The 72,089-nt window shown below is 37.2% G+C and overlaps 2 protein-coding genes across 23 annotated transcripts; both read right to left on the bottom strand.

The window, feature by feature from the left end:
• Positions 1–25,126: 25,126 nt before the first annotated feature.
• LOC306870802 (putative E3 ubiquitin-protein ligase DTX2) lies at positions 25,127–43,121 on the bottom strand. 9 transcript variants are annotated; one of them, XM_079418223.1, is made up of 11 exons: positions 43,022–43,094; positions 42,779–42,917; positions 42,306–42,667; positions 39,905–40,493; positions 34,934–34,992; positions 30,533–30,670; positions 28,823–28,890; positions 28,358–28,519; positions 27,526–27,687; positions 27,177–27,266; positions 25,127–25,512 (listed from the first exon to the last, which is right to left on the bottom strand). In XM_079418223.1, exons 3-11 carry the CDS (start codon positions 42,604–42,606, stop codon positions 25,252–25,254), a joined length of 1,830 nt encoding a protein of 609 aa, XP_079274349.1. In that variant the 5' UTR covers positions 42,607–42,667; positions 42,779–42,917; positions 43,022–43,094; the 3' UTR covers positions 25,127–25,251. The 9 variants fall into 9 exon arrangements, with proteins under 9 accessions (XP_079274349.1, XP_079274348.1, XP_079274347.1 ...); XM_079418222.1 differs by having other exon boundaries at positions 42,825–42,917; XM_079418221.1 differs by having other exon boundaries at positions 42,306–42,917; positions 43,022–43,100.
• Positions 43,122–44,022: 901 nt separating this feature from the next.
• On the bottom strand, positions 44,023–71,190 carry LOC306871493 (general transcription factor II-I repeat domain-containing protein 1-like). 14 transcript variants are annotated; one of them, XM_079419467.1, is made up of 27 exons: positions 70,791–71,190; positions 64,039–64,168; positions 63,812–63,953; positions 63,497–63,676; positions 63,201–63,384; positions 61,925–62,220; positions 61,653–61,748; positions 59,206–59,289; positions 58,531–58,714; positions 57,992–58,017; positions 57,567–57,690; positions 56,429–56,472; positions 56,232–56,312; positions 54,805–54,891; positions 52,861–52,911; positions 52,713–52,778; positions 52,386–52,569; positions 52,212–52,273; positions 51,963–52,025; positions 51,491–51,758; positions 51,304–51,332; positions 51,152–51,199; positions 46,927–47,004; positions 46,634–46,826; positions 46,487–46,524; positions 46,296–46,411; positions 44,023–45,616 (listed from the first exon to the last, which is right to left on the bottom strand). In XM_079419467.1, the coding sequence occupies exons 2-27, from the start codon at positions 64,162–64,164 to the stop codon at positions 45,548–45,550; spliced, it is 2,919 nt and encodes a 972-aa protein (XP_079275593.1). In that variant the 5' UTR covers positions 64,165–64,168; positions 70,791–71,190; the 3' UTR covers positions 44,023–45,547. The 14 variants fall into 14 exon arrangements, with proteins under 14 accessions (XP_079275593.1, XP_079275594.1, XP_079275602.1 ...); XM_079419468.1 differs by having other exon boundaries at positions 52,713–52,775; positions 70,791–71,165; XM_079419476.1 differs by having other exon boundaries at positions 51,963–52,028; positions 61,925–62,223; positions 70,791–71,163.
• Between the last annotated feature and the right edge of the window lie 899 nt (positions 71,191–72,089).

The raw sequence follows: 72,089 nt of genomic DNA, 5'->3' as shown, positions 1-72,089 counted from the left end.
GCATATCTTTTGCCAGCAATTTTGCAGTTTCACTAGACAGATGGTCAAATCAACAGGTAATAGCGCTGACCAATCTGATGCAAAAGCAATCATGTAACCTCTTTTAAGAGTAATTTAAACAAGGATTTTAATGAGAAAAGAGTGTTAGAGATGCACAAGGCTGAAAATTAAGCATAACCCAGTGGAAGCTAAAGTACTGCTGAAGTATTGCTCTCTAATGACTGAATGAAGAAATCAACCCCTTACCCATTTCTCACAAGAAGCGCAGAATTCCCCTATACAGCGTAGATTTGATATTTCACTCTATAATTATGTGGGGGGAAAAAACTTTATATACGCCATCACTGCTTAGATGTTCAAACCACAATTACAAAGACCATTGAACCATGACCAGCCATCAAGTTCAAAGGGGTTGAATTTTCTGCACTGCCTATTTTGCCACAAATGTAGTTAAAAAATGTATATAACACTGAGTGTATCAGTAAGAGCACCATCTGTTGGTCCTATTTGAATTTTCTCAGCCGAAATTAAGTATTTACATCTACTTTTGCTTTTTAAAATGGCCAGTTTCACTTTATATTTCTGTTAAACTGTTTTTATCTCTCAAGGTAGCTGATTTAAGCCACTGCTGTGCTGTGTAATGAAGTATATAGGTGGGGAAGAGCTTTTGAAATGTATAATGTCTACTAGAATCATAACATAGTCAGGATGTGGCACTATTATCAAGAAAAATCCATGTGTGGCTTATAATAACATAGAAAGTGGCTTACTGAATAGATTTAGATTTAATGAAAGTGTGAAATATGCATTTTTTTTTAAACTGCAGTCAGTCTTGGATAATTTGTGTTGGTGTGAAAAAGAAAAACTCAGTTGGACAGCGATAGCTTCATTTCTGGCTCGCTACAATAATATTCTCGCAGTGTCCGCTGAGAGCCATTACATGTTCATATATATTTCCAACAAAACAAGTTTTTGCACTGTAGTCATTGAATATTGAAGATACGCTGTCCTTGAGGGCTCCTTGAGTAATGAACTGACATGTGCAGGTTAGGCAATGTGGATCCTATGAGGCAGGTGCCAAAGTAATTACATCAAACATCTTCAGATTGCATGGCAAGGTTTGCTCAACTACCTCTGTGCCAGGAATATATGTCACACATCAAGCATTTCTATATGGTGCTCTCTGTGCTTTTGTGCATTTCTCCTCCTCAACATGTAACAGAAGCCTATGTTCTTTATACCATCGGGAGATATTCGTACAGTGCCAATTTATTGATGTCAGAAGGTCTCGGTTTGCTTCTCTCATAAATTCATCATAGTTTTATTCTGTATGCACTCTCTAGTCCAGCGCAAGTGCTCTTGAACTGTAAAACATAACAACATATTTTGGCATAAATATTGCATCTGCTCTACAGAAGAAGCTGCATACTTTGCAATTTCTCAACTTATGCATCAAATCGCAAAAAAAGGCTTCTATGATAAAGAGAGACAGAACGACAGAAAGGGAGAAGACTACCTCTATAAATGAAAAATCACAAATGAGGTATGTCTTTTTCTCACTTCAAAATCCACAAAAATCCACAGACATGTTTGTTTACAACTGTTCTGGACAGTTGTCACCTCTAAACAGTACTTGTACATTTTCTCCTGATTCCGACGAGTCGACTTTTCACTGGAAAAAGCATAATTATGGATAGATGACTTTTAGCTGAAAGCAATGGTTTAAGTTAAAAATGTTTTAATAATGAATGTGTTTCTCATAAACAGACAGCTTTTCCCTTCACAAGATGTCAATTGATGGACTGGAGTTGTATGGATAACTTGTATCACTGTGATGTTAGCATCAGCTATTTGGACTCTCATTCTGACGGCACCCATTTACTGCAGAGGATCTATTGATGAGCAAGTGATGTTTTGCTGAAATTCCCCAAGTCTGTTCAAATTAAGAAAGAAATTCTTCTACATTGGATGGCCTGAGTCTATTTTCAGCAATGTTCCTTTTATGGGTGAATACCAAGATTTATCATCAAAAATCAGTGATTTCAGAATGAACTCAATTTCTTATCCCACTGCCATATTATCTATGCTATGACATGCAAATAATTTATTTTTAAAAGAAAGAAAGAAAGAAAGAAAGAAAGAAAGAAAGAAAGAAAGAAAGAAAGAAAGAAAGAAAGAAAGAAAGAAAGAAAGAAAGAAAAATATATGAGAACTTCATTAAAGAGCAACCTCTGAGCAATAAAATGCTCCTCTGGGTATACAGAGAGAAACCTGGCACGGAAAATGAAATTTGTTGAGTAAAAGTGCAGAGTGATTCTTCCAGCTCTGGTAAACACTTTTACTTTGGGGATGGTGAAGGTCTTCTCATGTATCAGTTTCTTTGATATGGTAGCAATATTTCTGGAAATGATCACAGTTTAAGTGCTTTCTCAAAGGTGTTAAGAACACATCATGGGACTCATGCTGTGATAAATGCCTAATTTCAGCAAAGCTATTTGTGACCAGCTAGCACACTTAAAAGCATTTCCTGAACATTAAGCTTTGATCACCTCAGAACCTGTTAGGACAGTTCTGTGCTTTGCCTTTATACTTCTTTTAAAACTAATGCGCAAAAAGCCACAACATTATTATGATAGTTTCCCCGTGAACTTTATGACTGACAATTAGAGAAAGTGACAGCTGACAGTTAATTCATTTTAATTTAATGACTAAATATTATAAACTATAAACACTGTTGTGTTTAATTCTGTCTAGTCTAGACAGTTCTGACTGGATTCTTCCATTAGAATGATTAAAGCTCTTTCCACAGAGACGTCTGTCTGATTTACAAGGACAAAATGATGTACTATACCATATGGTCAGCCGTGACTACTTCTGATTTTAGAGAATTTAGGTTTCATCAGACCATCCGTGTCATTTGAATCTCTGTGGTTTTTAAATCAGTCATTATTCCTGCTTCACACATTTTTGATTTCTGCAGTCTTCCTGTTTAACACTGTCTATTTCAGCTTAATAAAGTGATTCTATAATAACTACACATTTTATTCCAAAAACCACGGTTTTCCAAAGTATGAACCGCAGAGGTACAGTATTTTAGTAATCAAAATATTTTTTTCCTCATAATATCATTTTGACAATATTTTTTTCATTATAGCAAGATGAGATGCCTTACTTGTATTTGCTTACATTTAGTTAATTATTTCTGTGTAAAAGAGGAACAGAGCACAACATCACCCTCATCAGAAGGATCTGAATTGGAGTTTCTTAAAAAATAATAATAATAAAAATTGAATGCATCTTTGCAGAAATTAGAATAGCATCACTTGCTCACCAATTGGATCCTTTGCAGTGAATGGGTACCGTCAGCTGACCAAAACATCACAATAATCCACAAGTAATTCACACAACTCCAGTCCATCATTTAATGCCTTGTGAAGAGAAAAGCTGCATGTTTATAATACATATATCCATCATTGTAAGGTCCACACATTTGGCCCAAAGAAGGTATCCAGTGGTGGTTGAAGGTTTCCTGCGTGTTCGGTCTTGTCAATGTGCAAAGTTCTTCAATTTAAGTTAAACTCTAATCTGACTCCATTTTATTATTTAATCTGACTCCATTTTATTATGACCTCGTATTTAGCTTGAAATACAAATTGATTGCTTGTCTATTTCTAATTTGTATTCTTCTAATATTTTATTATTCTAGTTAACTCTTGACTTTATATTTACTCGTTCATTCGGTTGCTCATGTCTCTAACAAGGATGCAACGTAATCTACTAGAGTCAATAATTACAGAGTAAAACAGAATAAGGTCAAATGTAACAATTTATTATCAGTCAGGTAAATACTGTATGTATTATCTCAATTCCACAGCAATTCAAAGAGATCAAATCATATCAATACAAAACATCGAATTCTCAAAGATAAATCTACGAGTAAAGGATGCATACCTGACTTTCTAGAAATACATAGTATGAAGTATTGAGACACACCACACACTACGGGCTTCTGGCTACAGAATCGCGCCGATCCTTTTGCCACATTTCCTTAAGTACTCTGAACAAGATAAACATCCCCCGAAATGGAGAAAGGAACTAACATTTGGAATTTGCTTTGATCAAGTCGAGTTAACACCTTTTGGGACAGAAGGTAATTTGCATGAAAGGCACTGGGAAATGACCCACCCTCTACAGTGTGCAATACATCTCTAAACTCTTAGGATCTGTATTACCTTTTAGTTTACTTCTTATAAGAATGAGACCATTGTACCAGACGCCCTGAGACAATTCAAATGATACCAAACATGACTGTAAATATCACTTGCATTCACGTAGAACATTATATTCTATTATCGACCATTCTGAGTGAAGGGAAGGATGGGTGAGGGGAAGGAAGGGGATGAAAAGGAACTGATGCATATGTGAGAGAGGCATTTTCCCACATTTTCTCTCAGTGGGATGTGGAGATGTGTGTGTGTGTTGTCCATCTCAGAAGTTCAAAGTGTCTGAGGTTCTGTAATTCTTACATCACTAAGACTTAGATGTACTGTAACTTTAAACCAGTGATTCTGGCTATAATGCAAGTCCTCTATCCATAATATTGGTCTCTCCAGAAAAAAAGGTAATCTCATCTGAATCAGGAGAGAAATATGCACAAATCAAGCACCATTTACAAGCGAAAACAGTTCTAAATAAACCTGTTGGTAGATTTTGATATGAGGGGATGGGTTTTTTTAATGGAGGAAGAATTATAGATGGATTTTGGAGTATTCTGACTAGAAGCAAGAGTTTAAAGTTAAAACATTATGATGGATTTGTTTCTTACCAACACACAAACTCTTTGTTTCTTACTTTTAAGTGAGAGCGAACCATTGTTGAGCGGAACATCCTTTCCTCATGTTCCAAGTGAGATTTGTCTATGAATTAGTCATTTATGGAGGCCAGTTGGCCGATGTATTTAACATCGCTCATATGCGACACAAAAGGCTAAAATTACTTCATTGCGGCATGCAAGATATTTTGCCGTCTGAATCCTTTGACTTCTTATAAGCTTATCATAATGACCTAAAACTTACAATGGCCAATCAAAATACAATCTTGCTTGAGAAAAGAACCCAATTTTGGGGGGGAAAAAAGCCCACCGCTCAAAAGAAAGCTATTAATATGTTCTTTATGCCCACAACTGTTTGAAGAAATGGTTGAGCACAGATTTTAAAATCAATTTTAGACATTAATAACAAAATGAGATTTCAAGGACAAAAGAGCTGCTTTTTGTTGTTGTTGTTTAGGGACAACAAAGGTACAATAAACAAGAAATCTCCCAGACTACATACACAATAGTGTGATAAATCTCAGACCGTTTGTTCTAAAGCGCCTGTAAATTGTTCCCTGCAGATGAACTGCAGGTGTTACAATGACTGATAATGGAGAGTGTGTCCTCGAGCTCAGCTCTGCTGCAGGGCAACACGGCATCATCTAAATCTACAAGATGGTGTGCAAAGTAACAAACAACTACACAAGACCAGAAAAGCAGGGCAAAGGACAACACATTTGGAGCCTTGAGACCACATGGATCAAGTGTAGTTAGACATACCTGAAAGATGCTTGTGTGGGAGAGAGAGGTCACAATAAAGAATAGGCATATCTGTATTATGCAACACCGCAGCGGGAACCGTAAGCAGTCAAAATACTCTTTTACAAACATTTGATGAGTTTGTCAGATGAAGCATGGCCTTTCCCTCACTCTACTGCCACTTTCTGAGGTGTTGTAAAACAAACACACACAGCCAGTGAATTTAGCATATTTGGAAGGTTGTTCCTACCTGTCATATCTCTTTAAGCATGTACCCAAGTTTCACAGCAACTCATTTGAACAGCGTTCTCTCCTGTGTTCATTTTTAGAGATGTTGTTTACGACGAGTCGTCCTGATGATTAAAACCTACAGGAATAGAAACAGACGTTTCCTTAGAATAAAGTGATATGGTTTTGAAAGGATCAGGCAAAGCAGGTTAAATAAACATGGCCGTATGAGGGTTAGATAAACATATTTGTTTTTTAATAGGAATATACATCCATGCTCAAAACAACAGCCTCCTGACATAAATGGTATAATACATAATACATGGTAAAAACCATAAAATGGTATAATGAGCAGTTACTAATAAGCTACTGAAATGTAAGCCATTGTTTTTAAATGACACAAAATTTGATATGCGATTAATTTAATCAGTGATCATCTAATTAAAGGAGACCTAATATTGCCCCTTTTTACAATATACAGTCATGGCCAAAAATACCGGCACCCTTGTTAATATGATAAAAGAAGGCTATGAAAATGAATCTGCATTGTTAATCCTTTTGATCTTTTATTTAAAAAAATTCACAAAAATCTAACCTTTCATTGGATAATAAGAATTTAAAGTGGGGGGAAATATCATTATGAAATAAATGTTTTTTTTTTCCTCAAATACACGTTGGACACAATTATTGGCACCCCTAGAAATTCTTATGGGTAAAATATCTCTGAAGTATACTCCCATTCATATTCACAATTTTGAGCACTCCAGCGTGATTATGAACATGAAATTATCCAGCCATGGCTTCCTGTTTCACAGAAATATAAATAGGAGGGAAAACAAAGCCCAAATTACCTTAATCATCCATCAAATTGAGAAAAACCAAATAATATATTTCTGATGTGCAGCAAAAGATTGAGCTTCACAAATTAGTGAAGTGGCTTTAAGAAAAGAGCTAGAGCTATTTCTTGTCCATTTCTTGGAGGAGAAAATCATTTTAAAAACTCACATATGCCAAAGGTTTATTTTGACAACTTTTAGAACGCCACTAGCATACAGATGGAAACTAACAGACATGGACACACTCTTTACCTGTTCAACAAGCTTTAAAGAATTTGTTACACATGCTCAGTCGGATCATGCACTCGGAGGGACAGATTTATCCAGTGTCCATGTCTCCTTCTCTTCATGTTTGATTTAGTTAGCACATCTGGCTTAAGGAAGTGTGCAGATAAGTATTTGATCCAGCCTGCATGCTGGAGTTGTCAGAACAGTGACAGGCACTAGTGCTTCAGCACACTTCACATATTTCAGCTTATCAGCAGTGGGACACACATGGCTTTACTGTGCAGGAGTCAAGCTGTTGATTCATGGGCTATATAAATGCAGCATTTCGCTTTAGAGTCATATTAAAAGAATGGAAAATTGACAGCAAGACGTTGCAGAAAAGACCACTATTGCTAGTGAAAGGTTTATTCCATGTTTTGGATGCAGTTTTGTTAGTGTCTCCACTAGGCTCCACCAAATCAACACTAACCAGTATCCAGGATGGAAATTCAGGCTGATCTGAACTTTTAGCAGGGAAAAATACAACTGTGAATCTTCATAAAGGATAAAGGGTCAAAACTATAATTGCAAAAACTGAAATTTCTTTACATTTATTTCCTGAACAATTATGTTATTTGAAAAACCTACATGACAACAACAGAATTATGCAATTATGCTGCTTTTCTGAACTCTCTACACCTCAAACAATCCTCAAAAAATGGTTTTCACAAAAAATATTTAGCGGCACTACTGTTTTCAACATAGAGATGTTTCTTAATCTGCAAATCAGTATATTATAATGATTTCTGATGGATCATTTGACATTGAGACTGGAAAATGATTCTGAAAATTCAGCTTTGCCATAACAGAAATAAATGAAATTTTTCTAATATATTCAAATATAAAATAGGTCGGTGACACTTTACTTAAAGTCTTTATATATATATATATATATATATATATATATATATATATATATATATATATATATATATATATATATATATATAATGCATTATAAAGTAATTGGATTAATTTATGCCTTGTAATGCACCTTATAATGCATCGTATGATCTTATAATTGTAACCACAGTTATAATACATTATAATCCGTAAATATTTCTTGATCCACATTTAAAAAATATAAATGCATAAAACACATGAAAAACAAACCTACAAATATTATAATGCATTTAAGACTTTTTTTCTTTGAGTGTTACCAATAGTTCTTTTAAATTGTAATAATGTTTCACAATATTACATTTTTGATGGAATTTCTACTTTTCAAAAATATCTTAAATATATTTAGTAAAAATGTCAAAAAATGTCAAAAAAGCATCAACACATGACTGTGGTATTACACAAAATCGTTATGATACAATAACTCGCTCATCTTGATGTGAAAAGAATCTATTTTTTCCTGTTATAGACATGTCAAGCCAATAACTTCCACACAATACGAATAAAAACTGGATTTTTTTACACCAAGAAAAATCTTAACACAGCAATTATATTGGTGACATGAATAGAATTAAATCCACATACAGTCTCTCAGCACCAAAATATTAATTTACACACAGATGATTTAGTTGTTGTTGTTGATTATCTGAGGAAATGGAAATTATGCCACAAATCCTGTAGATAGAGATTGTAAACCCACTATATGCATTTTAATATGCTATGTTTATGTGTACTTGATCCTGGATCAAATACTTATCTGCTGCATAGCACTAATAGTCAAGGTCATGGGTTTGATCTCTAGGGAATATACTGGGAAAATATGCTTTGGATTTGAATAAAAACATCTGCCAAATGCATGAATGTAATGTAAATGCAATACTTTAAGGGTACACAATATTATCACACTAAAGGAGATCTGTCGCTGGACGAAAAGGGGTTGATGTTTCACTCAATTATGTCAACTGGAACATCTTATTACATTAATGAGATCTAGAAAATGGCTCAGCTGGATGCAAACTGCTAAATGTAAATGCATGAAATAAATTTTCACTGTTTTATCAATGCGTTTAGCACAGGAAAGCTTTATAGCCTATCTGCAGTAATACCCCAGGGCGGGAGTTTCGTTATTAGTTTATGATGAGACAATCTTCAGAGATCCGCTATAAATTTGCTGGCCCAACTTCATTATAATGAGATGTTAATACAGGAAATGGTTCTCAGTTTTGATATTATTCTCAAACCATTGTTCGCAAGACAGAGTGAAATTTATTAGTGGGCTTACATCTCTCCAATGCAATCACAAATAATGACCACTGAAGACCACAAACAAATGCACCAAATTCTACAGTTAGAAATCAGCCCTACTCATATCTGGTTATCGATAATTGCCAGAGAGTAAACAATTCTCACAAGACCTCTTCCTATACGAGGACGCAGACTACAACGTTTCCCTCTTTTAGTCTCCATGGAGATTGCCGGAGATGAATGGGAGCATGTGCACTGGTAAGTATAGGCAGTGTATGCAAATGTGAGTGAGCATTTGATTTGTAATGATGAATTAGGGGCCTTCATTGCTCATGCTGATTCAATGCATATGGCAGAAAAGAGCAAAGAGCTTCTAAAATCAATAAGCTCCTAACAACCGACTGAGCAAAACTGTTGTGGAACTCGTTTCTCACCCTCTAGTTGTTAATGAACCACTCAAATCCCGAACCGCGCTTTTAGAGGCTAAGGTGCGTGGTAAGGAACGAGGGCCTGGGGTTCCTTTTCCTCAGTCCTGATTGGATTTGATCTGCCAGTTTTTCAACATACTCCAGCCGTTCTTGCTTACACGCACATATAAATCACGCCTCGCTTCGTTGGAAGGGTGGAAATGCTACTTTGCATCGCAAAGAAATGCGTTTTCTGGATACGTAGAGAGCGTCTAAGTCATCCATTACTATAGTGCTCCGTCTGGGGAGCATAAGTCAATTACTCTGTTTAAATTTTGAAAACTCCTTCATTCGTAGTGAACAAAGTAAGGCGGTACTACTACCCACCGCAGCACTAAATTCTCCCCAATAACCATGCGGGACTAGCGAAGAGGCCTGCATGTTTGATTAATGACTAATATTTTATTAATACTACTTTCCCCTTTCCAAATGGAACTTGCAGGGGGGGGGGGGCGATGGGGGGGAATCTTGTCGGAGCACGAGAAACCAAAACAGGCCCCGAGGAGTGCTTAAGGTTGCAGGACTGAAGCGTGTCAGCGCCGTGTCCCTGTTTGCTCTCGTATCGGATTGAAGGAGGAAAAAAATAGTCTGAGTTGTTTGTTTGAAAACGCACAAGCCCGACCAAACTGTCCACCATTGATTTGCCATCTCTCAGCAGAAGCACTATCTGACGACGCAGTCAGAGAACTTGCCTCTATCTCTCTCTTGTGTTGATGAAGCAACCAGAAAAGGACTGCAAGAAAGGTCAAGACCACATTTCAGCTAGAATGAATGAGCCACTAGAAGTTCGATATTGAAAAGCAGTTCTTTCCGAGATAAGGAGTGTTTGTAGTAGCACAGAGCAAAGCAGGCAGATGTCCTATTGTGAGGATGACAGTGGACCCAGTTTGGAGCCACTTAAGATTTTATTCATGCTGTTTTGAGCATAAGGTACAGACCAAGCATTTTCCAAGAGAATTCGCCAGGACACAGGACTGAGCTCCAAGGATATTTGGTTGTTACTGCAATCTTAAGGCTTATTGGCCGGAATCCATTAGCCACCCATTCTTCATGGCCCGTTATACATAGCGTTTTGGCTGGCATTATATTCAGTGAAGCTCGACGTTTCCACTGCATCTCCCTGAGAGGTTGTCAGAAACACACATTGAAGCAATGAGCTGCAGTACTTGCTGTCTATTCAAAGAGGGTCACTGCCCTTAGTAACCATCTCTGGCCTGGGGTCTGATCTTAAGTGTACATGTAGGACGTGGGATAAAAATATTGAGTCCCTGCCCTGAAGATTATGAGCTGGACGGCTATTTTCCCTTTCACTAACCCACTTACAAAGATTGCATGGAAAGCTTGTGGCACACAGAAGAATGAACCGGCACTGCATATTCTTTTGAGCACAAACTAAGTGCAATCTGCTGGATCTTTTCCTCATTTGTTCGAGACATGATAAACGGCCGCTGTGATCCTCTCGGATCAGACCATTCATTTCAGCACATTGTGTTTTGAAACTGCATCATGCTTGCGATACTAACATCTTAATGATTGTTCAATGTGCTGTAATCAGTCTATTTGGCAGTTTTCTCAATAAGCCTGTCAGTTTGTGATACTAGGTTGTCCATCAGGGTGCTAATTACTCCAAAATAGAAATTAATGTTACATAAGTGAAAGTCATGAGGTTATTAGTGAACACCAAAAGACACCAGAACATCTGTGCTAATATTCACCCCGACACCACAATTGCAAATGTGAAACTGCTTTTATACAACAGTTAAATATGCTAAGTTATAAGTTATATAATAATATAAGTTATATAATATAGAACTTATATTGTAGGCAAAAGATTGTCAGTCAAAGCAGAATTAAAGGAACAGGTTTTATATATGCTGCTGTTTTAATAGTGCTATATAAATAAATTAAACGAACTTGAATTGAACTTGATATACATCAAAATAAAGCTAAAATCACAACAAATAATTATTTTACCAAGTAATAGTTCATTAGTGACTTGGATCAGTAATATGAAAATAAAAATGTAAAATAAAAAGAAGTCCGTTTTAAAATAGAAATTTTTAACACTAAAATTATTTACCAAGGGTTACCCCCTCGTTAATTTATATAACAATTATTGTTATTATTATTGCATATCATTTTATATTGTAAATAATACATTAAATACCTTACTTTTTTATTATAAAATAAACATTGCTGCAGAAATGACAAATAAAAACAAAACAATTATAACTGTCTACTAAAGGTAGCCAGCTAATATTTTAAAGTTATTTTTGTTATCAATGTTGCTGTGGCATATCTATTAGTTTGCATGTACACTACAAAACTTAAGGGACATTCGAATCATACTACACTTTTTGTTCCACTGAATTAAATTCATAACAAAACAAAAACGCTAGCTCACTTGAAGAAGTTTCGTATTTTGTTGCAAGTTTGATGAACTCTGCCTTGTGAATTCATATGATACCTCTTAGAATAAAAAGAGCACAAACTGCAACCCTGACAACCTGTAGCACTACTTTTTTTTTTTACTATTCATCCATCACTGCTTACTGAAGGGCAACATATTGATAGGAGCTGTCATTATTACCGTTTCATCTTCATGCAGACAGAAACTCAATGGACTGCACTGGCACGAAGGACAGAGCCACTGAAGACAGAAACACACTTCTGCTTTAAACAGTCTCACCACAGTCTCACCCATGCTTCCCGATTGAATAAACAGTGCCTGCACGTATGAATATCATTAATAATCTTGGATGCATCATATATATGCGGATCAAACAGGACTGCCACAGTGGAGTTTTGAACTAGGCTCATTTTAGTCTGGCCACCAATCACTACTGTCAATTTAAACTAACCGCTGATCACAGCTGCTCTCCATCATTGTCATTGTAAAGATCCCAGTCTCTTACATTTATCCATTAAAGCAGAGAAACAAGTGAATGCCTGCGTCTGGAATACAGAATCCCGCCCAATTTCCAAATGCCAGGGATCGATAGGCAATTTGACGGATGGCTATAGGAATAGGAAGATCCCACAGTGAGAGCCCTTAGCTCAATCTAGCAGGACTTGTGTAAATCACGTTAACAACAACCTGAGGCAAGAAGACATGTGAGTAGACAGAATATTCCTGTCTGTAGCCGGAGGATATTTGTGTTACTATACAAATGACAACAACTCTCGTTAAAACATCGGTAAACTGCTGTTCGTTGCACCAAAGGCTTCAAATCAAACGGCATATATCAATAAAGAGCATATATGCTAATGCACACATGCCTTGAATTTTGAGTGTTGATGGCAAGCAAGAGTGCATTATTAATGTATCTCTAAAGTAGTGTTTACACTGAGAGCGTTTTCCAGTTGTACGTTAACCCATTCATTTTTCAACAAGAGTTGGCACTTTCCGGCAACATGCTGACACACACCCCTGGTGATGTGACAAAGGTGAGCTTTACTTTATGCAAATGAGCACCTGCAGCAAATACCAATGGGAGCGCAGACTGCCACCTGAACGGTCAAATACAGATACACAGTACAAACTAACAGCCCTCTGCAACCTCCAGTCCAGAACACCTGAATAAAATAGCATTTTAGCATTCCTCTTCATGTCAATGGCAGCTGCTCGGCTGGCACAGACACAACTCGTGTGTGCGTCAAGACAAATTCCTTGTACAAGTAAAACCCCAGTAATTTGGCAATAAAGACGATTCTGAGTGTGGTCATGCATGCTGATGGCCATACAGTTCTTCAGTCAATCACCAGAGCGGTAAAATGTTATTAATTACTAACAATAATGGTGATCATGATCAAAAAGTGGGCGTGTTTTATTTAGTTTGAAAAGATTGTATTAGACTTTTTATTGGGAATGAATTAGATTGTGAAAAGTGGGCATTGCACACCAGGAAAGAGAAGAGCATTACAAAAATAATTGAGCTTGGTGAAATCACTGAAAAAAGAAAATCATTTAAGAGGTTTAGAAAATTATTATACATGATCAAAGAATAACAGGAAAATCTTTGCAATAATATGTCCCAATGACTCCTGCACAGTATGACCACCAAGTAAATGTGGCCATTTTTGATTTGATGTTGATTTTAAGCCTCAGCCTAAATTTTCAGGTCAGCCTTTCTGAAATATCCTTGAGTGTGAGTTTTAATGAAGTGTTACCAAAAACAAAAAAAGGAAAATTCTAGAATGCAAGAACATCAGCACTCTCAGACATCAAAAACCCCCTGAGCTTCATTCTGCACAACTCACAATTAATTACATGTCATCTCATCAAACTTTGAGAGACAATGGAGCCTGCATTCATTAGCTGATGATGATGAACTAATAGTGGCGTGACTGCGAGAGAGCAAGTGAATTTCCATAGTCCCATACCAGGACTAGGGCCACGGCGAAATGTGCAATTAGCCCGCAGGAATTGTGAACACACGGTGTGTGATCAGCCATTTGGGTGAGTGGAGTGTCAACACCTCCAGATGAAACATGACACACTGATTAATGGAACAGCGGCTGAGACTGCCACTGAGCTCATGAGATAGATGGGCCGGAGTTTAGTTTGACTTCAGACCACTGCATGCCACAGATTAATGCTCATCCTTCTCTGAGATCTTGGTTTAATGCATCAAGTTAGGCAAGCTCTTCAAAACACAGATTGACAAATTAATTTTTCACCAGAACAAGTAATGTTGCAGCATGATGATCTACGTTTGTCCAGGTAACCTGTTAGAAACACTGCCATTCCATTTCATCTTTCCTGTCTGGTCATGATCAAAGATATAAAGAAAGAATATCCATTATATCTAACTAGATTATCTATCAGTTTAACACGTTGAAATGAAATAACACCCTCCAGAAGCATACACTGTACTGTTCAAAACTTTGGGGTTAGAAGATTTTTATTTTATTTATTTTTTTGATCAAAATTGATACTTTTATTCTGCCAGGACACATTAAATGAGAAGTAAAAAAAAAAAAAAAAAAAAAAAAGAGTAAAGACATTTATAACGTTCTTAAAAAATATATATTTCAAATAAATGCTGTTCTTTTAATTGCTTTGCTCAAAAACTTGATTGGGCAGCACAACCATTTTAAAGTAATTATAAGAAGAAGAAGAAATGTTTCTTGTGCACCAAACCATTAAGCTGCATGCATTCGTTTTTTACCTGGCGTTTGTTGTCAAAGTCCGTGAAGTAGGCCTAATGATATAAAACATGGCCTTAGACCCTGCACCGCCATCTATCGACGTGGACCCTGTCCCAAATGGAACACTTCATGTGTAACTTACTCAAGTACTTGCGGTCTCATGGATTTACAATGGGCACCACGTGCGCGTGCCCGTCAAGTCCATGTAATAACTTGAGGAGGCATGAATGAGCGGAATCAGTGTTGCCAACTTCTTTGCGACAGCGCGAGCATTGTTCCCCTCTCACGCTCCTGCACACCGAATCTTGAACTTCTGACCATCAAATGTCGCCCTTTTTATCTCCCTCGGGAATTTAGCTCGGTCATCGTCAGTGCCGTTTATATTCCACCTCAAGCGGACACGGACACTGCGATATGGGATTTACATGAAACACTACACCTTCACCAGACACAGCACCGGGACGCCGCATTCATTGTTTTGGGAGATTTCAACAGTGCCAACCTCAAGCGTGCACTGCCGAACTTCCATCAGCACATCAGCTGCCCCACCAGGGGCGAAAGGACATTAGATCACTGTTACACCCCATACAAGAACAGCTACAAGGCACAGTCACAACCACCGTTTGGGAAATCGGACCACGCCGCCATCTTCCTCATGCCTGTTTACAAACAGAGGCTGAAACAGGAAGCCCCGGTGCAGAGGGAGGTCCAACGCTGGACGGACCAATCGGTGGCCGCTCTGCAGGACGCGCTAGATGACGCAGACTGGGACATGTTCCGGCGCAGCTCTGATGACGTCAGCTTGTTTACGGAAGCGGTCGTGGGATTTATAGAGAAACTAATGGATGATACGGTGCAGAAAACCATCATCAGGACGTTTCCCAACCAGAAGCCGTGGGTGGATAAAACCATCCGCGACGCCCTGAGATCCCGCTCCGCTGCCTACAACACAGGGCTCATCACCGGGAACATGGATGACTACAAGGCTGCATCTTACAGCGTGCGCAGATCAGTGAAGGAGGCGAAGCAGCGCTACGGGAGGAAACTAGAGTCGCAATTCCAACATGGCAGCTCTAGGAGCCTGTGGCAGGGACTTAGAACCATCACGGACTATAAAACACCACCCTCCAGATCGGGGAATGCGGACGCTTCTCTGGCTGACGAGCTGAACACTTTTTATGCTCGCTTCGAGGCTGCAGCTAATCACGCTAACGGCGCTAGCAGTGCTAACTGCATGCACGCTGAGGAAGCCGGTGAGGACAACGTATTCACCATCACGGAGCATGACGTAAGGAGGGCATTCAGGAGAGTGAACATCAGGAAGGCAGCAGGACCAGATGGCATCACAGGTCGGGTTCTGAAGGCCTGCGCTGACCAGCTAGCACCGGTGTTCACCGAGATCTTCAACCTCTCCCTGGAACAGTCCCTCATGTTTTAAGCAGTCCACCATTGTTCCTGTCCCCAAAAAACCGCAGCCCACCTGCCTAAACGACTATCGCCCTGTAGCCCTCACATCAGTGGTGATGAAGTGCTTTGAGAGACTGGTCAGAGACTTCATCATTGCATCACTACCAGACACACTGGATCCACTACAGTTTGCATACAGACATAACCGCTCCACGGAGGATGCCATCTCACACCTCCTCCACACCACAACAAGTTACCTGGACTGCAGGAAAGGGAATTATGTAAAAATGCTGTTTGTGGACTACAGTTCAGTGTTTAACACCATAATTCCCTCCACACTCACCTCCAAGTTGGAGGTCCTTGGTCTCAGCACATACTTGTGCCAATGGATCTCCAGCTTCCTGAAGGACAGACAGCAAGCCGTACGGATGGGTAAACACACCTCATCCTCCATCACCCTAAGCACTGGAGCCCCTCAAGGTTGTGTTCTGAGCCCCCTGCTGTACTCACTGTACACTTATGACTGTGTGGCCACTTCCAACTCCACCACCATCATCAAGTTTGCTGATGACACTGTTGTGTTGGGCCTGATCTCAGACAACGACGAGACGGCCTACATACAGGAGATTAAGAACCTGGAGAGTTGGTGCCAGGTGAATAGTCTACACCTGAACATCAGCAAAACTAAGGAGCTGATAGTGGACTTCAGTACGAAGCAGGAGCGGTCATACCAGCCGATCACGATCAGCGGGACTCCAGTGGAGAGAGTGGACAGCTTCAGATACCTGGGTGTTCACATCACGCAGGACTTGACTTGGTCCTGTCATACCAGCACCCTGGTGAAGAAGGCCAGGCAGCGTCTGTACCATCTGAGACGCTTAAGGGACTTTAGACTTCCCTCTCGGGTGCTTAAGACTTTTTACACCTGCACCATCGAGAGCGTCCTGACGGGCAGCATCACTTCCTGGTTCGGGAACTGCACTATGCAGGACAGACGAGCCCTCCAGAGGGTGGTGCGTTCAGCGGAACGTACCATTCACACCGAGCTCCCTAACCTGCAGGAGATCTACAGCAAGCGGTGCCTGACCAGGGCCAGGAAGATAGTGAAGGACCTCAGCCATCCCAACAATGGACTCTTTTCTCTGCTGCGTTCAGGGAGACGCTTCCGCTCCATGAAGGCGAACACAGAGAGAATGAGGAGGAGCTTCTTCCCGCAGGCCATTCGGAGTCTTAACCTCTCTCCACTCTAAGCACATCACCCCACACTTCCACTTTGCACATTTTCAAATACAATCTGCACTAATTTGTAGAAGGGTTACGTAAGGATAAATGAGTGGGACTTACATACCATTTGTCTTTGTCTTTAGTATTCCTTTACTCACTATACACTTTACTGCACTGCACAGCACACGGACACTTTATCACTGACATACACTTTACTTTTTATAGAATCTATATAGAATCATATTCTATTTTTATTCTTCATATCTATTTTTATTCTCATATCTATTTGTTATTTTATTTTATTGCTAGTTTATTTCTGTAAATATGTTTACTGTGCTTTTTCTATTTGTATTTTTGTAAACTTGAGGTTTTTCTTAATTTTGTTGGACAATTTGTTGGACAGTCGTACAATACATTTCACTACATGTCGTACTACGTATGTATATGTATGTGACAAATAAAATTTGAATTTGAATTGAATTTGAATTTGATGCAGGATGGAGGCCTGTCTCATCCACTTTATGACCCAAGAACATTACCTCTTTTTCCATGAAGGTACATTTACTCCGTTTCAACCGTAGTCCTGCTTCCTGCAATCTATCCAATACTCTAGCATTACGACCGGTTACCAGGAAATCATCAAGGAAAACTGCCACATGCAGAAGACCTTGCAGTACCCCCTCAATGGTCTGCTGGAAGATGGTGGGGCTAGAAGAGACTCCAAAAGGTAAAACCCAGTAAGTAAACAGCCCTTTGTGGGTGTTCACTGTGACATATTTCCTGGACTCTACATCTAATGCAATCTGATGATAAGCATGGCTCATTTCCAATTTTGTGAACTTCTGTCCACCCGACAGAGTTGCAAACAAATCCTCTATCCGAGGAATGGGGTACTGTTCCAGCTTTGAAACTCTGTTTACCGTTAGCTTGCAGTCCCCACATAGACGTACAGTGTTATCAGACTTTAAAACAGGTACTACCGGTGCAGCCCATTCAGAGTATTTAACAGGTTCTAGGATGTGTTCTCTTAACAGGCATTCTATTTCAACTTCTACCTTTGCCTTCATTGCATAAGGGACCGGTCAGGCTTTGAAAAACCTTGGGACTGCTTCCTTATCTACATAAATCTTCACTGGTGGACCCCAACTCCTCTTTAAACAATTCTTCATGTTGGCTGAGTACTTCAGGCAAAGTTAAATTTTTCACCCCTTGCATCCTATGTAGGGCCTCCCATTCCATGCCCAATTCCTTAATCCACCCTCTGCCCAGTAAATTGGGTCCTGTTCCGGCTACTACCACTAATGGTAACTGCTTCACTGTGCCTTTATATCTGACTTCTACTTGTGCAGAACCCAACACGGTTAGAGCTTGGCCAGTATAGGTCTAGGTCTTTAATTCAGGAATTTGATCTGTTTCCCACAATTTGGAAAAGTTGGACCTATTCGTTATGGTCACACCACATCCTGTATCCACTTCAAACTGTTCATCTGATTCATTAACAGCCAATGTGATGGTCAGTGGAGCTACTTTCAGAATTTCTGATCTTGCAAATTGTACACTGTAAAAATACCTTCATCAGATGCAGATGCACTTTTTTCATCTCTGCTCACAAAACGCATTCTCTGTCCTCCTGTCCATTCAGAGTATTTAACAGGTTCTATGATGTGTTCTCGCCAAAATGTAATAACTTGAGGAGGCATGAGATCGGTTCAAGATTGCATTTACTCAGCGGAATGCATCAACAAGCAGTACACTCAATCACATCACAGGTGGAGTCAATTTGCACACACACTAAGTTCTTCTCTGCTGCTTTTTCAGCAATTACCCACAGCATTAACCTGCCCTCTACAGGTCATCACAACAATTGACAATTCATTGTCACTCTACAACAGTCCACAAGACCATAGTGTGTCCCATTCCACATTTTAGCGTTCAGAAGGGTGCTCGTGAACGCCCCCTTTGCGGCCGTTATGCGCCCTCGATCTGCACTGCGGCGAGCTCCACGGCAGACTTCTACCCGACAGTCAATGCGGCATTACATCACGAAAGTGCAGACTCAGAGGAAGACCGGGAGGGTTTAGGGTGCCATTTGGGACAGGGTCCTGGACAAGCAAAATAACAAAGTTTTACGTAGGCTAAATTACACTGATACTAGTGATTTTCAGAGAGCGGTAATTAATTAACCCTCTTGAAGGGGTCATCGGATGCAAAATTCACTTTACAAATTGTTTGAACATAAATGTGTGTTGGAAGTGTGTGTACACATCCATCCTATAATGATAAAAATCCACCCAGTGGGTTTTTTTAAATCCCTATTTTAAAATCCCCTTTCTAAAATCTTTCTCAGGCTGTTCTGAGATTCCTGTCAGAATGACGTAGTTCTGTACAGGCCACTCCCACGATAGTTGATTGACAAGACCGTCTTACCTTAGACTCGCCCTGAGTGAGCTGAGAGCTGTCCGCCTCCGGTACAGGGGAAGACAAGATGTCTCCGATTAAGCAATTAAAGTATTTAGTTGTTGGATGTAATAATGAATACAGCAGTCGTCATTTACTCCTGATATCTGAGCCCCTGAAGAGGCAGAGGATTAACGTTATGTTTGCTTTGAAGGGAATGCGCCGATCCCCGATCTACATAAATACATCTATGTTTGCCCGAATCATTCGTGATCCAGCTTTATCTACAGAAGAAGTGATTATAAGGGTTTTTATGAATCTTTGTAAATCGCCTTTCCTAATAATGTGCTAGTTAGCCAGTTTTGTGGCCGAAGTTTAGTATGCTCCGTAGTATTTAAACCTAGATGCCTCATTATCGACTCGGCCGCGATACATAAGTCATCCGCCATTTTTGGAACGGTCTGCGAATCTTTGAGCGCATTGACTGTGCATCTACAACAGTAAGTTATAGGCTTGTATATCTTTGAATATTCATTGATTATTATGGTGAATGCGAGATGACTGATGCGTCAACGTATCTGGAGCAGTCGAATAGGAAATCTACACATATCTATGGTCTGCTCATCATTCCACGGAAGAGAGGGGCGGAGTCAGCGTAGATGAGCGTGCTGAAAACAGAGCTGATTTTGACAGGGTAAAGAAGGTATTTTTTACACTAGCATTGAGAAATTTTAACCAAAGTATGTTACAGACTTTTCATTAAGACCCTAAAGAAACATATCATCTTGTGTAAAATGGGCATCCGATGACCCTTTAAACTTTCCAACAAAAAGCAACTCGTGCATCACTACTCAGGATTTTCTCCGACATCATCTCTTTCCACCGTCAGTATGCCGTACAGGTAATATTTTTTAGCTGTAAATAACTTATTTCAAACCTTGCATCTTCTACACCATGATTCTAGCGTATCCACAGAGGCAGCAGCCAATGAGCTTGAGGATTCTCTCTGATGTTAATGAATCAACGTGGGTAACGAGGGTAATTTCATCATAGTGGACAACCCGCAAAATAGCCTACATAAAACATTTTAAATGGAAAAATATTGATTTGAAGTGTTCTTTTTGTAATATGCTTAGAACATGTTTTATTTGGTTTTACTAATATCCCCTCAAATTAAAGGTATAGCCCACCGCTTTTTTTCCTCAGAACTATGAGATATAATTGTGAGATTACCTTTTTAATATTTTATTTTTATCCCATGGTGGAAACAAGCTTCAATAGAATGCACTTTTAAAGTTATAAATTATACAAAGAAATATACTTCGAAAATACTCTATATATACTCCTCTAGGCCTGATTCTTACATTTATGAAAGCAATTCATTTTTGTATTCATTTTTCACATCACAGTGCTCTTTGGAATGGGGATTAGTTCAACTTGTCTAAAATCAAGGCCAAGCACTCAAGGACAAGTAAAATGTAAAAAGCCTTTATTTTCTCATGGCTATATAAAGTTAAAAACAACACCTTTGACCGCACACATTTTTGTGTAATGAAGTGTTCATTAAATTCATTTTTGTGCACCTAATTAATATTCATGAGCCAGTCCATTTCCATTTCACAGTTTCACAACCAGCACATTTGTGCTACTTAATTTTAAAATAAAATAAAAAGACCCGTGGTCAAAACATATTGGCTATGCATGACATTACAGTATATTAGAGCACCAGTAAACCAAACAATAGCTGTACAATCATTATTTCCATGGCAAATGTAACTTGAAATTAAACACTGAACCTTTTTATCTATTTCCTTAATTTGAGATCTCAAGAACCAGCAGTAAAACAAGTACATGATCGAATAATATTCTTTCATTTCTTCAGCAAGTGCCCATTTTAGGAGAAGATGAGCCTGTGGGCATGCAGCGGGACACACTTCAGTGGAGGAAATTCATCACAGCACCCTTCGCTCCTTGTTTTAATTACACACAACAAACAGCATAGATGTTTCCTAATAAGATGGAGTCAGAGAGGGTCTCATTACCAGTTATGAAGAAAAAAAGGAGGGAGGGAGAAAGTAGGAGAGGTTTCGTAAGCAAACGAGATGATTTCTCACGCGTACAGAGGAAGTGAGTACAATAAACAGACAGTAAATCAGTTCCAAAATGAGTTGGCATGAGAAGTGTTGTGCTTAGAGTATTTGTTCAGTGTAGAACCAGGGGTAATACATTTTTAGGAGATCTTCTCAGAGCATTGATTGATCTACATCATAGTTTCATCTGACTCAAAGGCCATACAGTGGATCCAAAAAGTATTTGGAAACCTCAAGGCATAATTTGAAGATATTTTGAAGAACGTCCTGGTTCTCTCACTCTTTTTTTTTGGTCCATAAAATGAAAGATTTAGTGTTATTTTGGACCCCACTGACTTTCATAATACACGTTTTACTTGCACATATGGACACATTATCCTGTTGCATTTACAATAACATATTCCATTAACGTTTGACAACTAGAAAACATCCAAATGTTTTTATTATATTTTTAAAAGTGAATTAAGTTTCCATATACTTGTTATTCAATATTCAACTAACTGTAATAACAATGTGCATAAAGATTAAATGTATTCTGCTGTCTAAGTTCTATAAGATGCTATAAATGTCATGCAATCACTTATTTTGCCCAGGTTTGGATATTGTTGCCCAGTAAGTACTCAAGATTTGAAAGGATCTGCATTCTTGTGATCTGAATCAACACTGGAGAACAAGTGTGTTCGCTGTGCATCAGCATTATTCTTGTTAATCTTGTTTGATCTTCACATTTGCATTAAGCATCTTCTTACAGCATTATCACTTAGCAGCGATTTATTCTTACCTAAAATCAAAGGCCTCTTATTTTTCAGGCATGTTTTTCAAAGTCAGTTCACTTTGGACATTTACATAGTAAAAATTAATCCCTTGGCAAGTTCGCAACCGTTTTGTGCTATAGGCGCAAAAGCAGGGCAAATATGATATAGATGCTAAGAAGTTAGAAGTTGTAGAAAGAAAGAAAATATTCTATTTAAAACACTAGTTTAGATCTTGATAGGTGGCACAATGATTTTCTCTCAGCAACCAGCACGTCTGTGACAGTTTTCAGCTTTCATTTCACGAGGGAAGAAGAGATTCTCGCTCTGCAGGTGAAAAGTGTTAGTCTTTATAAAACATAAGAGCAGCAGCTCTGTGATGCAGATGTCCTGCAGTCTCATAGAGCAACACTGTCCTCTACTGACAGAATGCTACATTCCAGCTGGGAGACTTTATTCAAATTCATTAAGGTTAGATGGTTGTCAATAACATGTGTAGGTCATATTTCATCCTTAAAGTAAAATAAGGCGGCATATGAGCATATATACCCTACCGTTCAAACGTTTCAGGTCAGGAAGATTTTTGAATGAAATATCTTATGATCAGCTTTAATGATTTAGCCCAGTCAATTTTTTATTGTTACTACGAGTGCCTTGGAGTAATTCATCTTTTCAGTTCATATTTTAAATAGTAATTTATTATTGTGATGACAAAGATGCATTTTCAGCATCATTACTCCAGTCTTCAGTGTCACGTGATCCTTCAGAAAGCACTCTAATATGCTGATTTAGTGGTAATGAAACATCCTCTCATTATTATCAATGCTGAAAACAGTGCTGCTTTGTGGAAACCATGCTACTTTTTTTCAGGATTCTTTGATGAGTGGAAAATTCAGAAGTTGACATAGAAATCTTTTGCAACACTATAAATGTCATTGTTGATCAATTTAACGTGCCACTTCTGTTTGAAGAATTAATTTATTGTATCTATATTTCATGGCAATCATAGCAAATCTTATTCTCATAACCGTAATGCAATCAATAGGGAATATAGTATTTATGGTATATGATAGTATTTGCTGTACTGCATTTATGCAGATTGAAATGACAAGAATAATGGGAACAAAATAAAAGAAAAAGTAGTTACATTTAAAGTCGATTTTCCGTACGTATTACAGTAATTAGAAATTGGAATGAAAACGTACTTAACTAATACCAAAATCTTAAAAGTTTTTAAAAAAATATATATATATATATTTTTTTTTTCTGTTTGCTTTGGTGGCTTTAATTTAGTTTTTGCTGCATCCAAATGCCAGACGATGCCAGGAGGAGCGCTGTCTTTCCTAACAGTGTGAACAAATAACAGAAACCAAAGCGTGTTGTTATATGGAGTAATGTTTATTGCTGATTAGAAGTTGAATATATATTTATATATACAGTTGCATACATTGTAAAACCAAATATCCCATATTATAGAATATGAGATGATAAATGAATGCATGAATGTCTCCAGACTCGCAGTAGTAATGATCTTAATAATCTTAAAGACTGCTGATTGTCTCTGTGGCACCATCTAATACTGCAACTCAATGATAACGCTGTGGAATGGCATCTCTACGCCTACTTTCAGGATCTACAATTAAATAAGCACTGATGTTTTTTGAACAACATTACTTAGTGTTGCTGAGCTGTTGAAAGTCTTGCACTTTTATATATATATATATAAAATTCAATATAATAATCAAAAAAGAGACTCACTGCAATAGAAAACGTATTAAGTGGAAACAAGACAGTTCATGCAAAAAATGAAAATTCTGCCATCACTGACTCACCCTCATGTCGTTCCAAACCTGCATGACTTTCTGTGGAACATAAAAGATGATATTTTGATAAATGTTAACCAAACAGTTTTGGTTCCCATTGGATTACATTGTAAGTTTTGTCCTGTAAGTCAATGGGAACAAAAACCAATTGGTTAACAAATCTTCTTTTGCCTTCCAAAGTAAAAAGCAAGTTTGGAACAATATTAGATTGAGTAAATGACAGAATTTACATTTCTGGATGGACTATCCCTTTAAGTCCCTCATGATTGTAAACAAAATAACAAAAAAAAAAAAAGTAATAGCAGCAAGTGAACACCATCACCAATCTGACTTGAAAACCAAAACAAAGAGAAAAGAAGTAAATTAACAGCTGCAAATTCTGTAAAAGTGCCTTTCATTTCTGAAGCGGTACATTTTACAGTACTAGTAAAGATCTAGGACTTGGATTGATGTGCAATTTTTACTGTATTCGTACTGCTTTTAAAGAAACATTGTATGCTTGATTCCCAGCAATAGTACAATGATCATAGTCGCAGATGCTCTACTGTAATGTAGTACATCAGGAAGGACATCATAGCCCCTATGATGAATCATGTGTTGAGATGGAGTTTCCTCCTGGCACGAGATTCGTTCACCCTCTTCAATCTAAAACATTAAGCCGAGCTATTCCTGCAGAACCATCTGTAGCTGCCTTACAATACGGTTAAAGATAAGATGACCACGAAGCCAGTGACTCCACGTGTGCGTTAATATTCTAGACTCAGGCGAAGAGTAGAAACGGATGAGGGGAGTTGCATTTAACCACATTCGCATACATCCAACCAACAGCACAACTCCAGTTTTCCATTTTCATCAAGTTTTATTAGATCTACAGTAGATGGGACGGTCTGGTTCACATGGCTGAACCTTGAGCCCCTTGGCTTGTAGTGTCCCGTTTCAGGCAGTCCTCCGTCACGCCCTGTGATGCCAGTTCTGAGAGCACATTGTCCAGGTAGTTGGGGTCTGGGTAGCCGTGGCCGGAGACGTTGGACATCATCTCCGTCTTGTGGTGGATCTCATTCCATATGACGGTGTCTCGCTCCCCTGTGGTGCTGGAAGTGCCCACGGTGAAGATGAGGCGCCGTGTCCACGCCACTTTCAGCAGCTCCAGCACCTGGAGATGGTTGGAGACGATCAGAACCCTCAGTTTTAAAGTAAACACAGTTTGTGGTTTGCTTTGAGAGGGAAACGCAAACCTGAGCACTGTGCAAAGATCAACATTAAACATAAATGCTGAGCAAGACCTGGTCGTGAGCCAACACATACTGCATTTCTTTTGTTACTTCACTGCAGTATGGAGTGATTTATTTTTCAAATCACGTGTTGTTAAAACTCACATGGAACTTAATGAACTCGGTTAAATGTTACAAAAATAAGAAATGATGTTCTGAGGTTTTCGGCAATGGATAAATGCTGGAGTTGAAACATTCTTTTAAAGGTTCGACCTTGTATAAGGTTAGGACGCTCTGACGGAGGTGGAGGATTTTAGAGAATTTCACACAAAGTTAACTACTACTGGCTCACAACTATTACAGGGCTGAATAACAAAGATGGACCACTTTCCCATTTGGGTCAGTGATTTTTGATTGTGTATATGCAATTTTTAGACCTAGCAAACGTAAAAGCATTGTTCACTCAAAAATGAACGTCCTAAACCCATAAGACTTCCATTTATCTTTGGAACACAAATGAAGATGTTTTTGATCATCTCTCATCACTTGTGTTCATTCATTGAAATTTTTCATGCTTTTGGGTGAACTATCCCTTTAAACAGTCCATAAAGTGTATGTTCATACACATTGGAACCTTCTCAGTTCAAAAGGATTACACTTTATGATGTCTTTATGCACTTTTTGAAGCTTGAAAATGTTGATTACCAAGACATGCTTTTTAATGGAGAGACAAAAACTATTTGACTATATTAAAAAAGATCTTCATTTGTGTGCTGAAGATAAATGAAAGTCTGGAACGGGCAAATGGGTTTGGAACGACATGAGGGTGAGTAAATAATGTACTATCCCTTTAAATGTTTATTTTTCTGTTTATTTTTTAGTTGCAAATTCAGCTTGTTGAACTTTTTGAACTATTATCACAGATAAGTTTTTTGTTGAAAACTGCAAGAATTACTTGTTAAAAATGGGTTCAAAATAATTATAAAAATTTAATTATAATTGTAAATAAATTAGAAATGTAAAATCTTAAAAAGTAATATGTATATATACAGTATACAAAAACAAATAAATGTGTATATATATTATATATATATATATATATATATAAAATATATTTATTTACTTATTTTAATTTCCCCATATAGATAAGCATCAGTTTCCCATTAATTTCTCTACAGTGACCGACAGAAAAGCTCATTTGAAAGTGACTTCTGGGTGAGTGGTGCTTTGTTCATCAATACACTATTGACTGTTGGACCATGGTCCTTTTTTTATGTAACCGCACCTTTAGTTATGTGTACTGAGCATTCAAATGTACATCTCTAGCAGCTGGCCATTTTTTTATTTAAAAATTGTTTTTAAACTAGTAGTAGCTTGCTATATTTTTACACACAATGACATTTTAACGGCATGTTTGTGTCAGCGTGTGAATAGCAGCACCAAAAGCCAATGCTTGTGTGAGTAACACGTAGTACTGGAACAGTTGATTCAGCAACTGAACGGTAATTTAACAGGTTTATTGTGTGAAAGAGGCTAGTGATTCAATATACTGACAAATGAACTTGGCATAAATCTTTATTTGAACTGGGTCAATTCCCTCCATTACCTTTCTTCCTTTGTCATTGTCAGGAAGGAAACAGAAGCGAGGGAATCCTCTGCACGAATACGGCTGCCCTGGGTTTGGGTGCTCAGGACCCTGCAGACAAAGAGTGCATTAAGATGATGAGTGCTTAGCGCGGGCCAAGGCAAGGACAAAACTATTTCCATACAAAGGAATGAGTCAGTTATGCCAGTCTGCTGGATGAAAACATTTGGCCGATTCATATGGACCTCTAGCACTTAATTCAGTTTATTTATTTACCTCTTCTAAAGAGGTTATTGTTAAGAATATGCTTAAATCATGGTGCAAATAAATATAAAACAGTACAGCACTACATCAGCTTGCCGAGTCAGACCTGTATTCCGGGCGGAATGTTGTAAATGATTTGTATAGTGCCGCAGTCTGGGTGTCCAGGCAAAGGCTGAGGGATACTGTAAATCTCCATTTTGCCCTTGGGTTGGGTGCCGGTCTTCTCTCCGTAGATTGTCTTACATGAGGGGCACTGAAGACTCCCATCCTATGTTGTAACAAGAAGAGGGAGAAAATAAAAGGAACAGTTTACATGAAAATAATTGGAAAGTATTTGGAACTAATACAATTTGTTGTAATTGCATGCACCCATTATCACTGTTGGGAGTAATTCTAAAAATGCAAGGGACGTTTATAATGTTACGAAAGATTTGATTTTAAATAAATGCCATTCTTTTGAAATCCTAAACACTGTATCAAGGTTTTCACAAAATAAGCAGAACAGCTGTTTTCAACATTAATAATAAGAAATGTTTCTTGAGAAGCAAATCAGCATATGAGAATGACTTCTGAAGGATCATGTGACACTGAAGACTGCAGGAATAAATTATATTTTAAAATAAAAATTTAGAATAAAATCTAATATTACTGTATTTTTTTGTCAAAAAAAATGTGGCCATAGTAAGCCTAAGAGACTGCTTTCAAAAAACCTCTGACTTTTGAATGGTACAATATATTGGAATCCTTTTAAAGGTATACTTCATCCAAAAATGTCAAATTCTATCATCATCTATTTTTCAATTTTTGAATATTAACAGTACACCAATCTGTAACGAATCCTGGAATTACCTTACAATAATATACAACTAAAAGAACTGCTTTATTTTTTTAGCTCCCAAAACCACGTCAGTTAGAAGTGTTGGTAAGGAAGTGCACACCTTGGTTCCATTGTTGTACATGGCCAGCATGCAGAGCATGTGGAAAGTGTGACCACATTTTGTGAGTTTGCCCACGGTGTTGGGCTGAAGAGACTGAGAGCACTCAGCTGGGACCTCATAACCAGACGGGCAGGACAGACGCTCCATACAGATAATACAGTCCTGAAAGCACACATATCTCACAGGGCAAGGCATGGATAATATTTCCAGAAGAAGCATTAAACGTATGGGTGAATGGCATAGAAATATGTACAAGTCATGTTGTATTTTAGGACCATTAAGATTTTTTTAATCGTTACGTAGGAAAAACTGCATAATAAATATAAAAATTGTCCAGAAATGGTCATTATTTTCTTTAAGAGAAAAATTTCATTCCATTTAATTATGGGATAAAAAATGACCTGTGAAATTCACCCATTTATGCTAGTACAAAAAGTGTTATTGGATCGTGAAGTTTAAATATACCTCATCTGGGACCACAGGCACTTTCTCCATGTATTTCTTAATGACTTCTTCTGGTTTCTGAGCTGGTGCTAAGAACATAAATAAGACAGACCGTAACCTACATGAGTCCAAAAACTGGCACTCAAAATCAAATGTTATGACATTTTGTTAAAGACACCTTGAAAGCTTAAATTACAGTGTTGTGGCTTGTGGAGCCATGTCTGTCAGCTAGGCTGTGCAGTTGTACTACACAGATTTTTGGCCAATCAAATTAATCCTTCCACATAATACCACCTATAATAAACAAATCATTGTAAGTCATCAAAAGCCAATTGGATTTATTATCATTTTTGAATAATCAATACGTCCCACCAAAAGTTCATGTTTCAAGCCATTTTGTGGGTTATTTAATTGCAGAATGCTGTTTTTTTTGGTTTCTAAATGACCAAATACATTATGGAAATGTGTTTTGGTAGGAAGCAGTGAGACATGCTATGACATCTGTTTCCAGCGTATTTCCAAGGAACAACCACCAATAATGGCAATAATGTTTGCTCTAGACTTTGTGAATCAGAGTTTGCTCTAATGAGAGCATTTTTATGCATTATCGTACACTGCTTATAAGCTGACACGTATAAGCTCATGTAAAAACAAGCTTATTTAAATTTTCCCCAAGAAAAGTTTACGCAAAACCAATTAAAAACTCTTCATTTTTTGCACATCAATCCCTAAGGGGATAAAGTGATGGGGGGGGGGGGGGGGGGGGGGGGGGGGATTGGGAGATGGGAGGGTGAAAAAAATTATATTTCAATGCTTTTACATTCACTCATGCAAAACTTTTGCATTCGCACAAGAAACTTTGTGTTGACTTGTAAAAGCACTGAAATATTGTTTTTCCTCCCACATATTCTGTCCATCACCAGTTTCACAAAGTGAACCCAAAAGCACCGAAATTTAATTTTTTAAATTCCAAACAGTCGTTGGTCCCCATTGACTTCCAAGGTTTTATGCTCAACATAAGAAAGAAACTCATACAGGTTTGGAACGTCATGAGGGAGAGTAAATGATGACAAAATTTGCATTTCTCGTGCACTATTCCTTTCCATTTTTGATACTCATCAGCCTCTTACATACCGTATCAAAGCACACACTGTTCAGATTACACATTAGTTTTTAGAGTTGTCAGACAACAGAAAATGTGTTTCGGATGTTTTAGTGAGCTTATATTAAAGCAGTGCTTGTGAGTGTCAGTCTGAACCTATCATCCAACTTCTGTATTAAAGACGTTAAAATAAATGGCATTAACAACAACACGGGTAATGTAGGGTTAGAGAGAAAGAAAAACAGACCAGCAAACAATTGTTATTCCATAAACCCCCCAGCAGACATCTGTCTGCAGTGTCCCACAGGTGAGCAGGCAGGTGTCAAGCCAAATACCATCAATAGTGCATTCATTATGTGATCGGGAGGATGGAAGCAGAGACAGCATTAACATGAAATGGGTGAAAACATGGCAGGCGAAGCAAGCAACAAACCGCAAAAAATAAACATCTTGCAAAGGCCAGAAGGAGCATGTCAGAATGAACCTGAAGTACCAAACCTCTTGAAAAATACAAACGGAAAGTAGAATGGTAAGAAAAACAGCAATTTAAAAAAAAGGACAGGAGCGGCAGCAGTTTGCAGGCCAGTGGAGGGCAGGTTTGGTTGAGCTGGTTGGCGGTGCTTAACTACCTGTCCTGGACTGTCTCTTTGCCCTCCTATCGGAGCTGGGCTGGCTTTTGGTGGGCCTGCTGGAGCCACTCTGGGAGAAGGGCGCGGTCAAGAAGCGAACTCCCAGTCCTGCAGCTGACATCAAAATGGAAGCCATGCCTGGAACAGCCAGAGGCCATGTGGAGACATGCAGGAGGAGGGGAGGAGGAGGAGGAGGAGGAGGAGTGAAGGAAAGGAAGAGTAATGAGCCAAGAGTGGAGAGGCCAACCACAAGTGAGGCATGCTCTGATGAGGTCAAAAAAAGTTTAGCGTCCTACTTACTGCAGAGGAAACAATATCAGTCCAGCTATAGATGCTGACTACAATCCATTTACACTAAATGCAGTACACAGAATCCAATGCACCATAATAACAGACCAGCATGAAAAGTGAATGCTTCCTGATGCATCACAAACAATATTAAAGGTGCTTGCGTCTTTTGAACTTGCGTTTTTAAATGAACCAACAAAAACCTGAACATAAAAGCATGAAAGTTTTAAGAGAGCAAGTCTTCTGAAGTTTAACTATTTTGTCTTGAAACCCATGTTGTGAAAAGCATCTGGTTGGGGTCAGATGGACCCAAATTAGTGTAATTATACAGTACATTAAGACGATTAGCCATTTAGGCAAACCACGATTTAGGCAATCCACCAACAAACTGATTATAAAGATAATCAATCATAATTTTGCACATCCCTTAGTTACACAGTCACAATCCCACACAAATATTAAAGGGATGGTCCAGTCATTTACTCACTCTCATGTGGTTCCAAACTAGGGCTGTAACACTACTGGAAAATGACATGGGAAAAACTTCTTGGGGAAAAAACTTTGAAAAAATTCTGGCTGTTTGTACAAAAGTTTTACAATAACCAACTCAAACTTCGTTCAGTTACCATTTCAGTTTTTTGTTTTGTTTCTTCCACTTAACATAGGTTAATCATATAAAGCAACGGCTTTGACTAAACAACTTAATTCATATGGATCATATTGTCTTTATTAACTTTTTGAAGCGTCACTGTTTTGGTGGAATTGACATTTAATAAAAAAAAAAAATCTCAAATCTTATGGGTTTGAAACAACTTTTCAACGATTCCTTTAACATTCAATATTCAAACAACTAGCAATTACACCAATTAGGGATGGGTATCGTTAAGGTTTTAACGGTATTACTACTCTTATCGATACTGCTTATCGATCCGGTACTTTAACGGTATTCTTATCGGTACTTTTTGTTTTACTTTGTTTCTTTGTTCATATTCTTACAGTATCTTATCTTATGTATATAAAACACTAAAAATGCCTGCTCTTCATCAATTTGTAAATGCACCAGTGTGCAGGTATTTTTAGTGTTTTATATACATAAGATAAGATACAGTAACAACATGAACAAAGAAAAAGTAAAACAAACTGACAAATACAATAAAACAAACACACAAACGAAATGAAATAAACAGTGCTTTCATTTTTCCATGAAGGTCTACTAATATTAATGATCAGGTAAGTAATAGTTACAAAAGTAATCAAATGTAAATGAGCACTGCATAGTTTTCACTGTATGTACTGATAGATTTATGTTTATTAAAGCTATAACGTTGTTCAGATTAAGAGCTGTGGGTGATTTTCTCTTTGCATTTTGTTCTTTGATTAACATTGATGGCTCAAGCTCCAGTCTGACACTTTAAGACAATATACTGACACGCATCGGATTTTCTCCCAACTGTTCTCGTCCACTTAAAACAAAAGTGAAGACTCTCATAACTGGCCATTTTGACATATTGTGTGTGTATTTTTTGGCATATTTTTGTGTGTTATTTCGACGCGCCCGAAGCTCAAAGTGTACTTGTCCGTTTTGGCGCACGCCGCCGCGCAGGCACACGCGCGCACACACATTTCAGCCTGGGGAACAGCAGATTGTACTTTCAACGTTTTACGATCAAATATGTCCTGCAATGTAGCAACAGTAAAGACGGCATTTTATAACAATCACTGATTGAGCTGATTCAGATGTTAAGTTTTGGTTCGGAGGAACGAATCCGCGCCGCTATGAAGGGAAGGAAGTTGTGCTAGAAGAAATGCGGCTATAATCCTTGGAAAGCCAAAATCGAAAAAAAAAAAAAACTACTTCGCTTAATATAACAGCCACATGCCTAAAGTGTTAGCAGATGTTTGAATAGTTGGTTCTCTCTTCTATCACAATTAAACAGGACTTTCATGTTGCGTGTGCTGAAGCTCATCCGCGTGAGCGCGATCTGGCTTCTGAATTGCGCATAGCAAACATGCATCATAGACAAATGTTTGAATATTATTGCACATAAAAACAGCTGGCGACATTATATATATATATATATATATATATATATATATATATAGAGAGAGAGAGAGAGAGAGAGAGAGAGAAAGAGAGAGAGAGAGAGAGAGAGCAACAATAAATGTATGTGTGTTTTCTTAATTTCTCCAACGTCAGAGCTTATCGATACTCCGGTCTTTCATAATTTAGCCCCGAGACCGATTTAATACCGAGTTTCGGTACCCATCCCTAACACCAATGTTGTAACTCTCACAAAACCCAGATCACCCATCTAAACATTTGTGTCCTAGGTTTCCTAGGTTTAAACTGAACACCGTCAGCGTTTCTTCAGTGTTCGCACACAATATAGTTTAGTGTTCAACTATTCGCCCTCCTCGCACCCATGCTATTGTCCATGCAGAAGTCAGCACAGACACAAAAATCACACGAAAATGTCAGTTACTGAGAAAAAAATTGTAATCAAATTAGTTACTTGTGAAAATGTTAAGAATTACAAAGGGGGTTACATAAGAATTGTATTCACACACACCCACATACAGATTTAATTGATTTCTTTCATAAATTGCAGTGAGTGCTCAAAAATACGAGACGCCATTATTTCAGGAGTTTAGGACACAATAGGACACATGCTTATTCAATAACTCCTATTTGGATTAATGTATTTGCTTTATTTTTAAAGATTAACTTGTTTTTTTCTAAGCTACTGTTAGATGCCAGTGTTTCCTGTCATAACTATGCAGAGATTTGATTTCAAAACCCTATCATAGCTATTAAACTATTTCTTGTTATGGTTTTAAATCTGTATTTAACCTCAGAATAATCTCAAAGTCAGTCTGATTTTGTGGTGGCTGTGCTTTAAAATTAAATTATTATAATTTTAATGCAAGTGATGAAGGATTTTGAATGTCTGACAGTGTTGAGTACTTCTGTAAGGTTAACCCCGCCTGGTTTACATGTTTTAAAAATGATTTAAAAATGGCATTAGAAAACATTAGAAATTTAGAAAAGTAATCCAGAAGTAAAATGCAATCAGTTACATTACTTTAATAAAGTAATTGAAAAGTTACATTACTTGTTACATTTTGAATAGGGTAACTTGTAATCTGTAACCCATTACATTTCCAAAGAAACCTTCCCAACACTGATTTTGTTCTATTTGTGTTTAAGTTATTTATAATAAGTGAAGTTTACTGTTAAGCGCACTGATGTCAGACTCATTTTGAATAATAAAGTATATTGTTAAATTGTTAAATACACTGCCTCCATTATATAGGCCTATGTTTGTCATCATTATAAGTGTTTCATCACCACATTTGAGTTATTGCAAAAAATGTGTTTGTATATATATTCTATTTATGTATATTGTATTCTATATTTGGACACAAGAATGGGAAGTGTGTCCGAACTTTTGACTATACTGTACTATAATATAGCCAACACAAAGAATATCGGCCGATATATCGATATCGGTCTTTTTTTACGCCCTAATATTGGTATCGACCCCCAAAAAACCCATATCGGCTGGGCTCTACTGATCACGCCACCTTCAGTCTAGCACAAATTACATTAGAAATGTCACTTTGTCCCAGAACTGTCTTTGTTCCCCCCTGAATGCCTCATTCATATTAGTGTAGCAGCTGTCAGCTACGAGAACAACAGATATCCAACATCCCCAGACACACACCATTAGCTTGAAACTCGTGAAAGGCGAGCTCTTTCAAAGCACACCAGCTCAAAACCCACAAACTGGTGACTCAATGAAGCCACTTATGTCATAAACTGATTTGTGACAAGCAGCTGATGTAAGATAAAAACATCAAGGTGGAACCAATATACCACAAGTCTGATGCATCAATAGACTTGTGACACATTCACTAAAGAATGCCAAAACTAACTTCACTGACTATCACTGCTCTGGGAAACGTTTGTGCGGTTCATACTGACACTCCCAAGACACAGTTCAGCTGCTACTGCAGCATCAAACACCTTTCTGGGATGAGGAGAAGCAGAACCCAGTGCATCACTGTAAGGATTTTCTCTGGAGTAGCATGTGTGACGGGTGAGTGCTGTACCTGCCAGTGCAGAGTTCACATTACTGGATCCGTTCATGTGTAGAGGGATAGTTGGGATGCTGTGGAGACAGAAACATGGATACTTTAATGCATGTAGACATTAATGCATGAGAACAAAATCTTTTCACAATGACCTACACTCCCATTATGGAAGCTGTGTCATGTTCTTTTTATGATACAAAAGAGAGAGGGAATGGAGTTAGTTGAGCTTCCTGTTGACGACATAATAAAGATAAATTGAAAGCAAGTTATGTCCCAAGGAAATTCCCCAGCTTTTTCAAGCTGTCATGGTGTAATTCATGCTACGCCATCTGATATGCCTTTTAAAGGAACACTCCACTTTTTTTGGAAATAGGCTCATTTTACAACTCCCCTTGAGATAAACAGTTGAGTTTTATCGTTTTTGAATCCATTCAGCCGATCTCCGTGTCAAGCGGTAGCACTTTTAGCATAGATCATTGAATCGGATTAGACCATTAGCATTTGGTCATCAAAAATGACTAAAGCGTTTCGATAATTTTCCTATTTAAAACTTGACTCTTCTGTAGTTACATCGTGCACTAAGACCGACAGAAAATTAAAAGTTGTGATTTTCTAGGCTGATATGGCTAGGAACTATACTCTCATTCCGGCGTAATAATCAAGGAACTTTGCTGCCGTACCGTGGGTGCAGCAGGCGCAGTGATATTACGCAGCACCTCAAAGTAGTCCTCAGCTAGGTAACTACTTATGATATAGCTGGGGACTGCTTTCAGGCGCTGCGTAATATCACTGCGCCTGCTGCACCCATGGTTTCTGGTTTCCTGGTTCCTTTCAACCTAATTTTCTAGAAGAGAACAATAACAAAATCTGGGTCTTCCCCTTTCAGTCAGCACAGTAAGTGCAGACTTGCTCTCCTCCTCGTGTCCTAAACATCCACACAGAGGGCAGGATACAACACCACTACACAGAGGAACAGCCAATTATAGTATCGGGACAAAAGGAAGGATGATCATTAAAATCAGTCCAGGCTGAGAAAAGAAATTAGCATGCCGTCATACTGGTTTTCATGTTTACTTTTTTGCGCATTTTCACGTGTATTACTTCCATTGCAAATTTCTTAGGCAACAACAATTCTGGTTGTGCTTTATTTTTAATGAACAGTATACTTATGGTATACACTTACCCAAGAAATTACTGAGTAATATAACGTAAATACATGGACTCAGGGGAACAGTTCACCCAAAAATGAAAATTCTGTTATTATTCAAGGTGAGGTCACTTTTACCGTTGCTCAGCAAAATTTTGTGGGCAAAATCCAGACATTCCAATAGAAAGGTGCGTAATCTGGAGATTCGCATGAGGGCAAAAGATTTCCCCACACACATTTCGCTCAGGTTCGTGTTTCAGTTTTCACAAATTAACTGTGCTGACTGACAGAAAGTTTTGGTTGAAAGTAGTGATCGACCGATATTGATTTTTTATAACCGATACCGATACCAATTATTTGCATGTCTATGTGCCCGATAACCGATATGCAGAACCGATATTTATTTACTGTTATAAAGTAAATAAATGACTGCGTGAAGTAAGTCCATACTTCACTTTGGTTTTTCCTCCTTTCAGTCATCTTAACAAAAAATGTTTTGAGAATTAGCAGTCTTTCACGCAGGGCTCTAGACTCATTCTTCCCACTGATCTCACTTTTGCGCACGAGCACATAATTTGGTTGCAATTTGTTTTTTGTTTTTGCTACAACATTTGATTAATCAATGCATGCTGATGAACTTTTATCATAGTTTATAGTTATATGGTAACGAAAGTTTTCAACATTCAACTCGTTCTTTTTCATCTGTATTATTTGTGATTTAAATTTTGTGAACAGGAATTTCTTTTTTCGTGCGCTTTTTACTTTCAAATTTGCGATCTTGGTGTCACATTTTACAAGAAAAGATCATTGTCTGTTTTGCTTATATCTATACACCTTTAACTTTTTAAGACTAAAACAAAAGATGGATTCATTGTTATTCTTAATTAAAAAGCGCAACAACAATAAAACAGTACGTTGACAATGACAAACTCTTACATAACATTTATCAACAAAAACGAATAAGACGAGGCATGGCAGGACACATCACATGCTGTACTATATACCTAGTATATTACAGAATGTTTAGCAAACTCTGAGGAAGCAAATAAATATTAATATATATTTTTTTTTAATTAAGGAAAGCCTCCATAGCATAACCTGAGGTAAACAGCAAAGATAACAAGCTTCTCAAAACGAAAACAAAAAGAAAAGTAAAACTAAACTGGCTGTAGCTGACAGGAGTTTTTTCTACAAGAATACCACCATGTTCACCTTCTCTGGTTTAAGAAGCGGTCTTTTACTTTAGTTTGAAAACAAATCCATCCGTTGCGCTCCATCCGCGACGCGCACCTTCACGCTCGTGCTGACGCGGCGAGTATAAACCAGGCTCTACCCACTAAGCGCTCGGCTGAAAGCACCTCTCTTCACGTGATCAGTGAAATCTGACTCCTGCTATAATGTGCTGCGGCTGGCAGCGCGCGCTGTATGAAGCAGACGCTTTGGAGCAGCGCAGACCATGCACTCGTACAAATGCGACCACGTCAAATTTTAACTCGCAAACAATTACCATTTTGGTCGCAGTCTAGAGCCCTGTCATGTTCAATTTAATCTTCGTATTACAACAATAAAAAACATTTTATTTATAAAAAGCTTTAGCAGCAACACTAATATTAGCAGTAAGCAAAATTAACATAGAAAGTCTAATGTTTTCAAATGGAGAAAATAAAGGAAAGGAGTCATATCAACTTAATTTTTAACTACAGTTTTAGTAGGTTTATAAGCTGTTTAATAGGATAAAGAGTGAAGAATAATTCACTGGATAATGTTAATTCACGGAATAATATTCTCTGGAATATTGGAATATAACAAGCATTGTATTTTATTGCATTTCTCAACTGGCATGCTCTAAATTATGCTGCTGACAGCGCGGTTTATCTATGCATTTACACAGAACTATAGGCTACTCAAACTGCGATCGATCGCGGAGATAATAAATAATTAATTTCCATAGAGTTGTATTAATTTAGATGTTTATAAACGAAATAATGGTTATATAGTAAGTGTTAATACAATTTAGGGTGCTTCAAAAAAGTGAATCTTGTTAAAAGTTACATGCGGTGGCCGAGCTGAGCATTTCTTGAGCATCAACTGCTGAGTGAACTGCAATATGAAAGCGGCTTCACGAGACTAATGATGAGCATATAGACAACAGAGAGAGAATTACATTCAATGCTTTTCTTTCCAACATGCAATCATTCATGGCTGTATTATTTAATTCATGCAAAGTTACGTCTTTATTGGGAGAGGACTCGACGGATTATCTATGTGACTCCGACTTCACGAGACTAATAGACCACAGAGAGAATTAAATTCAGCGCTTTTATTTCCACCATGTGCTAATTCATGGCTGTGTTATTTCAGGCAAAGTTATAGCCTATCTTTATAGGGACAGGGCTTGACAGAGTATCTTATTTATCATATTTCTTAGAGCCAAGTTGCATTTAAACTATATATCAGGCATTTATGTAATACATCTAATTTGTGCATTAATGCCTGTAATATTAAATAGTTTACTAACTACAGCAAATCAAGTACCTGCACGCCGTTGCTGTCTCGTCTCCCCTCAGATGCGCTGCAATTGCGATCCTGCGCGCAATTCTGAAAACGTCCACAAAATGGCGGTGTTTATCGGGGAATCCGATATTACAAAACCGATATTCGATTATGGAAAAATGCTTAAATATCGGGAAAAATATCGGTAAATCGATATATCGGTCGATCTCTAGTTGAAAGACACTTCTGTGTGAGCTGTACTTGATACAGCGCTACACTACTGACAATGGACAATTGCCCTTATTTGTTGTGAGATTTTGCTAATGTGACTGTACCTTAACTTTCTTTTTTTTCTTCTGTAGGGTACATAACATTTTGAAGAATGTTGGTAACCACCAAATAGTTTTTCTTACCATTGACTTCCACTGTTTAGACAAAAACACTGAGACTTTTCTAAAAAAATGGCTTCTTTTATGTTTTACAGAAGGGTAAATGACGAAAGAATTTTTGGTCACACTTTATTCTAAGGTACAATTCTCGCTATTAACAAACCACTAACTATGACTTTTGCCTTAATAAACTAATAATTTGCTGCTTATTAATAGTTAGTATGGTAGTTGTTATGTTTAGGTATTGGGTATGATTAGAATATGGTCATGCAGAATATGTGCTTTAAAAGTACTAATAAACAGCCAGAATGTTAACGATGCTATTAACAGTGAGAATTAGTCCCTATACTAAAATGTTACCAAATTTTCAATTTAAGGCAAAATATCTCTTTAACATGGGTAAATATTAAGTTTACCACTTGGTTTTGTTTTAGTACCTACTTATTACACAGTAATTACGTAGTAAGTACATACTACCTCCAGAAAGGACTATAAAATAAAGTGCTACCACAGTTTTTCCTGCCCTTTTTAAACTAAAGAACATATCCAAATTACTGTTTGCAGTAATCACAATTACGCTTATGCTTATTACTACAAATGGAGTCTGCTACTACAAAGTACACAAGAGGACAGACACAATGACAGGAAGGAGAAGAGCACAGTAGCTGATGTCATAAAACCTTTAGACCTTTGGTGTCAGATGAAACTCTGCGGGTCAAACATCTTGTTTCCTTTTCTAAAAGTCAGTTGAGTATTTTTAAACTGCTCTCTGTGGGAGGACTTCCATGCTTGTGCAAAGTCTTTGAAAATATAGCTAAAATAATTGTTCCCTTTACAAAAAAAATACTACGGTGATTCCACGATACAGTAAAGGTATCTAATGGTAAATATAGAAATACAATATCAAGTAAGCGATTCCCTGCATTTTTTCGACTTCTGAACAAGGCCTAGTAGTCTTACCTTAAGCCATTTGCATGGTGTCCAAAAGCCTGTGGCGGTCCTGAAGGATGAGCCACCGAGGTGGGGGTGCTCCATGGGCTGTTCCATAACAAGTTCCCCATGGAGAGGGGTCTTCTGGGGTAGGGCGAGTAGGTTGAAGTGGAACTGGTTCCAGGAAGTCTTCCATGCTGGGGCTGGAGGCTGGGATGGTTGACCTGCCCCGCAGTGAAGGAATGCCGTGATCGGCTCAGCATGGGTCCGGCGGTGCTGCTATTGCTCAGGCATTGGTGACAGGTACAGGCCGGGCCCGAGTGAATAACCGAACCGGAAGCGAGAGGATACGGCATGCTACCTTGCCGCCTGACACGTCGTCTGTAGCTGGTGGACTTGTTGACTTGCTCCAGAGCAGTGAGGTCCACAATGTAGTTGTAGCCGTGTGAGGTCAGGTCAGCTGTGGCCTGCCCTGCCTGGTTGCTGTGCTCCAGCAAGATGGAGGTTCGGATCTCATACGCCGTCCACCCTCCTTCATCATTGGCCCACTCCCAAAGAACCCCGCTGCCCAGAGCAGAGGACTGCGGGAACAGGGATCGCCGCACAGCCCGTATCTTTCCTAAAGATAAGTTTAAAAAGTTAAAGAAAAACATTCACAGTAAAAGATCATTATCATTCCAAAAAACATTTACACATTTCTCAACCACAACAAAGTGCTTCTCTTCTAAAACAAATGTGAAAAGAGCTGTTTTTAATCACAAAATAAGCTGTGCATCCTGTCGGAATCTGTTAGCTTATTTTTTGTCACCTCTTTCCTGTTCTTTTCCGTAGAGACCACAGGTGTCGAAAGCCATTCAAACATCCCCAAAAACAAGTCTAATCTCCAGTTAACAGACCCAACGCTATTTTATATATATATATATATATAGTATAGCCTGTGTGACATACTGCAGCACTACACAGCTTTACCCAGAGGGTTTAATGACCTGTTATCAAGGATGAAGCATAAATATCATACATTTAGAGCAACTGAATTTCAGGCAGGATTCACACTAGGCTTCTTTCATTCTGTAGATTATAAAGACACTTCCTTGACACCTGATAACACATGTACTTAATCCAAATGGAGCACACTCTTAAAAATAAAGGTGCTTCAAAAGGTTCTTCAAGCGATGCCATAGAAGAACCATTTTTGGTTCCGCAAAGAACCTTTTGTGAAACCGAAAGGTTCTTCAGATGTTAAAGGTTCTTTGTGGAACCATTTAGACAAAAAGGTTCTTCTATGGCATCGTGAAGCACATTTATTTTTAAGAGTGCAATAAGTGTGTGTTCTTAACATTCTCATACAGTAAAGAACTGTGGCGGTACCACGTGGTAATATCATCAGGTTGCATAGTATATGGGTCAATAACGTAAAGATGTCCAAGATGATCTTTCAAAATCTAGTATAAACTGCAGGTATTACCTCATCAGTGAATTAATGCAAAAAAGTCTACATAACACTAAGTAGGCTATTATGAAATATCAAATATCTCTCTCTTTCTATATACATGGCTTAAAATGATTTATTTTTAAGGGAAAATAATATTTTTAATATTATTTCATATTATAAAATGATCATTTATTTACATATGAGCAAAGATGCATTAAGTTGATCAAAAGTGACAGTAAAAGACATTTATAATTTTACAAAAGACTTCAATCTCAATGAATTTGTTTTCCCCAAACTTTGTATTCATCAAAGAATACTGAAAAAAACAGCTACTTGATAAGATTTCAACACTGATATAATAAAAAACGTTTCTTGAGAACCAAAACGAATGATTTCTGAAGGATTGTGTGACCCTGGGGACTGAAGTAATGGCTGCTGAATATACAGATTTGCCATCACAGGAATAAATCACATTTTAAAATATATAGAAATGGTTCTAATGGAGTTTTACTATTTATTTTACTTAATTTTGATCAAATACATGCAGCCTTGGTGAACACTAGCAATTTATCGACTCCAAACTTTTGAATGATTGTGTGTGTGTGGAATAAAACTAAGATTTTATATATATATATATATATATATATATATATATATATATATATATGTATGTATATATATCAAATCATGAATATCCCAAAGATGAACCAAGATGTACTTCCAATTAACTTCTGAGAATACCATGACAACATCCATGCCATTTAATAAGATATCAATCTACAATGAATGCAGTTAGTACTAACAGAAATACACCAACAAATACTATGGTACTAGCATATTTTGGGATATGGAAGTCCATAGGCTTCCTGTAGATGCTACATGAACATGGTAATGATTCATATTCAGCACAATCTCAACCACTACACCACCACAGTACTATTAGAAACTCTTCCACATCAGTAGCGTGGTGAGACTGATGTCTGAGTTGGTCCCACTCACCAGTGTCCTGTCTGAACTGTTTGAGGTTAGGGATGTCGATGATGTACGCAGACAGGCTGGGGTCTGCCTGTGCCAGACAGATGCCGTTGCTGTTGGCTCCTCTCTGGAGACACTGCTCGATGTAGCTGCTCACCTGTCCGGTGTAGGGCCTCCAGAAGCCCAGATCATCCTGCCATTCCCAAACCACCGCCATCGGCTGAGCCTGTCCCGGCACTCCAGACGAGGAAGACGACGGTGATGCGAATGACGGTCCGTTTCTAGATCCACTCCCTCCGGAATGGAAACTGGAACCTGTTGCCATTTTGTCTGTTAAGAAAAGATCTCAAGCGCCCGCCGGCGATCTTAAAATGAGCGATCCGGCCCTGCTAACAACAACAACACCCTTTTAGTTTCACCTGATTTACACCCAGCTAGCAAGCTAACTAGTCGTATTCAGTAAGAGATCGATTAATATCGTCACTACAGTGTTTTACTCAGCAGCAGGCGTTTATTTAACCGCAGATTTGACCATAAACCCACTGATGTCGCATCATCTTGTTAGGCTGCTGGGGGTCGCAGCTTCAGACTAGCCGCGTCTCGCTTTCCTCTTCGCCGGCTACCGGGCGTATAAACCTGTATTATGAGATATAACGGGGACTATTTAGTAGGCAGCAGACTAGAGATGTCAGGTCGCGAATAAAAACACACCACTCGACATGATTTGTATAAGTACGCACTGGGTTGTAGCGCTATGGTGACTTCGTCGCCTGCGGTGTGTGTTTGTGTCGCTGCTGGTAACGTTAGATTCCCATAGATACACGCTGTGAAGCCGGACACAGAAAACACCCCGCGGGAAATATGGCTTTCCTGTTTCTGTAATCTTTCAAACGTGTAAATTAAAAATAAAATGCTTTATTTTTATGCTTTATAAATTGCTATACTTTTCTTCTGGTACATTTTGCTTGCCGTTAATTGCCAATATTAAAACTAGTCTCTGGTAAATAATGTCTGAACGGCAGATGACTTTTATTTTGAAAGTATTTGTAAGCCAACCTGACAAATAGCAAACTAAAGGTCCCTCTACACTTTTTGTACATGAACTGTCAAGATTTTCAGTAAACAACAACAACAATAATAACAACAACAATACATGTTCTTAGTAAATACATTTTATATAAGTAAGTTATTATTTATGTTCCGAAGTCGTATTTGCATCATATTTGCATGGCAATTAAATTCTGACAGAATTGTCTTTTTTTTGGGTGAAGTAACGTTATGTCTTTTCAGCAGTCTTTAATCGATCGATGATTATTTAATTTAGTTAAATGTAAAAAAATAAAAATACTACTAGCAGAGGTGCCAGCAGCCAACAATTAGAGTGTTTTAACTATTGATATGTCTATGGTTTCAACTTTTTTTTATCATTCCATGAAATCTGACATGCCTTATAAAACATCGCACACATTCATAAAGTTTAACTAAAAACTTAAGAATGAACGTAGAACACTTTATTCAATTCTATTTAAGGAAAAAATAAAACTACTGTAATTTTTAAAACTACTAAAAATAAAATGTAAAAGAAGGTAAAATGTGATGTTCCCTTTAGCCCAGCAGATGGTGCTAAAGATGGTTTTATGTTTATGGAATAGTAATTTTTCTTCTCCATTAATCTAGTTTCCATCTGAAAGATTACATATTTTAAGGCGTCCACTACTAACACTATCACGATCACACAAACGCAAGGCAACACATTTTATTTGAAAGGCCTAAATGGCATTAAGGTACAGCATATAAATACTGGCGATTCCAGAGACAGTCATTACATAACATTATAGCATTCTTTCCTTTACAAACAATACATTCAAGATGTTTTCTCCGTGAAATATCTCACTTTAACGAACTTAAGAGTAACTTACAAAGCTAAAATAATACAAAAAGTCTCTCAGCTGAATACAAGTTAATGCTATCATGTTAGGGTTCTCCAACGTGACATACTGAAACCTGAAGCAGATGTTTCTTTCTGAATACATACAGTAGCTAGCTTAGCATCATTAGTCGTGTCATTCAGTATTTTATGCTCTGTACTAAATGTGGTAGATTACATTCCCTGCATATACAAGTTTTTCATTTTATTTAAATAAATAAATAAATAACAATACAAACATTTGCAAGGCATGAGACCCAGATAACTACAGGACTCGTATCCAGTATGGACATACTGTACGAGCTCTCGGCACCAAACAAGGCTGTGTATCCCAACAGTGATTAGACGTATTTGGGAAAAAACAGATCCCAAATCCCCTTCTGACTGTTCTTTATGAGATGGTTATTCAACCATGATTGTGTCCAGGATCTGCTATAACAAATCCTGGTGGCAAAGCAATATAGTTCATCTGATATGCAAATAACGGCTACTCCTTTTACAAACAATCTCTTGAAGGAATAGTTCTGTCCTTATTCACTCCCCCTCATGTCGCTCCTCTGCTGTTACTCTTCCAGGAAAATGCACTCAACCTCAAGTAATTTCTTCATTTGAACAGATTTGGATAAATTTAGCATCACTTGCTCACCAATTGGATGCTCTGCCATGAATGGGTGCCGTCAGAATGAAAATCCAGACAGCTGATAAAAACATCACAATAATCCAAAAGTAATCAACAGTCTATCAAATAATGTCATATCATTATTACCACATTACTTGTAGTTAATTATGGTGTTTTTATCAGCTGTTTAGACTCTCATTATGACGGCACCCATTCACTGCAGAGGATCCATTGGTGAGCATTATGCGATGCTAAATTTATCCAAATTTGTTTTGATGAAGAAATAAACCCATCTACATCTTGGGTGGCCTGAGGGTGAGTACATTTTTAGCAGATTGACATTTTTGGATGACATATTGCTTTAAATATCAGTTTTTGACTAATCTTCACACAGAACAAATCTTTTACATGATTTCTATTTTTGCATTTCACAAAAGCATTCGATTTGAACTGACATGAGGGTGAGTACTATTCCTCTAAGTAATAAAGCATTGGCAGATTGATTTACTGTTGTTTTTCCATCATTAGCACTTCATTCAGAAACAACTGCTTCCAACAGTTCACACTCTCTAATACCTGCCAGAACACACAGGTATCTCCACGTGCGAGCCGCAGGATCTGCCACAGCTCTGAAGAAAGCTGAATTTAGCATTCAGAAACGTCAGGTTTAAAAAAGTTCCCTTAACGGTAGAAGTCTTTTGTACGCCATCAGAAAGTTCATTAATATTTGACTTTCCCAGGAACTTGAACATTCACTCCGCTATAGTCCACCATGTACATGGGCCATTGCTGAAAAAGAAAAAGATGGACTTTTAGCGAAATCAGCAATTTTTAAGTTTGACATGAAAATCCTATGGACCTCATTTACTCTCTTAATACATGTTCATAGTCTAATTGTGCAAAATGTAAGAACTTGTGCTGGCTCTGGAATGACTTTTCAGTTGACTGTATACAATTAAATTCAAAAGTCTGGGGTCGGTACGATTATTTAATGTTTTTAAAAGAAATCTTTTATGCTCACCAAGGTTGATCAAATATACATTAACAGTAATATTGTCAAATATGATTACAATTTAAAATAACAGTTTTTCATTTGAATAGATTTTAAAAATGTAATTTATTCCTGTGATGGAAAAGCTGAATTTTCAGCAGTCATGACTCCAGTATTCAGTGTCACATGATCCTTCAGAAATCTAATTCTAATATGCTGATTTTGTGCTCAAGAAACATTTCTTATTATCATCAAAATTAAAAACAGTTATGCTGCTGAATACTTTTGGGGAACCTGTAATACTTTTTTTATTGATGAACAGAAAGTTCCCACTCCCCTTTTTTTCCCCTCACTGAATATCTTGTTCAAAAATTATCACATCATAAAAGTAAACTGGGCTGAGAAGCATTGTATGACAAAGTAAACAAAAAAAGGAGTGTAATTAAAAAACCACTCGTCTGTAATATGTCTGCATACCATGACAGGTATCTGATTGGTTGATAGTGTTGAGTCTGCTCCAGTGGGCATGGATGCTTGACTGCTGTCAAGTACTCGTTTACGTTTGCGTCGATTCGTAGACACTTCTTTACCTTCTACAAAAGAAAACGTATATAATTAAGCAAATTTGCATTTGTAAACATTTACTTTTACACTAATAAGTCTCTTACCTTTATTACAAGATTGAGTACATAACTCTGTAAAAGGCCTAAAGAAAGACAAAATCAAGCTCAAGATCAAACAACTCTCTAAACACAGCAAGTATTGCTCTTCCAACACAATCACTATAATCATATCTGATATACTGTAGCACTTACTGTAGAGGGGTTTTGATATTGAAAGCAATTTCATCTTGGGCCTGCAGGATTTTTTCCAACCGAACTATGTCGTAAGTATTAGGATTCCTGAAGGGAATATCATCCGGAAGTCCACACACTTCCAGTGAGCCTGGATTGGCACGGATTAACTTGTATGGAACAATGACTGAGCGGTCCAAACCCAAAGCTTCACCTGAACACAAAACATTCACAAATGAAGCACTGGAGTAGTTTCAAAACCACTGAAATATGTTTGCACGAAGGAATAAATCAGTGATTAGTAATTAACACACCATATTTCTTATTGAACAGCTCTTTAACTTGTTCCCTTAATATCACTTTTTCTCCCATCCGGTTGACCTCGTCTTCTTCTGTTGGACAGTGAAAAGACATTTGACAAGTTTACTGACAGATTCAAAATAATGATTGATAGTAGATCGATTCTACACAGATTCAAGCTTAAGGCTAGGCTTATGCTGCTTTATTTTTTAAAAGGAAATACTTTGGACACTGACTATTTTATAATAGACTGTTTTATAATTTCACAATATATTTTAGAAAATTATAAATTATTAAATAATTGAATAAAACAATTTTAATGTGATGGCCAATTTTATACATCAAAGAATCCTGAAAAAATTTATCACAGTGTCCATAAAAATATTAAACAGGAATGTTTCTTGACCAGCAAATCAATGATTTTTGAAGGATCATGTGACGCTGACGACTGAAGTAATGGCTGCTGAAAATTCAAATTTGCCATCACAGGAATAAAATACATTTTAAAAGATTAAAAAGCATAAAATAATATTTTTTAATGTTACTATTGTAATGTATTTATCATATAAAAGCAACATTGGTGAGCATAAGAGACCTCTTTCAAAAAAAATAAATCATAATAATTAAATATATATATATATATATATATATATATATATATATATATATATATATATATATATATATATATATATATATATATATATTATATATATACAAACCCGATTCCAAAAAAGTTGGGACACTGTACAAATTACGAATAAAAAAGGAATGCAATAATTTACAAATCTCATAAACTTATATTTTATTCACAATAGAATATAGATAACATATCAAATGTTGAAAGTGAGACATTTTGAAGTGTCATGCCAAATATTGGCTCATTTTGGATTTCATGAGAGCTACACATTCCAAAAAAGTTGGGACAGGTAGCAATAAGAGGCCGGAAAAGTTAAATGTACATATAAGGAACAGCTGGAGGACCAATTTGCAACTTATTAGGTCAATTGGCAACATGATTGGGTATAAAAAGAGCCTCTCAGAGTGGCAGTGTCTCTCAGAAGTCAAGATGGCAAGAGGATCACCAATTCCCCCAATGCTGCGGCGAAAAATAGTGGAGCAATATCAGAAAGGAGTTTCTCAGAGAAAAATTGCAAAGAGTTTGAAGTTATCATCATCTACAGTGCATAATATCATCCAAAGATTCAGAGAATCTGGAACAATCTCTGTGCGTAAGGGTCAAGGCCGGAAAACCATACTGGATGCCCGTGATCTTCGGGCCCTTAGACGGTACTGCATCACATACAGGAATGCTACTGTAATGGAAATCACAACATGGGCTCAGGAATACTTCCAGAAAACATTGTCGGTGAACACAATCCACCTTGCCATTCGCCGTTGCCGGCTAAACCTCTATAGGTCAAAAAAGAAGCCATATCTAAACATGATCCAGAAGCGCAGGCGTTTTCTCTGGGCCAAGGCTTATTTAAAATGGACTGTGGCAAAGTGGAAAACTGTTCTGTGGTCAGACGAATCAAAATTTGAAGTTCTTTTTGGAAAATTGGGACGCCATGTCATCCGGACTAAAGAGGACAAGGACAACCCAAGTTGTTATCAGCGCTCAGTTCAGAAGCCTGCATCTCTGATGGTATGGGGTTGCATGAGTGCGTGTGGCATGGGCAGCTTACACATCTGGAAATGCACCATCAATGCTGAAAGGTATATCCAAGTTCTAGAACAACATATGCTCCCATCCAGACGTTGTCTCTTTCAGGGATGACCTTGCATTTTCCAACATGACAATGCCAGACCACATACTGCATCAATTACAACATCATGGCTGCGTAGAAGGAGGATCCGGGTACTGAAATGGCCAGCCTGCAGTCCAGATCTTTCACCCATAGAAAAACATTTGGCGCATCATAAAGAGGAAGATGTGACAAAGAAGACCTAAGACAGTTGAGCAACTAGAAGCCTGTATTAGACAAGAATGGGACAACATTTCTATTCCTAAACTTTAGCAACTTGTCTCCTCAGTCCCCAGACGTTTGCAGACTGCTATAAAAAGAAGAGGGGATGCCACACAGTGGTAAACATGGCCTTGTCCCAACTTTTTTGAGATGTGTTGATGCCATGAAATTTAAAATAAACTTATTTTTCCCTTAAAATTATACATTTTCTCAGTTTAAACATTAGATATGTCATCTATGTTGTATGCTGGATAAAATATTGAAATTTGAAACTTCCACATCATTGCATTCTTTTTTTTAATTCACAATTTGTACAGTGTCCCAACTTTTTTGGAATCGGGTTTGTACACAGTCACGGCCAAAAATATCGGCACCCATGATAAATATGATCAAAGGCAGCTGTGAAATTAATCTGTATTGTTAATCCTTTTGATCTTTTATTTGAAAAATTCACAAAAATCTAACCATTCATTGGATGATAAGAATTTAAAATGGGGGGAAATATCATTATGAAATAAATGTTTTCTCTAATACACATTGGCCACAATTAATGGCACCCTTTTATTCAATGCTTTTTTTTCCATTTGCCAGTTTATTATAGTTTTCTCCTATAATACCTGATGAGGTTAGAGAACACCTGACAAGAGACCTTCATCCTTCACCCAGAATCACTCCAGACCCTTTAGATTCCCAGCTCCATGATGGTGCTTCTTCTCTCAGTTCACCTCACTCATTTTCTATAGGGTTCAGGTCAGAGGACTGGAATGGCCAGCAGAAGCTTGGTTTTGTGCTCAGTGACCCATTTTTGTGTTGTTTTTGAGGTTTGTGCTTGGATTATTGTCCGGTTGGAAGATCCAAACATGGCCATTATAAGATTTCTAACAGAGTCAGTCACTTATTGATTTTTTATCTGTTGGTATTTGATAGAATCCATGATGCCACGTGTCTAAATAAGATATCCAGGACCTCCAGCAGAAATATAGGCCCACAACATCAAAAATACAGCAGTATATTTCATTGTACACATGGGGTACTCTTTATCCCTATGTTCACCAAACCCATCTTGAGTGTTTGCTGCTAAAAGCTCATCTGGAGTTTGTTTTTGGATGAGCTAGGAGAATTTTTCTTGAAACCCTCCCAAACAACATGTGGTGATGTAGGTGCTGTTTGACCATTTTTTAAAAACGTTTTCCGACCCCGAGACTCAACTATTTTCTGCAATTCTCCAGCTGTGGTCCTTGGAGAGTCTTTAGCCACTCAAACTCTCCTTCTCACCGTGCATTAGGACGATATAGGCAGTTCTTCCAGGCAGTTTCGTAACATTTTATGTTGATTGGAAATTCTTAATTATTTCCCTGATGGTGGAAATGGGAATTTTCACTGCTCTAGCTCTTTTCTTAAAAACCACTTCACTAATTTGTGAAGCTCAATTATCTTTTGCTGCACATCAGCAATATATTCTTTGGTTTTTCTCAATGTGATGGGTGATTAAGGGAATTTGGGCTTTGTTTTCCCTCCTATTTATATTTCTGTGAAACAGGAAGCCATGGCTGGATAATCTCATGTTCATAACCACGCTGGAGTGCTCAAAATTGTGAATATGAATGGGAATATACTTCAGAGATATTTTTCTCATAAGAATTTCTAGGGGTGCCAATAATTGTGTCCAACGTGTATTTGAGAAAAACATTTATTTCATAATGATATTTCCCCCCACTTTAAATTCTTATTATCCAATGAAAGGTTAAGAGTTTTGTGAATTTTTTAAATAAAAGATCAAAAGGATTAACAATGGAGATTAATTTTCACAGCCTTCTTTTATCATATTAACAAGGGTGCCAGTATTTTTGGCCATGACTGTATGAAGAGTTTATTTGCAAAAACAGATAACTCCGGTTTTTTTTAATCATGTTTTTTATTATGTTATCGTGTTTTTATTGCGTTAGTTAGCTGTATTTTTTTTTGTAATTTTTAATCAAAATAACCCAACTGCAGTTTGATTGAGATTAATTGGAATGCACCATGATGGAGTTATCTGTTTTTTGCAAATGAACTCTTCATATTACTTTTGAACTGCAGTATATTTGCAAATAAAATGATTTTATCTCAGCCAAACAGAAAAACTAAACTGTCTAAAGCAGCAGCCTCCATTGATTATAATAGGAGCAATCTGTGTTCTGTATATCTAGAGTAGACATTGATGCTTGTGCATTAATTGCAATAAATAACTACAGCACTAAATCTATCATACATGATGCTTTATTCTTACCACTTATTGGGGTGTAACCTTTCTTCAGTATGGCTATTCTTCGTGGTGCTGGCAAAGCAAATATTATGTTAATTTATTTCCATGAGTAATTCAGCAAAAATATTGACAATAAAAAATAAAAAAGGCAGTTCTATGAAATTTTGACTGCTTACCTGGCTTGGGAATAAGCCCTTGGAACGGCCTGAAAAGATTAAAAAAAGACTTCTGTAATTCTCTAGGATTTCTTAAATAAACCCCAATATATTACACAAAGTCATTTTTCACAGTTTTTTTTTTTTTCTTATTTAAAAATATTTAAAAAGGTTGAGAGTTATTCAAAAACTTGGCACAGCTCTTCACCTTGTAATGCTGAAAGAGATCTTGTCTGCCACCACTAATATCCTCTCAAGATTCTGTGAGCCGAAGGTACAGGGTTTTCTGAAGGGGATGCCAGGGGGCAAGCCCTCGATAATCACTGAGCCAGGGTTACTCTTGATCCTCTTGTAAGGCACTTGAACAGGATACTTAATGCCCAGTGCCTCGCCGTATTTCCTGTTGAACAGGTCTTGGACCTGCTCTCGCAGAGTGTTCGCCAAGTCAATACGGGAGAGCTTGGCCTCTAAACTGTCTGCGGGCAAAACAATGTAAGATAAGCCAACGGTTTAGTGATAGCATTTCCAAAGGTTAGAAGGAATGAAGGTTTGAACATAAACTGGCATCCAAAAGACAGACACGTGGCACACGGATCAACTGAATCATTTAATTTAGTCAGGATGTAATAAAGCCACAAACTTACTGTGTACAACACCTGATAACTTAATCACGGTGTTACCTGAGAACCCTGGTCTTTTGGAGGCAGGTCCAGGGTCATCTGATTGATCTTTAGAGTCAGTTTCTGCTGAACGTTTAATAAAAAGGAGCATTATATTAGATTAGTAAGTGATATTTTGACTAAAACAGAAGAAATACATGTATCAAATGGATAGTAAAAACTAAATAAAACAAAACAAAACCCCCTACAATGGACTGGCCATGCATCCAGGGTAAATTAAAATCAAATCAAATCAAATAGTTATTTCACCTGAATCAGAGGTTGTTTTAGAGACACCTTCATGTTGAACCTGTTCTGTCAACAATTCTGGCCTGACAAAAACAAAAAAGGCACACTGTTGTTACACTACTGCTTTAGACAGAAGACACTGTAGTGGTTTTATGCAAACAAATTTGATAGATCATTTTAATGTGCTCTGTATACCTCTTTATAACAAATGTAATCTGACTACTGGCAGCAAGAATCTTCCGGAGTTTTGCCGCTCCAAAACAGTTTGGTCTTCGAAAAGTCATCCCTTCTGGTAGCCCTGTGACATACAGTTCATCTGGATACATCTGGAACTTGGAATATGGCACTTTAGCCGGTTCTGGCAGACCAAGAGCCTCACCTAGAATTAAAAATCTATTAAGAATTCTGCAATCTATTATTTGTGTGTATTAAACCAAGAAGAATTTGATTGGTTGAATAAATGTAACTGACAGATTTGCAGATTGCTGTCACAGTTGATTGTAAATCAAGTTCGTGACTCACTGTACTTGGAGCTGAACATGCTCTCGACTTGCTTTCGCAGCTGAAGGATCATCTCTCCAATGTCTTCTGGGGAAAGGGAGGACAATCACACCAACAGCCTAAAATATCTGAAGACAAACCTGAGTGATCTTTCGAAATGGAGTTTTACCTTCAACAGCTCTCTTGAGCCCTTGTGTTGTAGACGTCGGCGTTAAATCCTCTGTAGAGATACAAACAGAATGACATTAACATCAGTGTAGCACATGGGAAATCTTCCTATGTGTATGATTTGATGTGAATTCTACACGCTTGCAGGAGGTGTTTTGATGACTCAACTCACCTGAGGTTTACTCCAGAGACCATTTGTGTAATGCAAACTTCAACATAACAAATCCAGCGTTATTAATTAAAAAGTCAGACTGCTTAATCTGAGAGTTTATATGAACGCTTCAACAATGGCAGGTTTCTACACATGACTCATGTACAAATTATTATTATTATTTTTAAATGGCAATATGAAAGGAATGAAATATATATAAATAACTTGCAAACTATAAAATAGAGCCATTAAAATGTTAATAAACAAAACATAATTGTAATAACACATTATATTAATATACTACTATTAGATATAAAATAAAGATGCAAATATTAAATAAAAATAGTATATACACTACAGTTCAAAACTTTGGGATCAGTTAGATTTTTTTATGATGCCTCTGATTCTCACCAAGGCTGCTCACAAATACAGTAAAAACAGTAATATGGTCAAATATTATTATGTTAATATTAAAATATTAATATTATTATTCATTATATTTTACAATGTAATTTATTCCTGTGATGGTAAAGCTGAATTTTCAACTCCATTTTTTCCATTCTTCATTGTCATATAATCCTTCAGAAATCCATCTAATAACCTGATTGTGTTCAATAAAAACGTATTATTATCAATGTTGAAAACAGTTGTGCTGCTTAATTATAAATGTCTTTACCAATGATAAATGTCTGCATTATAAATGTCTCTACTGTAACTTTTCATGAAAGTTTCTGAAAGTATTTATTTTCAAAAATCTTACAGACCCCAAATGTTTTAACTGTATAAATCACATTTTTTTTGTACAAGTCATGCTTTAAGAAAACTATTTTCTATAGCCTTTTCAGTCTTTCGTAATTACTGAAAAAGGATTTTTGATTAAGACTGATTTACTGATCAATCATTCTGACCAAATTGTGATCACAGTGACCATTTCATGGAAAAGAACCAATTCAAAAGAATCTGGCTTACCTACAAGGTTTACTCTACAAAGAAAAAAGCATCATCTGTATGACAAAAGATTTTACAGCATAACTAAAGAAAGGATTTTTAAAACAACTTTAACATTCTCTTGTAATTCCAAGTTTTCCTTAACCAAGATTGCTTCCTGTTGAATAAACACATCACATGTACTGTAGTTGAGCGTTCATATCAACTCTACAGTATATTTCTATATATTAGGGGCGCTAACACTGGGAGTCTATTTAGGGAGTTCTACTGGATGTGGGTTTGCTGTCGTGGGTAAACTAGCACAGCACTGGGAACAGGTTATACACTGGATCTGACTCGGGTGAGACTACTGTTTGGGGAAGTCTGGGGTATTGGGATTGGAATTGAAATAAGAAATGTGAAACTCTTGTCTTATCATTTTTAACTTATGTTATTATCACTGGTTAAAATTTTTTGTACATTAACTGCTGCTGTCCTGTTTCGATCTTCACAGTGGTTCGAACTCACGTACAATTCCTTTTGAGAGATTAGGACAAATTTCTCCACTCTACGCAGTGGCTAAATTAGCATTTAATATCCGTGTTGAGCATTAACTCACTGAAATTAATGTCTTACAAGAATGGTTTTGACAGTTAGTTGGATGGGCACGCACATGTACATATAAAGATTATGAGACAGGCATTAACGCTTGAAGCAGGGCAGGTACAACCAGGCAGAGGGATTTGAACTGGATGAGAAGTTGGAAAGGGTTTTGATATGTCATATGTTTGGGATTGTCTATGTACTACCTGAGGCAAGAGAAAAGATGGTCGTGGAACTACACTCGGATATAAGATAAGAAGTTACCTGCTACAGGCTCCTTGGGATGACAAAGGTCAGGGGTCACCCGCTCCGCCTGAGGCTCACTCGGCTCTTCTGTAGAAGCACTGGACTCTGAGACGTAGAAGATGAGAGGAAGACAAAAAAAAGTGAGCAGTTGGATGTACAGTTAACACCAAATTAAATGGCATTCAAAATACATTTGAGTTTGATAATATGATTTATTGGTTGGGATTTGGTTGAACTGTGAAAAGCAGAAATAAAAATAGTTCATTATTTTTAGAATAAAATATAATCCATTGATGAATCGTCCACTATGAGGCCAGAGAAAAAGAAGTCTCTTTTGTTAACCAAGGCTGCATCTATTTGATAAAAAATACAGTCAAAACAGTCGAGTTTAAAATAACTGTTTTCTGTTTTAATATATTTTAAATTGTCATTTATTCCTCTGATGAAAAGCTGCATTTTCAGCATTCTTATTTTTATCAATGTTGAAAACAGTTGTGCTGCTTTTTTGCTTTTTTTCAGGATTCTTTGATGAATAGGAAGTTTAAAAGAACAGAATTGATTTTAAATATAACTTTTTGTAACATTATCCTTTTCTTTACTGTCCCTTTTGATCAATACCATGCTTCCTAACTAAAAATGATTAATTTCTTTAAAAAAATCTTACTGACTCCAAACAGTACTGTACATTTTGAATAAATCAATGATATTTATTAAGGAAGTCAATAGGGCACAATTTGATTTTAAAGTCAACATGATGCAGCATTCACATTCCTTCCATAACCTATTCCTAAGAAATAGAATGTTAAATGACAAAAATAGATTTTTTTCCATTGTGGATTGACTGGATTGTGAAAAGTGATCCTTGTTTAACAGTGGTTTCAGAAACAGAGAAAGTACATTTTGATGAAAATTTGCACTGATGAAGCGAGCACACTCACCCAAGATATTTATAACATAAATAGGGTCTTTAAGTAAGGTCAGAAGGCAAAGAGGAGTTAAAAAGTCACATTTGATCAGAATAATGTTTTTTAATAATGCGCATGCAGCACTTGAGGTCATATTTGCAGTTTATATATATGATTTTCCTCCAGTTTACAGTGTTTAGCCAATGAATGTGCCATGTAATGCAAAATGTTCCGCCTGTCCTCAAAGGCTCAGATTACTGCACAGCTGGGTGGAAAATGAGAGCAAATATTTTTAAATCAGAAGGCAACCATCAAAGACACACTTCCTCTCTGTGAGTAAGTGAAATATGCTAATGCATTCCCATCCAGTAGACCTACAGGGATTTCATGCTGCTTTCATCTCACAACTTTATTTAAATTTCTGCACTGATGATTGTTGTTAACTAACAATAACACCAAAAAGAGAACAAAACTTGAGGTACCAGGCTGAAATATGAAAACTCTCAGCGTGAGCTTTACTGTGGGGCTGGGAGACCATACCTGGCACTGTCACCTGGATAATTTCACCATCTGGGGGTTCGGTTTTAATCTTTTTCAAAGGCAGACAGTCCCCAGATGGCCCTGAAAAATAAAACATATTGGATTATTTTGAATTTTACACTTAAAATATGTTTTATAATCATAAAGCTGCAGGGCAAAAGCCAAAGCTGTATTGAAACCATGAGCGGACAATCTACCTGCTTCACACTCAGCCAAAGGACTGACACAGGAGCTTGTTGATCTGAAACAAAAACAGGACTTCCTTCAGCATTTTGCATACAGATGCATCTTTACTAGTTACCCATCTACTGTCCTCTTAATTACAGGAAAAAACTGATGCACCCAAATGAAATTCCAAAGCCAAATACGGAACTTCTGACACACTTTATGCTAGCCTAAAATATTTTTTTAAAAACTATGCAAAAAAAAACCCCAGAAAACATTGACTTATTAACTCTCCCATTGATTATTACATAATACAAGCACAGCCTTAGGCTCTCACTGTATATAAGTAGAGAATGGGAACATTTTTATTAATAACTCAATATCTACGACAGTTATTGCTGAAAAGGAAAAGGTCTGCAAATATGTACTCTTTGTTTACTGGGGGAAAATGGGACTGCAATCATTTATTTATTGTTTGCTTGTTGATTTATTGTCACATTTATTGAGCTTTTTATCCATGTCAAAAATCTTTGTTCACATAGTACACAAAAGTGGCCCAAATCTGATTAGTTTTTTCATAACAGTGTGAACAGCTCAAAATACATTGAATCTGATTTTTTTTCCTATTCTGACCATTTTACTAAATCAGATACAACTGATGTTTTGCAGTATGACCTCAGTCTAAACAGTAATTTCAGAATTATTTCAGACTTTTACATCATTCTAGATCAACATTCATCAAATTTCTTTGGGTGATCAGTTAATATGGAAGACAGCCATGATGGTAGTCAGTAGAGGGACAGTGAGCTTTGTCCTCCTTATTGCCTGCACACAAATTCATCTCGTTATTGTTGTTGTGGACATAGTCAGTTCGAGACTTTGTGATCAATTCACACCACAATCTGACATTGGCCACGAAAAAATATGTGTACAGTCAAGCAAAAAAATCAGATCTAAGCAATAAAGCAGAATGGAGTACTAAGACTCGCAGTGTGAATGTAGCCAAAGTTATCAGATCTGTTTCAGCAGAGTTTCAGCTCACATTTTCAGCTAAAATTTCCTTCCTACAGCTATAATTTCAATGTATCGCTACAGGTAAATAAAAACACAAGCTATCTAAGAAAATACAGATATTATGCTTCTATTGTGACAGGGAAAGTAAATTGGTACCTGCTACTGTGAGTGTTGCTGACCAGCTCTAGAGAAGAGCTTGGCACCCTGAGCCCATCTGGGAATCCATCCTCAGGGGCGGCACCATCCTGTTTGCCCTCCTCCTTAGCTATTTTACCCGCAGCTTGCAAAAAATATAAAATGTTAAATGTAAAAATGTGCTTTATGTTGTAACATCAAATTACTTACAATCACAATATGACATAATAAACGTGACTTTATAAGGTTAAACCAACACATCTAATTTGTTATGGATTAGATTAGTTAGAAACAGCTCCCTAAAGTAACAACAGGACATTTTCACTTTTTAAAGTGCAAAGAGAAAAAAAAAAAAATCTATGTTATATAATAACAATGCTATTACATTGTAATAAGTGCAAAAAGTAAAGATGGGCCACACAGATACTGGTTAAGGAAATGCTTACCGGTAAAAATCCGCTCATCAAACATTCTAAGAAAAGAAAAAGAAAATTGTGAGTTCCTGTGAGCCGTAAACGTATTGAAACATTGAAATGCTGTCTACGCATTATCTAGTGCAGAGCAGCAGGAGATTTCCTCATTACGCCAAATCAGCAGCTCCACGCTGGCTCATGTATGGCAGCGGTTACCACAACCAGCATGACGCTCCACTTTGGATGCCTAGCGCCGCTCTACCAGATGGCAAAGACGGCTAGACATTTTTTTCTTATGAAGCAAATTAAAAACTCAGTATATCCAGTACCAATATCTGGATTCATTTTCAATGAGCCACACAGTTAATTACATGACAAAAAATGAAAGGTTATCAGTAATTAAATCTCTGACACCGTCGTCATGTTAAAATTGGAAGAGCTACAAATCACACTGCTGCTATTTCAGTTTAACAGTTCTGGTTTAACTCTGACTATGGCTCTATTCATCTTAATTGACACGACAGGTCAACATTAGTTCTCCAATATAAGTAGGTTTAGATGGAGTTTCAAACCTTTTGACAACAAAGCGGACGGCATGCCTTTCTTCCAGGATCCGTTTGAGTTTAGGCACACCGTAAGTGCATGGTCTCTTGAAGGGAATCTTGTCTGGAATTCCAATGATCTCTACTGCCTCAGGATCACAGGCAATTTTCCGGTATGGCACAGGAACCATGTGATCCAGGCCTAACGCTTCAGCTAAAATAAACATCAATTAAATTGAATTAAAGCTGAAGTGTGTGATATTCTGTGCTCTCTCAAATAGAACTGAAAAAATGTTTCAGCAATCCCCCAACTGCTATTGGTCAACCAAAAAAGGTGGTCCCGCCCTGCATGCGCACTATTGGTTGAGCCAATGTTGCTGGTTGTTTTGATAGCACCACAGAGATACAGTATTTACAATTTTCAGATGAATCTTAGAGTTCTCTGCATATTATTCTGGGATAAGAGAAAATGCTTTAATCCTAAAAGGCCTATTGTATATTTGATAGACACGTTTCTAAGGCCTCTTAATTATCAACAATTGATTTTTTAATAATTTTTTGCACTGTTATTTCATGTCAAGTTTTACAGTGTTAACACTGAAAAAAATGACATGCATCAGCTCAACAGACATTTTATCATCAATATGCAGTATTTTATTCTATAGTGGTATGACTGTAAATTCTGCATTGTGCACTTCAGCTCACCATATCTACTGTTGAAGAGGATCTGAACACATTCTCGAAGGGTGTTGATATCCTCAGTCTCCCTGATGAACGAATCCCATTTTTCTGGCCATGCAACAAAAAAACATTATCATGTAACAATCAATATTTCTGTCATATTTGTTGCCTATTAAGGTGAAAGCAATAATGCCACATTCTCAATCAAAGATAATTTTTCTGAAATGTATTTGTATACACTGAGGTTTTCCTCTGTTCTTTTAGACATAGGAGACAATTAAGGCAGGTCTTGACTCTCTGCAGTTACTGAAGATCTCACGCTGATCTTTTGAGAGGAACAGACTTTGGTAGCCCAGGTGACCTGGCCAAACTCCCATTACTACTGCCCACTCTGCCAAGATCAACCCTCTTTATGTCTCATCTGACTGTAGCTGTATTCAAACAAATACCACTGATATAATAAAAAATAATGTGATCATTTGATTCGGAGTATGTTTTCATACGGGAAGGAATAGTTCACCCAAGAATTTTGGTCATTATTTACTCACCCAATTAAGCCATTCCAAACCCATATGCTGTTACTTAGAAGAAATTCTGAGAAATAGTCATGCCACTTTTTTGTTAATTAACCGATAAAAAAAACATGAATATGTCAAGCTCCATGAACGAGTCTGAATAACTAGTTCGCTTTATCTGCTCAGGCAAAGCTCTGAAATGAACAACAAAACTGTCTTGCCTTGAAAACTTTAAGCAAGCAAACCATTGTTTTTTCAAGCACTGACCATTTTTGAGATTTTGTGCTATTTTGATTCCATAAATCTCAGATTAGTGGAAAAAACAAAAACAAAAAAAAAATCCAAAATATACATTCAAGTGTTTATTTTACGACACTTTATCTATTTGTGTCTGTAGATTTCAATTACAATACATATCTTTAAACTTTTTTATTATTTTTTAATTATTATTATGAAGGTTAAAATATAATTTCCCTGATTTATATACAATTTTATTCATAAAAACATGGGGTAAAAAAAGGACTGTTGACAGTGTCTAAAAAGCTTTAGCTTTAAAGGTGGGGTATGGATTTGTTCAAAAATGCTTGAGAAAAAGAGTTGGGGCCAAATACCAAAACAAACTTTTAGCCAATCAGCAGTAATGCAGCAGCATGTCTACTCATGATGCGGGGGAGAGAGCTCAGTGCACAGGACGATAGAGATGGCGGATAAAAAACAAAAAAAAATGTCTGGAGGAAAACGTCTGCGGAACAAAAGAAGGCTTAACAGGCGTCTACACCGGACGATACAGTTGTCATGTTGCACCAGCTAAAGTCTGTCTACACTGGACGCGACAAAGCGACCGTTGAAAATCATTTGAAATTTGTGTCAATAAGTCAAATAGAACGCGGCAGCAGTTTACTGTTGGGATCAAGTTTAGACAGCATTATTAGTGGTTATAATGAGTTCTATACTATTTTGTCACGCCGTGCCACTCCAGTGTAGACACGATAAGTAGGACCCGTGTAAATATCAGATCAGCTTTCCAGCACTGGAGAGAACTGAAGGAGCGGAAGGCCTGCGATTGGACGCCGAGGTTGCTCTGTTTCTTCTCAATCGGTGAGTAACATTGGTTTTGCTTTGTTTCATAGAACTAACTGTTGCCTGGGTTGCGTATGTGTTGGGTGGAGTAATCAAAATAAGGGCGAGACCCTTTTGGGGTAGGGGCATGTTTGTTTTGGTGATTTCAAATATCAACATTGGCTACCGGAATTCGGTTACCCCACCTTTAATATGTCAACAAACTGAAACAAGAATTTTGAACCTGGCTTTATCCAATGTTTAGCTTGGTGAAAATTTATTTAGATAATTCCCCATGTGCATCGATGACACATAATATTTAAAAAAAAACCTTACTAATACAAATAATACAAAGCAGCTCTCTAACTGTGATTAATCAACTAGTGATAACCAAAGTATTAATTTCTCTTCCAGTGAAGAGGAAGATTATCAGTAACTAATGACTAATAAACGAATGAATAATGACAATATTTTAAATCGCCATGTGTAAAGTTATCAGACATCACAAGACTCGTCACATATCACAGGAGTCATCAGGACAACTTTTATGATTTTTTTTTTGGTGGCTTTTTTGGGCGATTTTTGGTGGGTTGTTATAAAGAAGAAAAAAAAAGAAAATTCTTCAACAATTCTCCTTTTCTCCTTCTCACTATACAATAGCACATGGGTTTGGAACAACGTGGGGTGAATAAATAATGTCACAACTTAGGGAAAACTATCCCTTTGAAGTGTGAGAAGATCCCTTGTCTTTGCATTTTAGGGAGCAAATTAATTCGGTCTATTTCCTGTTCTAGTGATATTACAGACACTGCTTGGGACCCCATAAAACCCACTGAAAATGAAGGCCAGCTTGTCCTTGGTCAGACGCTGTAATGGTGAGTACAGTCTGTCGCCCACCTGATTTTTCATGCACTATGGAGAACAGAAGGCGCTTGGAGACATGGATGCTGGGAGGGCTCTGGGTAAGATCCGCTGCCAGCCCTATTCTCTCGCCTGGAAGAGACACACACAGTCAGAGCAATAAGCTCAGAGTTAAGCACATAAAAAGAAGCATATCCATATGCTTCAGCACCTACACAAGTGGTAACACATATCATAAGTGCACCTCTAATTTCATAAGAAAGACAGTGGAGGCCAATGTACACAGAAAGACAACAGGAGGCTCTTACCATTGTCAGCACATTCCTTGGCCTGAACCGCTTTCTCTTCAGCGGACGCCCACATGTCCAGCCGCTCTTTACCTATGCTGTGCAGTGATGTGGGCTTCAGGTCCAGCTTGCTGTCTGGGTGGGGCTGGGAGGACATGGGCATGCCGTACAGGAAGCTGGAGAGCATGGAGTTGCTAGCAGACGCTTCCTGAACGGAGGGTTTGACAGAGGCGTGGTTGCTTACGCTCTTTGAGGTCGAAGAGTGATGGTTGACTTCCGGACAGGATTTGGCATCCCGAGAGGGTTCCTCTGGTGTTCTACTAAAAAAAAAAAAAAATATCAAACAGAATTTTGGATTTGTTCTGATCATTTCAATGTGTGAATGTACAATGCTCTCTTCCACCTTCAATACCATGACTGAGGTGCCCTTGAGCAAGGCACCGAACCCCCGAACTGCTCCTCGGGCGCCGCAGCATAAATGGCTGCCCACTGGTCCGGGTGTGTGTTCACAGTGTGTGTGTGTTCACTGCTGTGTGTGTGAACTAAGGATGGGTTAAATGCAGAGCACCAATTCCGAGTATGTGTAACCATACTTGGCCACATGTCACATCACTTTCATTTATATGATTTTAAGCAAAATACAGACCATAATAGATTCACTAATTACAATGGAAAACATGATCAAATATGATAATGACTTTATGATATGTCTTTTATGGACCCTGTAATAAATACAGTGCTAAAGAGGTACACCATACAGTACACCATTCACAAGTTTGGGGTCAGTAAGAATTTTAAACGTTTTACAATAAAAACAGTAACATTATGAAATATGAATACAATTTACAATAACCGTTTTTCTATTCAAATATATTTTAAAATGTAATTTATTATAGTGATGGCAAAGCTGAATTTTCAGCATTAGTCCAGTTTTAACTGTCACATGATCCTTCAAAAATCCTTCTAATATGATGATTTTTGTGGAACTGGTCATTTTTTTTCAGGTTTGGATTTGAAACAGACACTTTTTGTTACATTGTAAAAATCTTTACAGTTATTAGACCAAAAGCTTATATCTTATTACGTAAAGTTTTGCAGAAAGAAAACCAACATGAAACCCTGAAATGTTAGATGGTAATAGTTTAAACTTTATGTGAAGAAGGTTATAGAGCCACACTTTTCCATTTTATTATTATTTTACATTCTTGTTCAGTCAAACTCAGACCTTGTGTGAACAGGCCTTTGCTTTCTGGCCATAACTGAACAAGCATATTATAAGAATAAAGTAGATGAAGACCTTTTGACTATAAAGCGGATGCGGTTGCTCTGCTCTAAGATCTTCATTAAGGTCTTGGTGTCGTATTCCGAAGGCTTCCTCAGAGTTACACCATCAGGCAGACCGTAGACAAACACTGAGCTGGGATCCTTGAGGATCCATTCATAAGGCACAGGGACCAGGCTGCTTTTCCCAACAGCCTCACCTGAAACAGTGGATAAACATGTGTTTTGATTTGTGCCAAATATTATACAGCCTTTATCTTTCCTTTTTTACCCCCCACATAATAATATAGAGAAAATCTTAATCAGACTTACTATAAAGCACACTGAACACCTCCTCCACCATCTTCCTCAGGACGAAGATGTTGGAATGAGTGTCTGTTAAGGCTCTCTGTCTGCCCGGCTGCCCGCAGTCTTTGCCAGTCCTGCTGCAGTCCACTTCAGGAACTTTGGCGTGGGAGTTCATGGAGGTCAATGCTTGCAGACAGGACACTTCTGTGGAAAAGAAATCTGTTATTCCTGAGGAAACAGCAAAAAAATAAAAATTTAAACACCTGCAGTATTATATGCAGATTACATACACAAACATTCAAAATGGTTGTGTTCAATTTTGATTTCTTGTTGACTTACTGCAGAACTTGTGAAATTCTGTCTGTATTTCTTTTCTGGAATTTAGGAAGATTCTTCCCTTCTCTGTTCCCACAGCAATCACGCTGTCTTCATGCACAGTGACACAGGCCACCTCAGCATTCAGTTTAGACATGGCAGAGCACTGCAAACACAATTCACAAGTCATCCACCACCAAAATGCTGCAAAAAAACTGACACTGTAAGTATTTAAACTCAGACTTTCTTACCACAGAGTCCAGGGCAGACACTAGGCTGGTGAGGATCTCTTGTCTGGCTGACACTTGGGGAACTTTGAGCTCTGGCCGAGAATTGGTCCTCATCCCATCACAGCCCAGCTTCCGTATCTGTGCCATTCTTCTGCAGGAAAAGACACAGAATGAAGCACACTGAAATTCAATGCAGGTTTATAATGCTGCACTAAATATAGACTGAATTACTCATTGAGTTAAAACTAAAAACACATATCAGTTGTTCTGCCAAAATTTTGGGTTACATTTTATTTTAATAAATCTTGGTATCATATCTTGATACAGTGCAATTGCACAAATAAGAACAGAGTAGTATTAATTAACAACGTACTTATTATGGATGTTTGTAATTATGCATAATTAACTGTTATTACTATAGTAAGTACATGTAACGAGTAGCAAGAACACACAAATAAATGTCAGCAAAGTTTGTAATTAGATTATTAAAGGACTTTACAAAAGACACCATATTTAATTGGACACAAATAAAACTAAAGTTTAAGGGACAGATGTACAGTCTACAAAATAACTGTGAAAAGCATCTCTAGCTATTGAGTTGACCACACAGGATACAAAGAAAAACAAACATGCAATGCCATCATTTAAGTGTAATCCAGTTTATGAACAAATGACTCACGTGAATGAGGTTGTTGTTTTCATGAACTCACTAAATAAGAGAAATGACTTAATTAGCATCTGACTGACTGAACTGCATGTTCTCGTTATTTTCAATGATGTCTGTCTCAAAACGAATCGATGATTTGTGAACTCAAGGTTCATGAAATTTGGAGTTGCTTACTGGTGACAACATGTACTTAAAGAAATTCATCTGCTACAGATTTTGTGTAATAAAGGTTATTTTAATAATTACACAAATTCTTTATTACACAAAAATATCTGTAAAGGAATATATATACAATTTTAGGAAAGCAAGCTAAAATAGTGTTTTTAATGTAATTATATAATATGTAATTATTAGGAAAATTAAATGTACTTTTTTTTACGGTACACTAGTACCATGGTTATATGTATGTTGTTATATATATATATTATTGTTATTTATGTTTGGGTTTGTGAAGAAAAAAAAAAAGAAAAGAAAACGTATATTGAAAAAGAGATTTCTGTATTAACATGAGGTCCTAAAACAGATGTGATGGACCACACAGAGATCTGATCTCACCATCATCAAGTCCGATTTGGATTACATGAAGAGACAGAAGCATCTGAGACTAAATCCACAGAAGAACTGTTGCAACTTCTCCAAATTACCTTAATATTGTGTACAAGTGTACCAAGGAGAGTCAGTGGACTTTTAAAGGCAAAGGGCAGTTAGTAAATAAACGTTTATCTTATTACAGAAAATTTATCATTGCTTTGTTTTTCACTTTACACTTTTTTTTTTTTTTACTATTGCCTAAAACATTTCACAGTACTGCAGTTTGCAGTACTCTTCATGGTTCTTAAAGGGATTGTTCACCCAAAAATGAAAATTACCCCATGATTTACTCACCATCCTAGGTGTAAATGACTTTCTTTTTTCAGACGAATACAACTGGACTTTAAAAAAATAAAAAGCTCGGTTCCAAACAAAACTTGGTTCTAGCGAGACTAGCATATTCTCACCGGAGCGTACGCTACGCCTACGTCATCCGCTGGAACGCCACTCTCCAGTTAGTGAAAGCTAAACATTATGGTTTATGAAGTTTCAAATATGCATATTTTCCTTCCACAAACACACTTGCTTCACTTCAAAAGCCCTTTATTAACCCCCCAGAGTTGTGTGGAGTACTTTTATGATGGATGGACGTACTTTTTTGATCTTCAAAATCTCGTCCCCATTCACTTCCTTTACAAAGCTTGGAAGAGCCAGGACATTTTTTAATATAACTCTGATTGTATTGATCTTAAAGAAGAAAGTCATATAAGCCTAGGATGACTTGAGGGCGTGTAAATCATGAGGTAGCCTAATTTTCATTTTTGGGTGAACTATCCCTTAATAATTTAACATACCTAAGACTTCTGTATAGTACTGTACATGCATTTTTAGAAACAGTAGAAAGGAAATAGCTACTAGAATTCTGTAGGAAACACCGATATGCCATCTTCACTGATTACGATCTGCAGGAATCACAGACATGATGAGAAAACAATAACAACTAATCACAACTAATGCTCTCATAATTACGTGCAAAAACAAACCAATATGTTTATTTTAAATTATTTATACTAAAGAGTAAGAAGGTTTCAAGCTCCCCATTAACTTTTTAAAATATTTTTGGCTGTACAAAATGTATTGAAGGATGGAAAAACCTGTAAGAAGCTTTGGAAAATGATAGTAATACCCTTCTCTGTGCTAATATACCAAAATCCGTCACACACATGTGAAAGTAGCTAATTACGATAAGCCTTTGTCAACCAATTAAAGCTAGCTCAGATTATTGCCGTAAAACCCTTCATCCTTAATTTGTTCTCCTTGGAAGCAAGACAGGACCTGGAAGCATGAGCCCTCTAAAGTGAACTACTTTACCCATCCCTCTCGACAGACACCCCTTGACTCCAATCTCGATTTCAGCCACGTCGGCTCTGAACTACAAAGCTGTAAACTTGAATACGGACTAAACTAGGGTGGGTTTAAAAACAAGCACAAACCTAACTACACAGTTTAAAGATGAAAAACAAGCAAAAACAGCAGGAGTGACGAATATGAGAAAATGTATCTGTAAAACAAACAAATAAATAAATAAATAAATAGCGCAATCCTAATTCCGGGCCTTGTGTTCACATGGCAACCACAATCCGTTTCCTTGGAAACTAATCTCGAGGCATGTGAACAATGCAGCTCTGGCCTTTAATCTCTCCAGACACTGGGAGCCATTATCCCAGCCTCCGGGCAAAGCCAAAACCACAGACTGCACAGAGAGCGCCCAGTACTACTATTACTCGTCTGAAAACCTCCTATAAATCCTGCTACAGCTCAAAGCCGGATGCCTCTGCCTGAGCGTAATCTTACATACAACATCACCAACACTTCATATCGCTAGTTCGTTTCGGATTCATTCAAACCACCAAATCTAATTTACTACTTTGGGTCCTCAGTTGAAAAATAAAGTCGAGCTACACCGCAAAAATGAAAATTCTACATTTAATTCAATGTGTTACTTGCCTTTTTCTTTGTAATTATTTGTGAAACTTACTAGGATTTTTTTCAGTGTATATTGTGATGCTTTAGCATAATGGGTATCAGAATCAGCACCTGCATTGCACGCTCACGCTAAAGTTCAGACAGTAAAACAAACTAGATTTTTTAATTTTATGAAGAAAATGTGAGAGGTGCTTGCGCATTCAAAACTTTCTCACAATGCCAGGTTGGGTCCCTCCTTCAAAAACAAATCTGCCGTAATTTTTTTTTATTTATTTACTTATTTTTATTTTATTTTATTTGCCCTTTATCTCATAAGTCGAGTCTAGCCAAGCCAACACAAAAGAAGATATTTTGAAAAATGATGGTACCAACCAAACAGTTTTGGTTAGCATTGACTTCCACTTTCTTGTTTGTTTGTTTTTTGTAAATGAAGATTATTGGAATTTATAAGACAATGCTATTTCAGTCTTTGTACTTCAAAATTTCATGTTTAATTCAATGTGTTGCTGCTGTGAAACGTACTAGCAATTTCCAAATGAATTTGTTTTTAAAGTAAATCCAAATTACACAATACACCGATTTTTTTCAGTGCATGTTCTGATAATTCATCAGCGTAATAATGGACATCAGAATCTACACTGCAAATAATGTGTAAACTGATATTTATTTTTAATTAATTGTGCAATTTACTAGCAATTTCTGAGTGACAATGGTTTCTACACCAAATTTTCATCAGTGTATCCCTTTAATGTTCGTAGATCATTTTGAATCTTACCCAATCAATAACAATAACAATGCTTGCCTTAGAACATAATCTTAATGGGTTATAATCTTAAAAGAGTTCATGTTTAACAGCTTCATCTTAAAACTTCTAAGTTTAACAAAACTCTTTGAAGAAAAAGAGATTGGTGAGACTTCCTCATTGAACAGGCTTATCCTATCTACAGGGACAACTACATTCATCTGACACCTTAAGCTTCATGTATAAATGACTTGTTTTGTACTCTACACTAAGCTTTCTTTGCAGTAGCCAAAAGACATGAGTTAACTATAACAAATATATTTTCTTAGGGTAAAAAAACACTAGAAAAAGAGTCAACTGGTGATACTCGTAAAAAAAAAAATAGCAGGAAAAGTAGGGATCCGGACTGACATGCTTAAATGCTCAGATTAATGACTTCCTCCTTGTTAGGAGTCCGCCCTGCCAAAATACCGTTTTTCATTTACGCTATCTGAGATCCTCAGCTCGAGGGGGAAGCATAATGTAGCCGCTCCTTTACTTCTTGAATTACTGCCTGTATGGTGCTTAAAGATATTACTGGCATCTCAAGAAAAGGGTAACGTGGGTTTTCTGAGCGGTTTTGCCCTAAGAGGCTTGCGGCTCCGCCATTGATACACAATACTTCTGTTAATAGCCTTTATACAGATTCTGCTCACAGCTCCCTTCAGAAACACAACTGTATCTAAATCGTTCAGCTCAGAGGCTGATAATTGACTTTTAATTGGTCCTAAGTCTTTTCACCCTGGACATTTTCCCCAAGGCCACATAAACATGTTGCATCGAGTAAACACAAAGCGCAGCCTGCATGGGAAGATACTGCCCTGATTCTGATCCGCTTCGGGAAAGATTTACTTCTGCGCTTCAGATCAAAAATGTATTACTGTTAACACAGATAACTTGGCTATGTAATGGCCAGCATATGGGAATATGTGGATTGGAAAACTTGAATCAACCAGCTTTCTAAACCAAAACCAAATGTCTATGTTTAAACTAATTTACCGTACAACAGTACTGAAAATACTTAATGACTGCCATATTAGTATACAATTGTATTTACACGCTACTTGATTTAAATAGGCTTACCATCTTTTTAAGCTGAAGAGAAAATGCTTTATGTTTCTGCTACATATGGATATATGTAGACTGAAAAACCTGTTTCAGATATGGTCATTTTAATACTATTAGCTGTGAATAAACCAGCTTTTTAAACCAATGTCAAACGACAATATTTAAAGCTATTTACTTTGAAAAAAGTACTGAAATCATGATACCTTGACTGAATGATTGCCATATTCATATACAACTGTACATGCTATTTGAAGATAATTCAAAGAATACCATAGTACTACTTCCATAAAATATGGTGCTTTTGTTATGAAAGGATGAAGGTCTAAGTTAGTAGTCCTAAACTTGTGATTTGTAGGCCTGTTGGAGACAGATCTTACAAAAAGTACTGAAATCAAGATACTTTGATATAAACTATGGTACTGAATGATTGCCATATACATATAGAATTGTATTTACAAGTTCATTCAAATATTACCACAGTTCTACATCCATAAACTATGGTACTTTTCGTTGTGCTCAATTGGTGATTCATTAGTGTTTTGGTGCTAAACGTAAAATACCGTAAACAAATTCAAATCTAAAACATAAATAATAAAAAGCAACTAACCGTACGATATAGTTAGAATTACCAAATAATCACCTTTTTAAAGAGGAGAAAATGCTTTCTGTATCTTTTGCTGTTGGCATCATATTTTTGTCCGAAATATTGGGAGGAAATTAATTGTCTTGATAATATAGATAATTACCAGTTTTTGTTCTATACTGTTCAGTCTCTTGTGCTGTTAATTTCCTTGTCATCCCACATTTAAGCAATCATTTTGCATGTGTAGTTCATGGTAGTATTGATAAACTTTAATCTTAAGAATTATATTTTGTACAGTAAACAACTGTGGTACTGTGTCCGCTATGAAATCTGGGTGAAAAAACCCCACAAAGAAACACGGACAGCTACTGCTGTTATAAATATACAGGCCCAATCCGACAGCAAGTCATCCTGGGATAGTTCATGTTTCAGTTGCAGACAGTTACAGACATAAATCATAAACTCTCATTGTCTTGTTGAATGGATCTGACAGTCGAGAAGTCCTTCGAGGAAAACCGAGCAAGTTCAGAGACATGTGATATTATTACTCCGCAGCAGACTCATTGGGACACATTCAGTTATGCGTAATCTAGAAAAATAGACATAGATTAGCAGCCACTGATAGGTGGATTTGACATTGTAAACATGACCTTCTCAGGTCGACAAACGCGTCTGTGACCACGCCAACCACGGCGATTTACATCAGATTGTGCGAAATAAAAACCACTGACTGTAATTTATAACCCAGCCAACAATGCAACTGCTCTATTTAAGCAATTTGCTAGCACTCAAATTGTGTTGCCATTTTCACAAGACAAACAAAACAGTAGAATTGGGGCTACTGTTAGCTAAAACGCAGAACGCAACGGTGTTTAATTGTTTATTTTATCTACGGGGGATTACAACGCGTGTTACTTTGATAAAAGCGTCTAAAACATCGCGTAGAGAGTCACGGATTCGCGTGCGGAGCGTTAGCATGATAGCCAGTGTGCTAACACTCCTAGCCATCCTCCTCCCCCTAAATTATAATCTGTAATTTCACTTTTTCAACATCCATAAAAAGTCACGTGCTCCAGAACGATACTCGTAAATAGTTTTTCATACAGACATAACCAAAATGACATTTAATCCTTACCGATTTCCCCGTGTTTAATTACCTTATGCTGTCAATCCCGGAATAGGTTTATTCTCCGTTTAATCCAACGGTAGTGAGAGCTGAATTCCCATCTAAAGAAAGGCGAGAGCGACTTTCTTAAATGTCATAATCTCGAATGGTTTGTAGTCTACTGAAATGGAATCGACGTGATTTATTTGATCAATTTGCCCCGTTTTCTTTAACAGAGGAGTGTGTCCCCTTTCCCCTTTCTTTGTTCTGTAATCCAGTAAAATTGAAAGTCATTCGCCTCCGCTAATCCCAGCCCAACTCAACAACAGCATCTATTGGCTGTCATTTACATACAGGATTAAAGAACCGCTGGAACAGCACTCGCAGGACAAATGTGTGCAACTAACTCTTTTGACATTGTGACTGTAACATGTCTATATTTCTCTCTGCCTATCGCCACAGCCCCCCTGTTATCGTTGCTTTATTTTAAGAGGAACCAGCCCCTGTACCCTTCCGCGGATCAGTTTAGGAACAAACACATCGATTTCGTCTGTAAATACATGTATAATTATAAAATGAGGATAAAAATAAAAAACCCTGATGCAACAAATCTTAAATAGACTATCTGATATTTTCCACTACAATAACTGAATTACATCTAATCAAGCAGCCTAAAAAATATATATGTATATATTTTTTTTGTATGAACAAAAATATTTAAATGTGCAATATTAATTACCATTTTAAATTTAATATGTGCAATATTAATTACCATTTTAAATTTAATATTTGTAATATCCTTTGCAGTTATATAAAGTATATTAAAAATGCTCATTATCAGATAAATTAACCTCATCAAAAGTAAAAAAATATTCAGAATTATCATATGAAATAACATTTAACTGTTTAAATCATCCCATTTTAACTATGGATGAGTTTGTTATTAGATATCTAGCACTGAAGGGTTCTATTATATCTGTTTTCTTATTATTAGTATAACGAAAAGTGCATTCATTCATTCATTTCACTAAAACTGTCTGGGTTTCAGAGACCTTAAACTTGGTGGGATGGTCTCAAATCCCAAATACACATCTTTATCAAACACTAGGTGGCGCTATTATAAGTATATTTTTAAAAATTGTCAATAATTCTGCGACAGGTTCTAAATTTCTTTGAATTCCTGGGTCAAGACAAACAAAACATGTGTCTCATGTAATTTCTACCTATAAAATTGTTACAATCATGGCAACAAAAAAAAAAAAAGATTTAAAACAATTACATTTCTAGGTGTGGCCCACAATGACAAACTGCCATAAAATGCCTAATAGACATTAGGATGTTTAGAGGATAT

Source organism: Barbus barbus, assembly GCF_936440315.1.
Source record: "Barbus barbus genome assembly, chromosome: 6".
Lineage (NCBI taxonomy): Eukaryota > Metazoa > Chordata > Actinopteri > Cypriniformes > Cyprinidae > Barbus > Barbus barbus.
Note: the sequence above shows the minus strand (reverse complement) of the source record. Positions and strands in the feature narration are given on the sequence as shown.

What these genes read in the sequence shown, in the direction of transcription:
- LOC306870802 (XM_079418220.1), bottom strand. Translation starts at nt 42,606, where the DNA reads ATGGCAACAGGTTCCAGTTTCCATTCCGGAGGGAGTGGATCTAGAAAC. An exon ending in AAAGAGACAGTCCAGGACAG is followed by an intron (nt 28,891 to 30,532) that starts GTAGTTAAGCAC and finishes TTATGTTCTTAG; the next exon opens with CACCAGCTCAGAAACCAGAA. An exon ending in TGCCTGTGGTCCCAGATGAG is followed by an intron (nt 28,520 to 28,822) that starts GTATATTTAAAC and finishes GTGTGCTTTCAG; the next exon opens with GACTGTATTATCTGTATGGA.
- LOC306871493 (XM_079419473.1), bottom strand. Translation starts at nt 64,164, where the DNA reads ATGGCACAGATACGGAAGCTGGGCTGTGATGGGATGAGGACCAATTCT. An exon ending in GTCCGCTTTGTTGTCAAAAG is followed by an intron (nt 58,018 to 58,530) that starts GTTTGAAACTCC and finishes TTCTTTTCTTAG; the next exon opens with AATGTTTGATGAGCGGATTT. An exon ending in CATGTTCAGCTCCAAGTACA is followed by an intron (nt 52,570 to 52,712) that starts GTGAGTCACGAA and finishes TTTTAATTCTAG; the next exon opens with GTGAGGCTCTTGGTCTGCCA.